Here is a 72,089-nt window from a genome sequence, read left to right on the forward strand (position 1 = left end):
GGTCGCATTAACGGCTGAGAATCACTGCTCTACAGCCCTTCATTGTGATGTCCCAACTTCCCGCTGATCACTTAGAGAGTGCAACTTGTCAGGAAGGGAGCAGGAGCAGGAAGAAAATGCAAATTTAAATTTATGAATGCTTATTCACCTCATACTGGATGAGTACTATTTTGGAACACATCCCCCTTCTTTCTATCTTAGGTGTTTTTTTTTTCTTTCTTTCTGAAGCAGGACAGTAAAAGTACCACACAGTCATTATGAGAAATCAATAAAATTACAAGGGTGGAGGTAGTTACCATGGCAAATGTCTGAAGGCAGTAAATACCTGATTAATCTGGAACTAGAGATGATTATGTTCTGAAACATATATTTCATTTTTATTTTATTTTTGTACCTCCCCCATGTACACACACTGCACAAGCTTCAGATCCCACCTGTCCACTGAGAGTTATTTAGCATCTCTCATTAATTATTTATGCCACTGAGAATTAGTGTTTTCCAAGGAGATAGAAAGGATGTGACATTTGATTGGAGTGAAAGAATATAAGATTAATGGATTCATGGATTTACTAAGAGTCTCAATTTTCTTCTCACTTCTGTCTGTGAGCATTCATTATTTCATAAAGTTAACAGAGGGTTATGTTTCATTGCCATGCCATTTCATTTATCCTACAACCTATATTCTTTAAAGAGGTAGAAGACAAATGTCATGAAAGAGTCCAGCTATTTGCACAATTCCCAACATCCTGTCTGTTCCTAGTCATCAGGACAGTAATACCCTGAGCACTGTAACAGAGTATTTTGACATATTGCAGACCTCACTTTTGGCAAGACCTGACTTAGAGATCAAATGAGTTCAGGAAGAAATGTGATAATACAACCAAGAGGTTAAAAATCACTTTAAAGATGTTTACAGAAAACATCTTTTATTTCATAAATGAGCATCTTGGCTAATTAAAATATGTATCTTAGGGAAATGAGACTCAAAGTACAATTCATGATTGTAAATTCAGTTGCAGACTGTTTGGGGGTTTTATATGAATGTACTGGAAAATAGACTGTGGTGCAACTGTTAGAACTGTCTGAAGTGTAGGCATAGAAGATGTTTGCATAAGACTGTGCATTACAATCCAGATGTTTTACACTATACCCAGTAAAGAATTTCAGTTACCCAATAAAGAATTTCAGTTCAACTTTAAGTTTACCATAAGAACTCAAAATCAAAATGTAAACTTAAATTTTAGCCTCAAGAGGGACAGCTATTCAGGAATGGAAATAACCTTTTATAGTGAATAAACCTTAAACTTCAGACCATTGTTGGCCTAAAGGCAGCCACCAATAAAGAAAGTGTTAAAGCTCAACACTACAACATCTAAATTCCACAAATCATAATGACTTTCTATAAATACTAATTGGGTTAATCTATAATTATGTAGATGAAATACTATTAACATGAGTAAAAAGAACTCTTTTCTCCAAGCACAAGCCTATAACAACCCAGTTGACCATTGTTAGTTAACAATCCCAGATGTAAATACTACTAATAAAACTCACCTGTATTTAAAAGGTTAATCCAACACAGGCGAGCCATAAGGAAATGTTAAAAGATGTCAAAGGAACTCGGCAAACAAGAATCCTGCCTGTTTACCAAAAACATCACCTCTAGCATAAAAAGTATTAGAGGCACCACCTACCCAGTGATTACCATTAAATGGCCATGGTATCCTGACGGTGCAAAGGTAGCATAATCACTTGTTCCTTAACTGGGGACTGGAATGAACAGCTACATGAGGATTCAACTGTCTCTTACAGTGCAGGCTCCAGTCTTGAGCCTAAGGATATCTGGAAATACTGAAAACTATCACTACCTGCAACAAAAACAACACACGGTGTTTGTTCCTTAGAGTTATGTTCTCATACTCTCCTGATAGAACTGTAAACCCAAGACAGTCTGTGTTGTCTCAACTGAATCTGGACATGTGCTTTTCTTCTTACCCATCTTCTGTTTCTGGGACTGTGTCAAGTAATTGCTAGTTCATGTCCTTCCTGTATGTGGAGATGAGGGAAAGAAAACAGATTAGTCCCACTGCAGCTACTTGTTAACCACTCTCATACAGGTTGGGAATAGATGAGACAAAAATCATTGCCTAAACAGGCATGCTTAGTGACTCTGGACCACATTGTCCATGTAAGTTAAGTATTTTTAAAGAACTGTAATTATGAAATTGGACAGACTCAGTTCTGAAGAGCCTTCAGGAGATGCTTTGCAGCTTTGGTCACATGTATCTGTTTATGTGAACAAAGACTTTGCTAGTTATTTTCTGAGATGGTAATATCCTTAGATATTATTATCTATTGTTATCTAATATCTATTATATAGAGAGCTCAATAGGAAGAGAGGTATCATCCTTTGGGGAAAAAATAGAGTTCAAAATCCCTGGAAACAAAGGGCTAGAATCTATGGCAACCTTTTGACACAAAGATTGAGAAAAAAAAATATCTAAAACTTTTTCACGTTTTTGCACATTCAAATGCTTTCTACTTTCTCAGAGAGAGAGAGAGAGGTCAGAATGGCTAAAATTGAATAAATATTTTTCTGAAGAAAAAGATCTAAGTAAATATTCTGCCATTGTAAAATAATACCTCTAATTTCATCCCCTATTCCTGATTTACTTCTGAGTCATCATAACCCAAAGAAAAACGAGTGTGCCATGTTCTAAAGTTGGGAAAGACATTGATGTACTAATAGACATTATGCTGTAAGGACAAAAGGCTGCTTACTGAAATGCTAACAAGTTTCTAAGGTATGCCGTGAAGTAGAACATGTCAGAGAGCATATGGTATCAATCAGAGATGTAAGAAAATGAGAAACGCACCTGTGAGTTCTCAAGTTCACCTGTTTAAAAATGAGAAATTAAAAAAAAACAACCCTGTATAGTTTGTCCCATTCGTTTTCATGGGAATATTCTCTTTGCCTCCAGTCACAGCTTGAGCTCATAATTATAATCCTCGGCATTGCTCCCACCTTCACATAACAGATAGTAACATCCTTCCTCATACCAGGAAAAAAATAGCCCCACATATTCAAATTAAGAACCACAAATACATCAACTCTGTTGATAGAAACTCTTCCACTAAAAATAATGGAGCCAATAACTACTCTAAGCCCAGAAAACTGCTGGAAGTGAATTTTCTTTTCCTACACTAAAGCTGCAGAATGTCTTGACAGCTATTTAATTCCGTATGCTAAAACAATCCTCATCTACGTCTCTGTACCACCAACACTAAAGATTAAATATCAGTTTCCAGCTCATCACTCATAATTTTTTTCTCTATAGCTTTGCAAGTAAAGCACCTGGCTTCTTCCTGCATGCTAACCACCTGGCAATACACTACATAGAAATCACCAATTGTCATTCTCTCCCAGTGCACATTTATCAACTAAGGGTGGGCTCAGGGAGGAGTGGATCTCCTGAGGCAGGAGCTACTTTTATATTCACAAGAGACAAGCAACTCCATCTGAGGTATCTGTCTTTTTTGTTTGCTTGTTTCTGTTATTTGTTTTATCCTTGTTATTTAGAAGAGTCAACAAACAAAATAGGCCCCATGTAAACAAATCAGCAGATGTGATTCAAATTCACGTATTTCTCTATCTGCTTATAGAAAGGATAGCAGGAATGAGAACTTTAAGTCAGAGAATGAGATAAAATGCATGCCTCTATTGGAATGGTAGACATAGCAGGCACAGAAGAAGGTAACAGAGGTCTGAAGGTTGTTAAAACTTGAGAGAAATCTCCTTTAGCTAAGTGTGAGAGTGTGAAGAGGGTATGCAGAGGGATGGAGGTGGGAAGGTCTTCTCTGTGAGCAAGAAACACCAGCCAGACCTGGAAGGAAGCTTTTGGAAGATGATTATTAGCATTATAGACTGCTACCAAGAGGTCAAATAATTATAGTATTTATCAACAAAGAGGCTATCACTGACTTTAACAAGGGAAAGTTCAGTGAACATGTGGGAGGAAAGGCTTATTTTTAGAGGCATGAATAAGAAATAATGAAAAAGCAAGAATTAGGGGCTATTTTTCTGCATATTTTGCATATCCTTTGTCTCCCAGCAGATATACAAGCACAGGCTGAGAAACAAAAACCTAAGATGCTGTTATATTGAGTTTAAAGTTATTATCATATGTATGCTATGTAACATACTTACTGTTAATCCCACCAAGAGAGAACAAGATCACTACTACAGTTTTTGAGCCAAATTTGAAGCAAGCTTTATTAAATACTGGCCAGGATAATGGATGCTGGCCAGGTCCACACCTAGGATTCCCAGATAATGGCCATGAATTGTGCTAGTCGGGTGCTTATAAAGTAAAAACCCGCAAGGCTATGTACTTCCTACCTTCCCCCGATGGAAGCAAGCAAACATAGTGACATCCTTTCTGCCTTCTTACGTCCTGCCTACATGTGACCCAGCACATCCTGTGCAGTTGGGACAACCAACCTTGTTTACAGAACCAAAACCACATGGCTTGTTATTTTATATGAACAATAGCCCCCATGCATTCCAGGAAGTTATCTGTCCTTGGGCAACTGGAGTTTACAGATTAGAGAGGCATTTTGACTTTATAGCTCTCTTAACCTATAGTTTTGACTTTATATCTCTCTAAAGCTTATACTTAAATCCTAAGTTTAGCTTCTCACATTACATCATGTCTAGAAGTGATAAGGCTCAAGGAGGAAAAATTCTGATAAATTTGTGATTAACCATAAACTAGGATATTTGAAATTTTCTACACCCCAATAATCCTCTCCACTGACACAAAAATCCCAATCAGACCAAATTAAACTGAATTAGAAAAAGCCCAAATTTAATGGATATAATTGCTCTTAGGTGGCTTTCCAGTCCCCCAGAGATGAGATAGAGAAAGAAGACCAGAAAATCATGTGTTTGTTCTTTGGGAGAGTAGTCTTGAGCATTTCTGGGGAGGGTCATCATTTGGTGGACTTGGAGATGGAGTCTGGACTGAGGCAACTCTCAATAAGTGGGGGTGGGGGGAGGCTTGGGATGGTGCTTCCACCCATACGTTGCAGACTCTTTGAATATATGTATGCCAGGGACTGGGGTGAAACCCTAACCCAAACATTGCAGACTCTTTGGGTACATGAATGTCAGGGGCTGGGGTGACACTTCCAACCAAACATCTCAGACGTATTGGGTATATGGATACCAGGGGTGCTCATTCAAGTCTGGCTGCTTCCTGCAGGCATGGGACAATGTGGGAGAGGGGAAACCAGGAGGTGTGGCTGGAGAAGCAGGTTAACTGCCATCCGAGAGACCACGGGCATCTGTTCCTTGAGAGAGATGAGAAGGCAGGTTGCTAGGAGAAAAAAATAGATTGTTATTACTGGCCCTGTTAATGGGGCTAGAATTAACTGCCAGAAAGAATGGGACAGAGAACTTTCCTGGTTGTACAGGAAAGGCAAAGATGAATGAATAAGATGAGAACAGAAATGCTCTTTACATTCAGATTTTAGTTGTGTAGGGTTACATTTGAGCCTGGAATGTGGGTACAAATGGTGAAGTCCCAGAAGCTGGTGCAGGTGTTGGCATTATCTATAGAGCCCTCTACAAATAAATTAGTCTTGGCCTAGAGAGCAGGACTGACCTGTAAAATAAGCTTGAAAATGGGTGGGGTTAAAATAGGCCCTGGAGACTAGTTTATACCATACCAGATAAAGGAAATTGAAAACTCTAAACCTCTGAAGAAACACCTGAAACCTGTTAATCCAGGACTATGAAGTCTGGGAAAGAGGCACACCTATCTGTATTTTTAGCAGGAAAGTTAACAAATGAAGTAATGAGCTATCAGTACCCTAAGTCATCAAATGCCATCAGACAGATCTGAGAGTGATAGATAAATGAGCAGAAGTGAGCCAGCTTTTTTAGCTACACCAGCAATCCCAAGTCTCTTTAGAGTCTTTGGCGAAAACCAGTCTTAAAAGCATTATTTGCCTTTAGCTGATGGGCCCAGGAAGCCTGACAGATTATCCTGTGGGGGTAAAGTTCAGTCTACCTGTCTTGGCAGGATGAGATGATTGACCTTCCCGTGTAGTGTCCAGAAAGCTGATGAGGTGGAAGGCAGTTTTTTTTCTGTGTGGGTGGTGACTTTGCCATATCCAAAGGCAAGCCTCCAGGCGGAATGTCTTCTGAAACCATGTATCTTCGTGGAGGAGTGTTGTGTTACTGCGTCCCCAGCACCCGGCAGCCCACACAGCTAGCTTTACCAGAAATAATTACACAGAAACTGTATCCTTTTAAACACTGCCTGACCCATTTAGTTTCAGTTTCTTATTGGCTAGCTCTTATATATCTATCTAATCCATTTCTATTAATCTGTGTAGTCCACGAGCTGGTTTACCAGGAATGATCTTAACCTGCATCTGTCTGGAGTGGGAGAATCATGGCGACTCCTTGACTCAACTTCTTTCTCCCAGCATTCTGTTCTGTTTACTCCGCCTACCTAAGGGTTGGCCTATCAAATGGGTATAGGCAGTTTCTTTATTAATAAGAAATCACTCCCACATCATTTCCCTTTTCTGTTTCAACAAAAAAGAAAGGCTTTAACTTTAACATAGTAAAATTACATATAAAAAAACAGTTATCAAGTAAGAATTACAGTTACAATATTTATATCTATTTTATCATTTATTATAACTAAGGAAAACTATAACTATCTATTCATTCTTCAACTCCATCAAAGACTCCAGAAGGATATAATACTACCTAAGTAAACAAGAAATAAGAAAACTCTAGAAATGAGAGAGACATCTCGCTGCCTAGACAGTCACCCAAAGTTCCTCTGTACCTTGGGGCATCCATCGTCGGCCTTCAGGCCCATAGTATCCAGCAGACATTTCCATGAAGCAGGAAATTTCAAAGACAGTTCAGTCACTATCTGCTGTTTCCTGTAGAATGTCTTGCAGACTCCTTCATGAATCAGGAACCCTGAAAGACCATCTCACCTTTAGGCAAGTTCAGCAGCCCTCTCTCTGCAGGTTCTCTGTGTCCAGTTCATGCATCAGTCCAGGCAAGAGCAGTTTCTTGTCCAAATGGTTATCAAACTCCATAAGGATCTTCTTCGATGCCCATCTTCCTCTTGAAGTAGATTGGTGCTGCCAGGAGCAGATGTGTCTCATTGTCATGAAAAACCCTAAGTTATTAAAATATTTTAAATGCCATATTATGCAGCCTTTGAGAGATATGAAGAATGCCTATCTGAAATATATCTCTATATATCTAGAAAATCTAACTAACATGATTACAAACTTGACTATTATTTATGATTATCCATTAACAACCTATATTTCCTAATTATACATTACATTTTAAAAATGAACTACACAATCACAATACCTTAATCAAGATCAGAAATACATATAACAAAACTGACCTTAAAATCCATACCAATGCAAATTATTCATACCTATATCATTTCCCCCTTTAAATGTAAAAGAACATTTATAAACAATATTTTGGGAACATGGGCACAGTTTTTTCTCTCCAAACTGCTTCCTGCTGAATGGGGGCATCGTTAATTAGGTCTTTCATGGTATAACCTGTGTGCCAGGGTCATCTCAGTTGGCAGTTGAGTGAAGTAATTTTTTGAGGGTGTTCACATCAACCTTTCAGGATGGCGTGTTCTATCATACCACACTAGGATAGAAGAAATCCATAGAGTCTCATCCTCTGTGAAAACAAAAGAAGACTCTCTCCAAAGCATCATATCCTTAGACCCAAATTCTGAAGTCATACTCTCATGATATCCGTTCTGGTTACACTTGGAAGTCCATATAATGAAATGTCTCTCTGTACTTAGCTCCTTCACGGTCAAAAATTTTAAAGAAAACACAATGTACATAATCCAGACTCTTTGTGAATTTTCCATTTTTACGTGGCTTATTTTTCTTTATTTCTTTTAATCTCTTAACTATCTGTACTCTGTCTCTTTAAAGACTTTACTTTTTTTTTTAAACCATTAATTTTATTCTCTATATTTTTTTTTCTCTCTCTCAAGCCTACGTACATTCATCCAACAGTGTGGTCTTTTATGTCTGAATCTGTTTTATTGTGAATCTGTAACATTTTTATACTATCCAGGAGCATTTCTTAAAATGTTAAGCAGTTCTTAAAAACTGAAGTTGCACCATGTACAGGTAATACGGTAATAAGGTACAGCTTGTTTCCTGCCCATTCTAAACCTTAACTGCGCTGTTTTTTATGGTAATTACGGTAGTTCCTGCCTGAAACCAGCACAGTTCATCTTGGCAGAGCCTAGCAGCTCCTGCCTCAGAGCCATTTGGTGCCCCTGAGCCACACACAGTTTCAGGCACACAGCAGTCCACATTGCCATCAACCAAGCTGTAGCACATTACTCCAAATGCTCCATTCAAAAGCTCTGTCTCCCGCAGGAGCCAGACAGAGATCGCAATGGCGGCACAGTCCTAGGAAGCCACACTTTAAAATGACGCAGCTTTTTTTCTGCTGCTGTTGCTGAATCAGGAAATTCTACAGCACGCCACCAACAAACAGCAAAAATCTGTGTGAAATTCTCTCTCCCTTATTTTTAAGCCTTCTCAGGTTTTTAAGTGGATTTAGTCCATCATGTCTGGGTGCCACTCTGTTGTGTTAGGAATGGCGGGCTGCGTCCCTGGCACCCGGCCACCCACATGGCTAGCTTTACCAGAAATAATTACACGGAAACTGTATCCTTTTAAACACTGCCTGACCCATTAGTTTCAGTTTCTTATTGGCTAACTCTTATATATCGATCTAATCCATTTCTATTAATCTGTGTAGCCCACGAGCTGGTTTACCAGGAATGATCTTAACCTGCATCTGTCTGGAGTGGGAGAATCATGGCGACTCCTTGACTCAGCTTCTTTCTCCCAGCATTCTGTTCTGTTTACTCCGCCTACCTAAGGGTTGGCCTATCAAATGGGTCTAGGCAGTTTCTTTATTAATAAGAAATCACTCCCACATCAGAGGAGCTATAGGATGCTGCAGGAGCTGGCATGTCTTTATGTCATAAGAAGCTCATTTGTTAAATGCCATACTCTAGGATCTGGAAAGGCACTTGAGAATCAAGGTACCATTATCTGTCAGGTATATCCAAATTAGACATATAAGTTAAATTTAGACATATAGTTTACACAGTTGGTTATAGCTTACCCATGCTAGTAGAGACAAGAAGATTAGAAGGAATATTTTAGTAAGGCAAAGAATATTGGAGGTGGAATGTCTTCTTGGTAGGTCCAGCACACATGGGCACTCTTACCAAAGAGGCGCTGAGGTAGAAATGGAAGTTGTCCACTTGTTTGCATGTTTCCAAAGCTGCTATAATCTGGAGTTGCAATTTTTAAAGATTTTAAAACAAGCACAAATACATACAGAGACATAAAACATGGTGTGGGACCATGCTCTGTATTCTGTCGATTACATTTTAAATAAATGCTGATTGGCCAGTAGCCAGGCAGGAAGTATTGGCAGGTCAATGAGAAAAGGAGACTTCTGGGAAGAGGATGCAGTCCTGGCCCAAATACAAAAGAAACAAGATGTGACTGCCTCGCTGAAAAAGGTACTAAGCCATGTGGCTAACATATACTGAATAATGGGCTAAATAAGTTGTAAGAATTAATAAGAAGCCTGAGCTAATGGGACCTCTGTGTGATTTGTTTGGGACTTAACAATTGTGGGAACTGGGCAGGCTAGACACCTCAGTCAACAAAAACAAGTATACTTATTTTAGGAACCTGTGTCAGTTTAAAAATTTTGGAGGAGGCTTCTGAATCCAGGTAAGTACATAGGTAATCCCGTTAAATGCCAGATCAGTAGATGCTGTAAGGAAGAACAGAAAACATAAGGACAGAACACCTATGCAGTTTCAGAGTGGAAGGACAGGGGGAATGGATCTGCTCTAGAGAAAAATCCCAGTGTGACCAGATTACATGCAGGTGGGGAGGAAGGTTGGGGAAGAGTAGAGCACAGCATCCAGAAACAATGGGCACATATATGGGGGGTTTGTTTGTTTGTTTCCATGCCAGCAAAATTTTTTAGGCATTAAGGCATGTACAGTTTCAGATAGTCACAATTTAAAAAGATTTTGTAAAAGGCAGCCCAAAAGCATTTGGAGATTAGGCCTTGAATTGCAAGTGTGCCTTTGTCAAGTACATGCCAGGACTCAAAGCCTAGCACTCTGCATTCACTGTGGTAGTCTTTGGGTCAAAAAAACAGAGAGGTATTAAAGGAACCCCAGAAAGACAAGGGAGGCCCTTGTCCTGGTCAGGTTGGGCTCCTTGGCCATGTCTTCAACAGGACAACCCAAAAATCATATGAGGCACAGGACCTCTAAACAAAATGACTTGGAAATCAGAACTTGCCCAGAAGAAGCCGATCTTAGCCTGTCGGAGAGTAGGTATAGGGGAGAAGTGTGTTTTCCCAACATTTGGCCCTAGGTTGGTGGGAAAAACAGCCCCCTTGGTGGAACCTCCAGATGAAAAGATTTTGTGTCCCAATAAACCTTTCTGCTGATGTAATAAACCAAATCAGACCACATCAAACCAAATTAGAAAAAGCCCAGGTTTTTCCACTCTCTGTGCCTGGGTGTTGGGGCAAACGGAGTCACTAAATGCTTACATCATCTAGAGTCTGAATGTGTTGACTTACATTTCACTTTAAGGTTTGGAGCTTTCAACTCCTTGGCTTCACATCTGCAGCCGATCAGTCTTGTTCTCAGATACCAGGGAAGGAAACATGGATCTCACTACTAATTACAGTGATTTTTTTCTTTATTCAAAGAACATGGCATGAAAGAAAATAACAGCAACAAAACAAACAAACAAATAAAAAAAAACACTTAAGATGAAGCAAAAACCACTCACCAAGTTGAGTTGAGAGTGTTGTGCTCCCTGACTTCCTTTTGTTAATTTACAACTGAATGAGAGACTATTCAGCCTGACATTAGATGCAGCCTGCCCTACTTTTATGGATGTCCCTGCTGTCACAATGGGAGGCCCCTAATCAAGAAAGTGATGCACTGTAAATTTGCCAGCCTAGAATTCACATAGTTCTTTGTATTTCAGTTATACAAAGATACATCATTGTGATGAATAGTAGATTTAGCCAACCTTCAGATGTTCTGTTGACACTGTGAATATTAGTAAACACCTGGACCATAGCTGCAGCTTGTTCTTCTCCACGTGGCTGCTGGTTGCTATGCAAAAGACTGACACAATCTGTTTTGCTGCAAAGCTAATGAGTTGCATGTCCTTCAGTTTTTGCAAATGTTCATAATCCTGAAATTATGCAAACTGTGATACAATGTGAAAGGAGAGGAACTGGCTTTATTTTTGATTCTCTATTGTTACCCACTGTATTATTGTTTTACATTAGACACGATGTCACTATGGAGTAAAACAGTCCACATTTACTAGTGTTATGGGGTATTCACAAGAAAAGGGTGAGGGGAAAGGCTGGAGATATACACTTACTGATGTAAATTCTTATATCAGTGAATTTAACTGCTGCCTTTAAGTGGAAGAACTAAAAATAGACACCTGAAATCATAAGCTTCCTGGCTGTGATTTCCCCTTTTCATAACTAGGTTCTGGAATTGTATAAACTAAAATAGAATGTCCTTGATAAAGGTTAATTTACCAACTTACCAGTTCTCTAAAAGGAACTAAGTCTTTCAGGTGTGTTTAGATTATAGATTACATTTGTATTAATATCATTATATGTAAAATAAAAGACAGTACAACGTAGAGAAAATTTCCACATGTGTTACTTTCAGAAACCAGGGACAAAAGGATAAATGAAATGCTTATTAGCCTATTAAAGCAGATGCTGGCCAGCTCTCTCAGCCTCAAGCAGGGCCTGTAGCTCAGCCCTTCTCATCCTGCCCCCTGCTTTAAACATCTCCTTCCCAGGGGCTGGGCTTCCGTTTTTTCTTCCCTAAGCTGGATCCCTATATAAGGCAGTCATTTTGGCTGAGGCTGCCTCTCTCGGTAGATAACTCCTCTCTAGCTCTTCCTTCCCTTCTCCTCTCATGGTCTGGTTTAGTATGCCAGCCATGTTTAACTAGGCCTCCTCCCTCTGTCTTCTGTCTCTCTTATATCTACAATAAAAATCTTCTCCACACTTTAGGAAAAGTCATGCCCTTGTTTTATTTCACTTTTCCAATCAATGATAAAATATCTAAAGACCCTAAACTTAGGAGAATAAAATTATTTTAATAATATGAAAAATTACTTCAAATGTATTATGTGATGCAGCAATGTGTTATATGAAGTTTTGGATAAAATTTCAAATATACAGAAAATCTAAATACCCAAGAAAAAGGGGTGGAGAAGCATGCAAGTATTGATAGCAGGAAAATCTGGTAAGCTTCCATGAGCCACTTTTATCTTTCCTATGATTCTCAAATTTCCTAAGTATGCAATACTCAGCATAGGAAATTATCTGCTGTATCCACAGGCTTTGGTGTCCTTCAGTCCTTTTATGGTACAGGGACATAAAATTTTCCCCATTGCCAGTTATTAGGAAACTTGGAGGATGTTTCCTCTTTGCTGAATGATTATCTAGGAGTTGTTTTGGTTTAGAGAGCTGTACCATACAAACATGTCTTCTTGACAATGTTAACGCTCAAGCACTGAACATGTGAAGGCGCAAACACTCACTATGCTTCAATTCTAAGTGACTATTTCAGTTCTACTACTTGCTATGCTATCAAGGATTTTATGAAGACAGGATCTCTAGGAACCTTCTTGCCTGCATAGTCTTCCCCCTGCATCCTCCCCCCTTTTTGCAATTCAACAGGAGCATTAACACTAAGAGCCTAACAAACTGTTTGCATGAAGATAATTTTCTAGAGGAATCTGATTAGCAAACAGTTTCCAAGAACGACTCAAAAAATGGTCTATAAAATGGGATTTTACTATCAAATTAACTATCAATCAGTTGGCTTCCTTGCTGCTATACTACATAAAACAATGACTACTCAGGGCCTGTAGTAGTAGGATAGGCTTTATTGAGAGTGAATTGAGAAAAGACAGCGGTGAGAGGAAATATACTGGTGAATGTTGTTAGCATTCAGATATCTCCACTGGCATGTCCCTAGGGGCTAAGTGACAGCAGGATATGTCATCATCAGTCACTAAGATGCTGCACTGTTTCTACACCCACTACTAGTCATACATTCTCCCTATGTGCGTGTGCTATGCCCACTTATTAAAAAAAATAATAAAAAAACAATCATTTTCTCAACCTGTTCTCTTTTCTGTCCACTCTCTTTCAGAGGCCACATCTGCACACCCCTCTCTCCCACAATAAACCTCCCATGTGAGCCCTGTTGCATGGTGTGACTTTGTGAAACTTTTTGACTCCAATCTTCCAAAATATCTTCTGTTGTTAAATCATTACACTGGTGTCATGACTCTGGGGGGCTTTTCTGGGGGCTTTCTTCCTACCCACCACCAGTCTGAGGTACACTGGGACCCTGTACCCAGCTCCCCTGCAACAGGCTCACTTTCTGGCTAACCAATCTCTGGGCACTCCATCCAACTACAAGGATTGGTAATTCCCCCTCCTTGTTGATATAATTTCTTTCTTGGATTCAGGGGAGTGACCGTTGAATACCCCTCTGGTATTCTTGGAGGTGAAGGAACCCCCAGCCATGTTCTTTAAGGTTATGATTGACACTTTTTGACATCACCCGTCTCTGGTTACTTCTTCCCATGAGTGGTGTTTAGTCTTTTGAATATGGTGTTCACCCTCTGACTTCTTTCACAGGTTCTGATACCAGGTGACTTTGTCTCTTTGGGCTTTTAGCCCTTGACCCCTGCCCACTGTGTGATGACTCACTGGACAGATTGTTCCCACTTATTCTGGTCCTCTCTGAGTCCCCAGGATGCCTCAGACTTTCAGGCTTTGGACCGTTTTCTCATACCTACCTCATCCTTGGGAACTGCATCCTTGGTCATACCTGCAAGCTCCTCTGTGGGATGTTTTTGGAGAATGTCAGACCTCTACACCTAGCACCTAACTTAAGAGCTTCTAAACTTCTGCCTTAACAGTCAAATCAGGTCCCAGTACCCCATAACCTACTGAAAGGGCTGCCTACTGGCACCTTAGATCCCAATATTATATGAGACAACTTCTGACAACTTCTGTCAGTGGTCAGGTAAATGGAAGGAAGTCCCTTTTGCTCCATGCCTTCCATATATTCTTCATGTTCCTTTCCACTCAGCTCCTGCTAGCTATTAAGTTGAACCAGAGGAAAACTCCACTACTCTTGACCCTGTTAAGAAGTTGAACCTTGGGGCATTGTTAATGGCCACAACACACAGTTTCTTCTCCTCCTCTGGCACCTTTGGTCTCCTTTTTTCCATCTTTAGAAACAGGTTGCACGAATAATTTCACTCTGGCACCCACTTCACCCCACCAGCATCCTTCAGTCCCCCCACTACTTACTTCTCTGCCTCAGTGGAACCCTTGAATCTCTCCCCACTAGGTCTCATCCAGCCTTTGTTCTCCCTTTGCAGGAGGTTGCTGGATTGGACAGCCTGGTCAAGGTACATGTTCCCTTTTCATTAAATGAAGTCTCTTAAATAGAAAAAACCTGGGATCTTATACCTCCAATCCCTCTACTTTCATTACAGAACTCTAATTTATTACCCGATCCTATCGTCTCATCTTCTACCACATATATATGATTCTAAAAACCTGTTTTCCAAAGAGCACAGAAAAGTTTGGGGACAGGCTAGAGCATATGCAGACAAAATCCACCAGATAACACAGCCAGAGCTGAGGTAGTTCTAGACCAGGATCCATAATGGAGCTATAATATCCCAAATGACATTCTAACTAGAGATAAGTTTACAACTTGCCTTCTGGCTGGATTCCATAAAGCTGAGTTTATACCAATAAACTCTGAGAAACTCCAAGAGGTCATCCAGGACAAACGTGAAAACCTGTCTCATTTTCTAGTAGACCTCACAAAGGCCTTCTTGCAGTATACCAATCTAGACCCTGAAAACCCAGAGGGTGAACAACTCTTCATGACCTATTTCTATTCTCAGAGTTTCTTCAACCTTAGAGTCAAGTGTAAGCATCTGGAGAGAGAACCCCTAGCCCCACAGGCAGAACTCTTAGCCCTGGCCTTTAAGGCCATGGGAGAGATGAAAAGTCCTTAAACAGAAGTACTAAATATTGGCCAAGGCCATTCAACCAGCTTTAATAGCTGCCCAGGCTCCCATGTCTCTTAAGTCCTGAGGACCACCAGGTCTCTGCTTCAAATTTTGTCAGGAGGGTCACTGGTCCTAGGCCTCCCGTATTCCCTATAGGCTACCCTGGCCATGTCCAAAGTGCTATCAAAAGTGATATTGGACTGCTGACTGCCTCCATGTTTCATGTGGCATAGATACATCACACCCAGATTACCTCCCACTCAACCTTTTAGGCCTGGCCATGGACTACTGAAGTGGGGGCACAGGCTCCCTTGACTCAACCACTGTCATCCCTGAGAGGGAGCCCCAGGAAGCCATTATAGATAGTATCAGGGCTGAAGCTGAACACGTACACAGAGGTGGGGGAAGAATGTGAATCAAATAATTCCAAGATAACTCCAAATAATTCCAAGATTATTCTTTATTGTAAGGGAAAAACTCGTGGAATAGGAACAGGGGTCCAACTTCAAGGTGTGGAGGGTAGGAACAAGAGAGAGCAAGAGCTGGGTGGGTCATCGGTTTTCTCTGGGTACCCAAAAAATCATTCCCCAACCTCTTAAAGGTCATTGGCTGAAGGAGGTTCCCCATCAACTCCCCCTTTTGTATAAATAAGAGAGTTCCAAACCCAATACAAAACTATATACACTAGGAACTCATATCAAGTATAAAACTAGAATTACAACCAACATAAACAGTATTAAGCAAGGAACATGTATTAAATGTCTTAGTAAACATTCTTCCCTAAGAAGACTAAATCTTACATTGGAAATGGCTTGGCTAGATCATAAGAGGAAGGTAACTATGACTATCTAATCTTCAACCCCGCTGAAGGCCTGAGAAGGGAGATAATGGTACTTGAGTAGGGAGGAAGTGCAATCAAGGAGTGTCCAAAATGTGTAGTATATGACAGAGACAACTGGCTACCTGAGCAATCAGCTGAAGTCTCATTTGCAATGTTGAAGCAACCAACTTTGGTTAAGGCCTAGAGTAATTGACAGACCATTTTCAGAGGCAGGAAAAAAATTTGAGAACCTTTTTACCCTGTCTTGGCAAAGTTTGGCAGTCTTTTTTCTTATATCCTATTTGTCCAGTCCAGACACTATATCCACCTACATCAACCCCTCCCTACTTCATTTCCTTATTTTTTTTTTGTCTGCTTCTTCTATGACCAGAAAGTTTATTGTAAAGACTGAGAAGACAGATATAAAGGCTGCCCACACTGGTCTTGCCAATACCATTTGAATCCTCGCCCAATTCTCCTATCAACAAAATGGGGCCCTTGACTTCTATACTCTGTGAAGGGATACTAGTCCACTTGAGCATGTGGCTCTGGCAGGCCTTCTCTCCTACTCCCTCTTGCTAAAAACTGTTAGATAACATTCCTAAAGCTAGCCACTAAGGACTATTCCTATATTTGGCAACTTCCTCCTACTGAGGCTGACTACCAAAGTCCAATAATCAAAAACTCCCTTTGGTTCACTTAATTCATATGATCAGTTAAAATTAACCACCTCATTCTAACACGGGGTTTACCCCTTCACCTTTATAAACTGCCATTTGCCCATGTGCCATGTCTGTCTCCCCTGTATAGAGAGGCAGTCCTTTGTCTCTCCAGGACAAATACCCCTGCTCTTCTTGCCTTGTTGCCTATCTCTAACAATGCATTCTAGCCCATTCCAACACAGATCTCTGCTTCTTCTCCTCTTAATAATTACACCTACAAGGCCATTTGTATTTTCTGTCTGAGTTGGAAAGCATTCACACACACCCCGCCCTGCTTAATAAAGGATCTTTTTGTGAAAACAGGTGTTTGGATGTGGTTTGTGCCTAATCCAGGATACATGAGAGAGTCTTTACCATGTGGTGGTCTCTTTCATCCAGGACCAGTAGAATCCCAGATGAGAAACAGGCATTGTCATTGTGGGTTAACTCTACCATCTCTTCAGCACAATTAAAATCCAGAGAAAATAAATTCTGATTACTCAAAGCCTGGATATAGGGGAAGAATAGGCTTCCATGGCAACCAATCTGCCACAGCAAAAAAAAAAAAAAAAAAAAAAAAAAAATCTTAACAATTTCAAACAGACCTCAAAAAGAAATGTAAGGAACAACTTGACACCTCAAACTCCTACGACCTTGGGGACTCTATATGAAAGTGAAATACTTCTTTTCCTGCCTCTTCTTCTTGTTTTCGTGTTTCTGCTAACTACATCCTGTATTATCCATTTTCTTTCTACATTTATCCAATGAAAAATTCGAAGAATTTCTAATCAAACAATCAAATAGTGATTATTACAGGACTGGCAACTGCTAGCCATAGAGTTGAAAGGCACATAACTACTAAATATGCCACGATGGTGTGGACCAACAGCACCCGGAAAATGTTTATGCCCCCCGCAGCAGATGAACTCTAAAAGAGCAAGGCTTTTAGATCTGCCTCCTTTCCTATTTTTTCATCTTTTGTAATAAACCAGAGGAAGGAATGTTATCATTCAACCTTTTCTACCAATTGGCCCTCATGAACAGTGACAGCAGGACATGTCATCATCTGCCACTAAAATGCAGGTCATTATTGTTACTACCATCAAGAGTAGTGCAATCTTTCTATGTGCATATGCTATATCCCCTTATAAGAAGTAGGCACCTTCTCTCCATTCTCTTTTCCTTCCCCTCTGGCTCAGAGGCCACCTCTGTACTGTCTCCATCACCATAAACCTCTCAGGTGAGCTCTGGTGCATGCATGGTATGACTTTGTGTTTCTCTTTGGCTCCAGTCTATCAAGGTGCTAACTGCTGTTGAATCATTACAGATGTCATATCCAAGTCTTAAGTTCTAGACTATGGTGGCTGTTGTCAACAGCAACCAGTTATTTGAATAGTGAACCTGGCCATCTACTTTGCATCAATGAAGAAGTTCAAGGTCCCTGATGTCCGAATACATAAAGATGAACAAACAGTGAGTAAATGACTTCATTGTTAAGATGAGGTCTTCTGAAGACAATATTTATAAGGTAGTTTGAAAGAAAGATGAACTATAAGAGTAAGCATGATCTTTCAGGTATCTCTGATAGGGTTGCCTATACTGCCCTTTGCTCGACGTTTTGGTATTCTGCTTTTTTCTTTATGCCTCCCCAACCTTCCACTCCCACATGGCTCTGACCTGGCCTTATCCTGCTTCCCTGCTGGGTTTTAGGTTGCCTGTCTTCTTTGGCCTTCTCTGGCCCTCAGTGGCTTTCGCTGTGCTTTGGAACTGCTTCTAGGCTAGTTTGCGCAGCAGCTCCTGCCTGTGAGCCTGTTGGCAGGCAGTGCTGCTGGATTCCTTGCCATGGATGGCAATGAGTTTAGGGGCCTCAGAGGGAATGGTGTGAAAGCAAAAACCTAAAAGGTAATTGTGAGTTGTTGATGGAGGAAGGTCATTGGTTAATTAAATAAAGAAACTGCTTGCCCTGATAGGTTAGAACATAGGTGGGTGGAGTAAACAGAACAGAATGCTGGGAGGAAGAGGAAGTGAGCTCAGAGACGCCATGTTCACCTCTCCCGGGCACAAGTGATAGCTCTGCTCTCTGAGGCAGACGCTAGCGATGAAGCTCTGACCCAGGATGGAATAGGCTAGAATCTCCCTGGTAAGCCACCTCGTGGGCTACACAGATTATTAGAAATTGGCTAGTCCAGGAGCGAGAGTTAGCCGAGAAGAGGCTAGATATAATGGGCCAAGCAGTGTTTTAAAGAATACAGTTTGTGTGTTGTTAATTTGGGGCATAAGCTAGCCTGGTGGCCGGGGTGCTGGGGACGCAGCCCCGCCGTTCATATTACTATAAGTTGTAATTACTATGTCTTAGAGATCCATGAAACAAAACAGCTTCTCATCTGAAAACCTCTTGCCTAAGGACTGATCGTACCTGAAATGCTGGAGGCTGTTGTTTATGGGAGATAACAAGTCACATATTTTCACTCCCTAAACAATTTTTTTTTTTTACCCATCTGAACCAGATGTGCTTGATCACATGTGAGTGTTAGGTACATAGGCAGGAAGTACGTCAGGATATATGCTTGTCCCTGATTGGACCTGATGGGAAATGCAATGAATTATGGATTGTCCCTGTTAAACCTTTGCAAAACTTGATTCTGGGTCATTTCCTGGGAGATGGGGTACAGACCTGGCCAGCACCATTCACCTGGCCAGCATTTAATGAAAGCTTGCTTCAAATTTAGTTTTAAACTGTGGTAGTGGTCTGATTCTTGATTGGCGGAATTGACAATGGTCCTATGCAAGTCTCTGGTCCCCTGCCAGGAAAACAAAACTTTTGTAAAACTGACTTTGTGTTTTGAGAGGAAAGCTTTGTGCTGTCCAGTAGCTCCCTGGGTGTATTCCCATGGTGCTAAACTTGGTGAAGAAAGTTGGTGCTGACTTCTCTTTGAATCTGTCTTCTTGTTAGTCCTGATGTTGCCTCCCACCCTGTCCTCATTCATTAGACTGAAAGAGTAAGTCTGCCTTGATGTTCTCCTGGTGTTCCAAAAGACAGTGGAGAACTAACAGCAGAAGAATACTCCTTTGATGAACAAGAACATGCTCCCAAGCTCAATTTTGGGTCGTCCGCCCATTACTCCAAGCCACCAACAGCATCATAACTTCTTGGCTTTCTCATCAGCTCTTTGTTCACACCAGTTACTTATTGATGCACAATTCAAACTTCAAAACGTAGCCTTGTCAAGAGCTATATCCTTACAGTCCCTGACGTATAGCTCTGCGAGTCTAATACATAACTCAACCTCCCCATTATTTTGAGGAAGCAAGGGAATAAGAAATGAAAAATAACAAATTTGCCTCTTGATGGTAAGCAGCAGCATTTCGTTTTACCCCACCCAGAGCCAACTATAGTTAACCAGAAAATAAAGGTGATGGCAGAATTTCCATGCCACCAGTATTTTACACACACCATGTACCAGATATAGTCAGATGTGTTCCACCTCTTTGAGAAATTCCACTATTGGAACCTAGAGAGATCCCACTGCTTAAGATGAGTTGAGTCAGCAGATACTAGAGATGTTTGAAACTTGTCAGCAGCAAGCAGGTGTCTTAAAGAAAAAAAAAAAAAACCCTGTAGTGCACAGCTGTAGAGAGCAATCCAGCTGCTGTTTCTACAAAGCATACTTTTTTTTTAAGTTGGATCATCTTTAAATAATTTGATGCTTGGAGTAATGATGATGACTTGTGCTTCATTGTTAAAGAAGAACAATTTTGTTTTTCCAGGTAAATCAGAAGACTGAAGCACGACATAGACTCATATTTTCCCATAAACCCTTCTGTACTAGAGTTTCTGTCTACATTAAGAGAACTCAGCTGATTCATCCCCTAACCTCCTGCAGAGCCAGGCGTGTGCTCCAAGACATCGTATGAAGCATCCAGTTCTCACTACTGTGGATATCCGTGTGCTCTGCAAAGATCAGCATTAGAGAGGAGCCATTTATTCCCTCACCTCTGTACATTCTGGCAGCTTGTACATTTCTCCCATAGGTTTATATCCAAGATTCACTTTGGGGTGAAGACTGTCTCCACTAGAAGTACTTCTTTGTGCTGGGTCTCGTTAACCCACTACATTCTAGGGGGTGCACAGATACAAATAATGGTCAATGTGAGGGCAAAAGCCAATTCTCTGACATCTTTGTGGAGGTCACCTCTATACAATCATTGCACTTCTTAGATTCCTAGGGGATCTGCAGAGGCAAACATAGTAATCGAATTCTCCCTCCATCCATTCTACTTCTTTTATCCCCATACAAGTTCAGATCCCAGGAGCAATAAACATCCTATATAAAATAATTTCAATCTGAATATATTTTTAGGGAATACAACTGGAAATAAAGATATTTGTTTAGAAAAAATTGAAATTTAAATTTTTCAACAAAATAAAACTCTGGAGGTACAGATAGTCATGAACTGCCATATGAGTGCTAGGACCAAACCCAGGTTTAAGCATGATTAATGAAAGCTCAGAGAGAGAAACTGGGGTTCAATCTGAAGATCTGAAAAGCAAGGTAGCCAGCCATTGGCTCTTACCTCTACCTCAGACTGAAAATGGGTGAGATTCTATCCCCACGAATCCTGAAGACTCAACACCCCATACTCCACATTCCCCTGAGATACTGTCTCTTTCTCCTTATATTCTTTTCTCCTCCCGCTATATCACTCCTGCTTCCACCTGGGATCACTTTTGTGTGAGTTCTGTTTCTCTTTTAAACAGATTTAATCTTGTGTAACTCAAGATGGCCTTGAACCAACAGAGATCCAAGGTGTGTGCAACCACTCCTTGGCCTGTATGGCTGACTAGTTTGGCTACTTTGCCCTCTGATCTTCAGACAAGCTTTATTTATTAAAACACAAATAAAATACCACTGTACCAGGTCCTCCTCAGAAGCACCATCTGTTCTTAATATTTGTACCATTTATCTAGCCACCTCCTTCATGTGCAAAAAATCTTTACCCCAACATTTGAAGGCTCAAGGTTACTCAGGGCAAAGTGTTAAGGAAAAAGAAGAGTCCGGTAAAGGGGTTGCAGGTGAACAATTATTTTGTGAGCCAAAGGAATCTCCTATCATTTTAAAAGCAATAAAGATCATAGTTACGCTTAAAAACTTGAGGCGGTTTGTTGAATGTGTATGATACTGAAATTAAATAAACAACTTTCATGTTCATGCTGAGTAGTACAATAACCTCTCCGCTTCAGAAGGCTGTCACAGTAAGGAGGAAGAGAGAGAACGAGAAGATGCTCATTAGGAGAGCAGGTGGGCGGCAGAGAGCTGAGTAAGCAGGCGGTGACTTGCGCAGGTGTCTTCCCTTTGAGTTCCTTCCTGGTGCTACTCTGAAGCAACTTACATTATGTGGGTTTGCAATTATTTTGTCTGGTGTTAATTAAAAACCTTTTCAGATTAAAATAAGTAACATTAGCTTTTAAAAAGACCACTAATGAACTAATGTAGTTTTTAATACAAGTATACTTTTTCTCTGGTTTTGATTTTATTCCTGAGAATTGATGGCAGACACTTGACATTTTACAGTATTTTAAACAAAAACACATTTTTCTTTGAGATGAAGTAAGCAGTTCAGAGGCATCAAGGGCAGTATGACATCATGAGGGCCAGCACAGGGTGTGATGTAATGAGGGGCAGCAAGGGGCCAACCACTCAGTGTCTTGATCTGAAGGTTTGTCCGCGCATCCTCTTCTCCAGACCCTGACCTCTCCATCAGGACCAAGCCTATGCTATTACTGATACCCATGATGGTGTGGTAAGCTAATCAACACACCCCCAGAAAAGCTTTAGAAGCCTTCTCTTGCTTATTTTCAATTCTTATTTTTATTTTGAGAAATGTCACTGAAAAAAATGTATTACTATGACATGCTATTAATATAGTACATTTAAGCTGAAATTTAGAGTTCTTTTTTGAGATAATCATTAAACACTTACAGGTTTAAAAGTAAAATTTTGGTGAAGAATAACATTAATATTGAGTTCCTTTAAGGAAGACAGATGTTCTACAGTGAGTCACTTGTTAAAAACAGTACACTCAATTGCAGCCACTTGCTATACTTCAAATGCCTCTAATTTGAACCTAAAACCCCTGGTTCCTTTTTTTTTTTAATTTTTTTTTTATTGAGAAAAGAAGAAAAAAAACATAAACAAAAAACAAGTGTCCACCTCCTCCCAGCCTTCCATTTCCCTCCCCCTCCTCCCACCCTTCTCCCCCTCCCCCCACTCCTCTCTCCCTCCCTCTCCAGTCCACAGAGCAGTCCGGGTTCCCTGCCCTGTGGTAAGTCCTAGGTCCTCCCCCCTCCGTCCATATCTAGGAAGGTGAACATCCAAACTGGCTAGGCTCCCACAAAGCCAGCACATTAAGTAGGATCAAAACCCCGTGCCATTGTCCTTGGCGTCTCATCAGCCCTCATTGTTTGCCATGTTCAGAGAGTCCGGTTTTATCCCATGCTTTTTCGGTCACAGTCCAGCTGGCCTTGGTGAGCTCCCAGTAGATCAGCTCCACTGTCTCAGTGGGTGGGTGCACCCCTCGTGGTCCCGACTTCTTTGCTCATGTTCTCCCTCCTTCTGCTCCTCCTTGGGACCTTGGGAGCTCAGTCCAGTGCTCCTGTGTGGGTCTCTGTCTCTATCTCTATCCATCACCAGATGAAGGTTCTATGATGATATGCAAGATATTCGTCAGTATTGCTCTAGGATAGGGTCATTTCAGGTTCCCAATCCTCAGCTGCCCAAGGAACTAACTGGGAACCTCATCTTGGGCACTTGGGAGCCCCTCTAGGGTCAAGTCTCTTGCCCACCCTAAAGTGGCTCCCTTAACTAAGAATTGTGGTTCCGTGCTCCCCTATCCACCTTTCCTTTATCCCAATTCTCCTGTTTCCCCAAGTCCCCCCTCCTTCCCTTCTACCCCTGGTTTCTTAAAGAGAAAAAAAAAATCCTTCAAACTTACAGACTTAGAATTTCCATGGCATCACCTTTTCCTTTCTATTTGGCTGGAGCACATAGCCTCCAAGTCAATAACTGGAATTACAGATGTTAGCAAAGAGGACATTTCTTAGCAAAGAGGACATTTCTTCGGATGAATGAAGTAGTCTGTGCTTCAGATAACTAAAAATGTGTAAATATCTGAGACAGCATGTTTGTCAGACAACCAGGCAGCTTCAGGCAGCACCAAGCTCAATATCCCAGAGAGATGCTTTGCACTTCATTAACTACAATGCCTCTAACCCTCCCTTACACTCTGCCCCTTAAACAAACAAACAGATCCAACTCTAAAAACAACTGAATACAAAGTGGAGCATGAATCATCAGGGTTCTCATATTAGCATCACAGCCCATGTCTTGCATTGGGACATTTAGAGAGTCTGAAAGCTGACCCTTAGGTAAGAGGAGTGGCTTTGTGTGACCCTCTCTCTAGATCTCAGTGCCAGTCAGCCTATTCTCAAGCACTCTTATCTCTTAGCCCATTCCAATATCTCTAAGTGAATTCACTGTAAATTGATAGTATAGACGGTGTCTGAGAATGTCAAGGCATTTAGGAATTTTAATGGATCAAATAACTTACCACATGAAATGAGACACCAGTCCGTTGTACAGGTTATTTACATATGTCATACTTTCATGTTATGAGATCTCTGAAATTATGTCATGAACTAAACCTATAAATGAGTTTTATATTATCATATCCCTTTTGATACTATCAGTCACAAGGGGAATTTTGTTCTCTTTTTCTGCAAGGACTTTTAGAATTTAGAGTTAGAAACAGAAGCCTTTCTTCCACTAGCTGTTTATAAGACATTTCTGGCCATGCATGCTAACCGGTACCTGTAAGTCCAGCACTTGGATTGCTACGAGTCTGAGGCCAGTATGGAATACATATTGAGATCAATACAGCATATTTCTTTTTAAAGAAAATGACGAAGTAAAATATTCTGTAGACAGATATCGAATTAGCAACCATGGAAATTCAAAAGAGAGAACTATGAAATTGATCTTAATAAAAATGTAATACTTGAGTGACCTCTGAAGGAGCAGGTCTGAGGTCACTAAAGTATAGAATGCACTACTGTTCTACATGCTATGCACTATGGCACAGTACTGTTTGTGAGCAAGGCAGGGGGCTGAAGATTGAAACACACACACATACACACAGACAGACACAGGGACAGAGACATGGGTCGTCCTTGAAACAAGAATGCCAAGAATGCCCCCCTTGAATCAAGAATGCCAACTTTATTGCGTTCCAGGGCAGCTAATATAGGGTCACCTTGACTAATGGCCATCCCTCAACTCTTAGCTGCCAGCCCACCAGAAACTACTCCCCAGCCATCAGGAACTCCTGAGGGTCTCATGCTCAGAGCAGCTGCAAAACAGGAAAACAAATTGTTTGCTCAAAGCAGCTGCAAGCATGTTTACTCAGGCAGGCAAGGGGTCACAGGAAATTCAGGGTCCTGGTTCCACAGCCTGCAACACTGAGGCAGTGACCTCTACAGGAGCAGATTCAAGGGAGCAACCAGTGTGGGAGCAGGTCTGAGCCAGAGACCTCTGCAGGACCAGGTGTAAGTCAGGAACCTCCAAGGGAACAGAACTGAGCCAGAGACCTCTGTGGGAGGGGCCCAAGCCAGGGACCACTGCCAAAGCAGGTCCAAGCCAGGGACATCTGCGGGAACAAATCTGAGCCAGTGACCTCCACCAAGCGGGTCTGAGCTAGTGACCTCTGCCGGAGCAGGCCTGGGGTAGTGATGCCCACAGGAGGAGGCTTGAGGAAGTAACATCTACCAGTACAAGTCTGAGGCAGTGACCTCCACAGGAGACGTTACAAGGAAATGACCGCTGAGGGAACAGGCCTGACCCAGAATCCTCTGTAGGACTGTGACCAAGCCAGGGACCTCTGTGGGAGCAGGCCTGAGCCAGTGATGTTTCCTGGAGCAGGCACAAGGCAGCGGCCTCAGTGGGAGCACTCCAAGCAAGCAACCTCTGTAGGAGCAGGCCCAAACAACCTCTAGGATTGCAGAGTGATACCTGAGAGTACTGAGCGACCTCCATGAGTGGTGTCCAGTGTGACTGGAACTGTGGACCTGACTGCACCATGAGGAACAACCATCTGAGCCTTGGATCTACGGGCACCTGGAGCTCCAGGGGAACATGAGACGGGGATTGATTTTTTGCTCAGTTGTCTGTATCAGTTCTCCTCTTCCTCTTATATGATTTTCTGCAGCAGGTGCAATTCTAGATACAATGTGTGTGTAATGTGTGACATAGATCCTGAACATGAACCAGCTATTTTTATCTAACACCCAAATAAAAGATTAACTGATCTAAAATTGGAGGAAAACATGACCATTGAATGTTGTAGGGAACACACCATGATTTTATACCCTTCGGAGACACTTTGTATGTGTGCAAAAGGTACAAGTATGTGGGGTTATGTGCACGTGGAGGCCAGAGGATGATGGATGAGGTCTTCCTCAATTGCTTTTCTACCTTATGATTTTGAGGCAGGATTTTCCTCTGAATTCAGAGCTCACTGATTCGCTAAACTAGGCTGGCCAGCATACCCAGGAGAATCCTCTTTAGTACTGGGACTACAGGCATTCCCCCACTGTGCCTGGCATCTTATGCAGGTGCCGAAAACTGGACTCAAATCCTCATGTTTGCATAGCAAGCATTTTAACAACTAAACTTGAAGTTCTAGCTAGAACAGGTAAGGCAGCAAGAGAAGATCAAGGGGATACAAATTGGAAAGGAAGAAGTCAACTTTTGTTATTTGCAGATGATATGATACTATACATCAATGACCACCAAAATTCTACCAGGGAACTCCTACAACTGATAAACACCTTCAGTAATGTGGCAGGACAGAAGATTAACTTAAAAAACTAGTAGCCCTATTATATACAAATGATAAATAGACTGATAAAAGAAACATCACCCTTCACAATAGCCACAAATAGCATAAAATTTGTTGAGGTAACTCTAACCAAACAAGGGAAAGGGCTGTATAACAAGAACTTTAATTCTTTGGAGAAATAAATTGAAGAAGATATCAGAAAATGAAAAAAATATTCTTTGCTCTTGGATAGGTAGAATTGATATAGCAAAAATGACAGTCCTACCAAAAGCAATCTATAGATTCAATGCAATCCCCATCAAAATCCCAGCACATTTTTTCACTGGACTGTCTTCTTGACGGAAGATATATATAAGTTGATTTTCTCCCAAAAGGCAGGGAATGGATGCAGTTAACAGCCCAGTGATCTGTGCTGTCTGTAGAGCCAGGTCACACCTGAATCTCTCAGACTAATATTTATCCCACTATTCCTCTCTAGACCTTTGTCTTGAGCATTGTTTCTCAGTCAAAAGAACCCATCCTGGGACATGGAAGATGTTTCATGTGCTTTACAGCTTGGTGACCTATGTGAGACCACATAAGATTCTTCTCCAGACCACTAAACCGCAGAGCCCATATTTATAAAGAAGTCACATATTTTGTGAAAGAATTTGATGTAGTCGTGCCTTAAGTTTTATAGTGCACACACAATTGAGTTCTTTGTTGCCAGAAAACTATTTCAAAAATTGTACTGTACTTAAATATGTCTAAAATAAATAGTCTGGTGTCAAACTCTTTAAAAACGTAGTACTCACTCATATTTGGTTTCTAGCCATAAATAAAGGACATTGAGCCTATAATTCGTGATCCTAGAGAAGCTAAATAAGAAGGTGAACCCAAAGACAAACATATAGGCATCCTCCTGAATATTAACCTTCATCAGGCGATGAAAGGAGACAGAGACAGAGATCCACATTGGAGCACCAGACTGAAATCTCAAGGTCCAAATCAGGAGCAGAAGGAGAGAGAGCACGAGCAAGGAACTCAGGACCGCAAGGGGTGCACCCACACACTGAGACAATGGGGATGTTCTATTGGGAACCCACCAAGTCCAGATGGCCTGGGTCTGAAAAAGCATGGGAGAAAAGCGGACTTGCTGAACATAGTGGACAATGAGGACTACTGAGAACTCAAGAACAATGGCAATGGGTTTTTGATCCTACTGCACGTACTGGCTTTGTGGGAGCCTAGGCAGTTTGGATGCTCACCTTTCTAGACCTGGATGGAGGTGGGTGGTCCTTGGACTTCCCACAGGTCAGGGAACCCTGATTGCTCTTCGAGCTGATGAGGGAGGGGGACTTGATCGGGTGAGGGGGGGGAATGGGAGGCGGTGGCGGGGAGGAAGCAGAAATCTTTAATAAATAAATAAATTAAAAAAAGTAGTACTCATAGACAATCTATCATCTATATACAAAATGTATCAGATGAGTAAAAAGAGTTGAACCTAAGTTATGATATGACAGAATAACTCAATTGTTGTATATGTCTCACTATGTCAAAGTTGGGTTAAAAAAAGAAAAACAGGGGCTGCCAGGAAAGAATGCTAAATTCTCTCCCCCTCCCCCAAAAGCATCCATAACTTCGATACTAAGTGGTATTTCAAATAATATGCACTGTGGCCAAAAAGTAGATGAGAAAAGTGCACAGGGATTCAAATTTGTTGCAATACAGCTTCACAATCATTGAGCTTTCCAAGAGCAGAAGCCATTCACTTTTCACAGGAAAACGTTTCTCTTTTCATCTGCCAAAATTCACTGCAGAGCGAAAATTAATCTTGTTGGAGATATAGACATTCCCATGGACAAATTCCATGGTGTCTGGACCAGCTGTTCTATCCAAACAGCCTCTCTAGTGGAAAATCCAGACAGAACCCACAACAGATAAAAGGCTCACCTGCTGTGGCCCAAAGGCCTCAATGATAAGAGGAGCCTGGCTACATCAAAGCCATGGCAATAGCTTGACCAATCCTTCCTGATGCGGTTAACTCCAAGAAGTAATTACATCAATTAGTTAGGCAGCATCTTATCTTAGACAATCCACAAGATGAGCTATGTTCATAACAATAAAATGTGATGCTACAGATTCACTTTATGAACTGTAAATTTATTTGGATTTTGTAAATTTGAATAAAACTTAAATTGTTAGGGTAATTATGTTTTTCTTTAATTTCTCAAGAAATGCTTTCATCTGCATTGCCTTAATTATGATCTACTGAGGAAAGGTTCTAGTGGGAAATAAAAAGAGTTTCCATGACTAAGTAAGCTTGGCTTAGGACCCCTCTAAGACAATTCTTAATCTTACTAGAGGAAAATTGAGCTCTAGAGATTATATCTACTAAAAATGAGGAAGAATTTAATTTATTTCCATCTTGCTTCCTTCCTTTGTTCGTTTGTTCCTTCCTTTCTTCCTTCCTTTCCTCCCTCCCTCCCTCCTTCCCTTCCTCCTCTTCCGTCCCTTTTTTTCTTCCTGTCTGTCTGTCTCTTTCTTTTTGAGACAAGGTCTCTCTACATAGCCTTGACTGTCCTGGAACCCACTATGTAGACCAGGCTTGCCTCAGACTCACAGAAATCTACCTGTCTCTGCCTCCCAAGTTCTGGGATTAAAGGCATGAACCAAACATGATTGGCCATATATATATATATATATATATATATATATATATATATATAGTGATTAAATGATTCCTAATGATGTTCTTCTATACTCATAGATCAGAGCCTAGTCCAGTCATCATCAGAGATGTTTCTTCAGCTAGATGATAGGAACAGATGCAGATATCCACAGCCAAACATTAGGTGGAGAGAGATCCCAGATTGGGAATCTTTGTCACATCTCTCCCCTTAGAGTTCAGGGATCCTAGGGGAAGCAGGTGAAGAAGAACTGTTGAAGTCATCAAGGTGGAGGATACCCTGATAGCACAGCTTGAATACTCAATTAAGCAGGGCTCACAGGGGTTCACAGAGACAGAAGGGGCATTTGTGGAGCCTGCATGGGTCTGTGCAGGTCCTATGAAAGTATATTATAGCTGTTGGCTTGGTGTTTTGGGGGAATTCCTGAGCGTGGGAGTGGGGGTGTTTCTGTCTCTTTTGCCTGCTTTTGTGATGCCTTTCCTTCTGCTGGGCTGTATGACCTAGCTTTCATATGAGAGTTTATGTATGTTCTTATTGTATCTTGTTTTCCCATGTTCAGTGGATGTCTCTGGGAGGCTTGCTCTTTTCTGGGCGCAGGGCAACTGGGAGGGTAGCAGATCTGGAAGAGAGGGAAAGTTGCGTGGGGACTGGGAAAAATTAAGATAATAAAAACCACTGGATCCATGTCGTCTTTTTCTCATTTTTTTTGTTTGTTTGTTTAACTGAATTTCATTTCCTAGAAATCCATTCTACTGGCTGTATAGTCAGTTGTTTGTCACTGGATAGCATTCATGGTGGGAGAGGCTTCAATGGCCAACTGTTTAAGCATTCACATAGTGATGTATTTTTTCAAGGGTTGTTTCTATATTTTGTTTATTATGGATAAAAGATGTTATGCACATCAGAGTGCAGGTGTGTGGGAATATAAAATTTCTTGGGGGCAAATGCCCACAAGAGTAATTGCTAGTCTATATATTTACACAATTTTACTTTTTATATAATTTTTATAATTATAATATAACACTTCTCTACATTCAAGCCCTTCCATATAAATTTCTTTGCTCTCTTTCAGATTTAAAGCCCCATTTTACTAATTGTTCCATACACACACACTCCTAAAATAATTTGTTCAGCCTGCATAATGTTACATGTATGTGTATGCTTTCAGATGCTGACCTTTTAGCACTGCACCCCCAACTGGTGTGTTCTTCCCTGGGCAAGACCACCTCTCCAGCTCCTAGCTTTTCTCAGTTGCGTTTTGTGTAGGGTGTAGCCTTGTGGGTTTTTCCTTATCCAGTTTGAATGTCCATTGATGTTATCCTTGTTTAATTTTTAATTTTAATATTTTTAAACTCATTTCCCTCACCAAGATTTTGCATCTAGAGATACTGGTTTTCATGCACATCACCTCTTGAAAATTCATTTGCTTAGTATCATTAAATGGAATTTTTCTTCCTCAGATAACTAAATTCATTTCCTTTTATCAAAATGTATATTCCTTCAAGTTCAAAGTATTAACCTTCGATTTTTCAACTGTTTATAATTTTATATAGAGAATTGTGGAAATAGATTCTAGCCAGAGCCATTCAGGCTAAATGTAAGCCTGGAAGGCAGTGAAGAGAAACAAAATTAAGGACTCCTTAATATCAAATTTCAACTCTACCACTGGTGGTGGCAGCTTATGAACTAAATTTCTATGTTTTCAAGGAGAAAATGAAGGAGCAGTGATGAACTAGCAAGTTCCACAAAAATCAATTCTGAATAACTGTTGAAGGAATGAAAGAACAGAGGCCTCTCAGGGAGGGTAAGATGTTAGAAGCCAATTCTCAAGGCAGCATCAGTAACAGTGGCAAACTCAAGGAAACAACCTCAGTGTCAGTGGAAGAATGAATAAGAGATGTGGGATGCACTAATACATGAGCTGGAATTACAACCAGCCATAGTTAATAAAGGAATCCTGCCATTTGGAACAGCATGTCCATTCTGCCAATGACAGGCATCAAGCACAGCTAGACAAACACTGTATACCCTCACACATAAGTGAAATTTTAAAAGAAATGTGTATTCACAGAAATAAAGCGTGGAACTGTAGTTTCCAGTTTCCAGATTTGCTGGGTGGGGAAATGAGCACACATTTGAAATAGGGCATAAACTTGCACTTTGAGATGAACAAATTATGGAAATCTAACACATTACCAGTAATCAGATTATAGTAATCATTATATATTGTAAATGTGTATATATAATTGTAGTTGTAAATTGCATATTGTAGTACATAGGTAGTGTGTATAATTTTTATTGTCAAATATTTGAAATCTGAGAACTTGAAGTTTATAAAAGATAAGCAAAGTAATTTCTTTAAGGAGCTTTCCAAGATGTTCCTTAAACCATGCCACATACAAACTGATTGGAAGGAAGTGGGTAGAAAGGTAAAATTTATCTCTGTAATCAAATAATCTTTTTTACTTTTATTAAAAATAGATTCTTTTTTCACATAATATATACTGTTTATTTTTCCCTTCCTTTTACTCCTCTCAGTTCCTCCACACATTCCCTACCATCCAGGTCTACCTCCTTTCTGTCTCTTATAAGAAAGAAAAAGTTTCTGAGAGATAATAATAAAATAGAACAAAATAAAGCATAAATAAAAAAAATCACATTGAACTTGGACACAGCAACACAAAGAAAGAGCTCAAGACATACACACTCAGGAATCCTATAAAACACTAAACTGAAAGCCACAATATGTATGCAGATGGCCTGTTGCAGATTCATGCAGGTCCTGTGTATGTTGCTTCAATTTCTGTGAATTCATATGAACTTTCATCATGTGGACTTAGAGGGCCTTGTTTGTTTGGCATCTCCTGATGTGGGATTCCCCTCTGTATGCTGTGAATATGTTTTATTACCATTGGTTAATAAACAATCTGCTTTGGCCTATGGCAGGGCAGAATAGAGCTAGGTAGGATAGCTAAACTAATTACAACAAGAAAGAAGGTGGAGTCAGGTAGACACCATGTAGTTGACAAAGGAGAAGAATGCCAGAACCTTACCAGTAAACCAAGAGCCTCATGGTAAAAATATAAAATAATGGAAATGAGTTAATTTAAGATATAAGAGCTATGTAGGAATATGCCTAAGCCATTGGCCAAGTAGTGTTGTTATTAATATAGTTTTGTGAGATTGTTTGGGTCTGGATTGCCAGAAAATGAACAAGCAGTCTCTGACCAAAAATCCCCATCCTTTCTGGCTCTTAAGGTTTTTTCTGCCTCCTCTTTCATGTGGTTCTCTGAGTTCTGAGAAGAAGGATTTGATGAAGATATCCCATATAGAGCTGAGTGAGTATTCAAAGGTTTCCTGCTCTCTGCATAATTGTCAATCTCTGTATTTGTTTCCATCCATCCACTGTTTCTCTGATGACGGCTGAATAAGGCACTGATAGCAGAATATCATTAGGAGTTATCATTATGCTTTGCTGTTGTTTGTTTTCTTTTAGATCAGGAGTATTTGGACTCACTCTAGGTCACTGGAGTATCTTTTGTCTGATTTGTTATCACACAGTGACAGCGTCAGGTATGGGTTCCATCTCATTGAGTGGGCCTTTTGTCAAATTAGAGACTGTTTGGTTGCTCCCACTAGCTTTGTGCCACCATTGCCCTAGCATGTCTTACAGTCAGGATCAATGTAGATGAAAGGCTGTGATTGACTTGGTGTTTGTATTTTTATTTTGGTAGCATGCAGAGTACCTTCATAAACCAAATATTCTAGGACATAGGGGTTACATCTCTGTGAAGGCACCATCTTGACTTTACCAAGCTCAAAGAGTTTTACAGATATTGTCTTCCCATTGGAACCCTTTGACCAACAAGTCAATTAGATGTAACTCAGTTCTGGTACTGGAAGCTTTTTTGGTGACTAGAGATGGCCAGTTGCAATACTGCCTCCCCCATTATTTGGTAATTTTATTTAGATCACCTTCATATATATATGACATCTCATCTTCAACTCTATCTGAAATCCAAGAAGATACATTATTACCTGAGTAAATAGGAAGTGCAGAGCTTGCAACTTCCAGAAGTATACAAATGACAGAAAAATATGACTTCCAAGACAGTCACCCAACGTTTCCCAGCACTGCAGGAAGTAGAATGTTTGACAGACTTTTCTGTAAGGCAGTAATTTTGAAAGACTGTTTTATTTGTTTTGACAAAATTTCGTAGTCTTTTTCTTTTGTGTCTGGATTGTCTAGTTTATATAGTATACTGTTAGCAGTCAAGGAAAGGGCAGTTTCTTATTCAATGGCTAGCTTTGCTACAATGAAAGTGAACTTCATATGGAGGCTCTTTGATTTCCACCATCCTTTTATGAAGTAAATTGGTGCTGCCAGGAGCAGACGCTTCTCACTCTCACAAAAAGCCTTAGGTTAGTTATTAAACATCTTAAATGCCATATTCTGTAGGTCACTGAAGCATTTGAAGATAATGTCTCTGAAATGTATTGATTTATCCTTGAAAACATACATAATGTGATACAAGTTTGATTGTGATAGATGGCTAAGTACTAACCTGTGTTTTTTAATTATCCTAAACAGTTTGCAATAATAACTTTGAAGAACTAGAAATTTATATCACATAATTTTAAATTAGCTACATAGACATAATACTTAAATGAGAGTAGAAACATATATGCAATATAACAAAACAACCTTAAATTTTGATCAATATACAAAATCCATATCATTATAAAATATTTTAGATGAACAGTTGTATTTTATTCTATATTCTTATATCCCCCATTAAATTATGACAAACATCTATAACCCACTGAATGATCAATAAACACTCACATCACCACCTGGAAATGTAGGTGTTGTTTTCTCTAGACTGTTTCCTGTTGTCTGGTGGTGATGGCATCCCCATGGGACTCTCAAAAATTCAAGATAATAATCAAATCCTAAGAAAATGAGCTATAACATCTGCTGTCCAGTCTCTGTTCAAGTGCAAGGATCTTCTAACGTCTTGGCTAAAACAGTCTGCAATGCTGGACCATCTTAGCTAGCAGTCTATTCTGAATGAAGAACTCTGAGGAAACTGCAACAGAAGCACTCTGAAAGGCAGGATCACCTGGGCCACCCATTTTCACCAGTGTCTGCAACCTTTGCTCTGAAAACACACAAACTTTAAAAGGTAACATACATATTGCATTGACACAAGTATGGATTCTACGTTGTACGCAAGCCAGCTGAAGATATTTGTTTTATGTTTGGGCAGGTAAAAGACATCTGCCAACTTTATAAGTTTGTTTGGACTGCATAACCAAACCTCTCAATCCATGCCATTTGAAAGGATGCCATGTAATAATAAGTCATGAAGACTCTGTAGCCAGCAAGATCTATCATGTCTCATCCAGTCTCAGAGCTGTTCCCATGTCAAGGAGTCAACACATATGTCACCTGTCTTGAAACTTTTCTAGATTTATTTCTTTATGTCTGTAGCCAAGACTTTCAGGGGGTCTTCTCCAACCAAATCTGGTTTCTTATTTTAATGGAGCCTGCCCACAGCCTTTCATTTCCTGTGGAAACAAAAACATAACCTCTCCCCAAATGCAATACATTTCTGACTTCCATTTTAAAATTAAGGCATCCCTAAAGCATCCAGGCTTGTTTAATCTTTTTGCAATCCCGTGTCTCTCAGCAGTTGTTATTCACTTATCAGCATTCAAAAAATTCAAAGTCAACAAAGCACCATATAGAATCCAGATACCCTGTGTATTTCCCATCTTTATATGATTTAATCTTTTTATATTACTTTACTCTTTATTTAAAGAAATAATTATTTTTAAACTATTTTTATGACAGTCTATGTCCATTTACTTTTCTTTTTTAAGTGCCTACCCACAGTTTTAAACACAATGCAACCTGTTTAAATGTTCGTTTGTTTTCAGTTTGAACCTGCTTTATTTTGTACCCATCATTCTCTAACACTGTGAGACAAACCCTGAACTCAGTGTGAGGCTCTGTGCTGCCAGCTGGTGCCATTCTGCTTAGTTAGGTCCATGAGAGCTGAGTTTTACACCTTGTGGGTCTGGCCTAGAGCTGTGTTTAATTGGAGCTACATTTACCACTCCAGCTCAATGAAGTTGGTGCCAGCACTGTGACTGACATTTTTACTTAGCTTGTTGCTTCTAGTTAATGGGACAACTGCTCTAGAACTTGTTGTACACTATGAACACTGACCTACTAGGAAGCCATGTTCACTTTTCCCCCAGCTTTCTTAGGGCCTAACACCAATTTGGAACCAAGTAGCTGTAAAAGTTCTGGAAAACTCTTATTCACTTGTGTATTTTATTATATTACCTGCACATAAAATATTTTTACTTCTACCTTTTCAATTTGTGTCCTTTGCCATTCAGAGAAGCTTTTCAGGGCCATGATGTTCCATTATCAGAAAGTTTTCTCATTTGAAAATGAGTTCAAGTTTACATTACCTTATGTAAGGTTCAGTGTACCTGGTTTTATGTTGACGTCTTTGATCCATTTGGAGTTGTGTTTTGTGCACAGTGATAGACATGGATCTACTTGAATTCTTCTTTATGCAAGCATTCAGTTTGATCAGCATGAATTATTAAAGATACTCACTTTCCCCCACCCCCAGAGTGTGTTTTTGGCTTCTTTATAAAAAACAAAAAAAAAAGATGTCCAGAGGTGCATGAATTTATGTCTGGGTCAACATGCCCCCTTTTCTGCCAATACCATTCCATTTTTATTACTAAATCTCTGTAGTGCAACTTGAAATCAGAAATGGTGAGACCTCCAGCAGTTCTTTTATTGTTCAGGAATGTTTGAGATATCCTTTTTGTTTGTTTGTTTTGTGTGTGTTCAAATGAAACTGAAAATTGTTCTTTCAAGATCTCTGAAGAATTGTGTTGAAATTTTGATGTGTTGAACAATCTATAGATTGTTTTGGGTAGGATGACCATTTCTGTTAATTACTATGTTGAGTCATAACGATGGGAGATATTTCTGTCTTCTGATATCCTTTTCAATTTTGTCAATGTCTCGAAGGCTTTTTTCCCCCTTTGAGACAGGGTTTCTCTGTGTAACAGCACTGGCTGTCCTAAGACAATCTCTGTAGACCAGACAGGCCTTCAACTCACAGCAATCTACCTGCCTCTGGCTTCCAAATGCTGGGATTAAAAGTGATGTTACCACCACCTAGCCTTTCTTAAAAATATTTATTTTGCATCCAGTGTTCTGGCTGCACATATCCCTGCAGGCCAAAAGAGGACACAAGATCTCATTATTGATGGTTATTAGCCAATATGTGGTTGCTGGGAATGGAACTCAGGACCTCTTGAGAAACAGTCAGTACTTTTAACTTCTCAGCCATCTCTCCATTCCTGTCTTTAATGTTTTTTTTTTAATCACAGATTTTTTTCTTTTCTTTTTTCTCAGTCTATTTGTAATTTGTGTGTAGGAAGGCTAGTGGATTTAGTGAGTTAATTTTGTATCTACTTAATAGATAAGTAGATAAAAATAGAACTGTAGGAGTTCCCTTGTGGATTTTTTGGGCCACTTATGTATACTATCTTATCATCTACAAATAAAGATATTTTAATTTCTTCCTTTCCAATTCATAACCCTTTGATCTCCTTCAATTGTCTTATTGCTCTACCTCAGACTTCACGTACTATATTGAATAGGTATAAAAAAATAGACAACTTTGTCTTTTGTCTTCTTCCTGATTTTAGTGGAATTGGTTTCAGTTTCTCTCCAATTAATTTAATTTGGCTACGGGCTCTTGTTTTAAACTGTTTTTATTATGTTGAGTTATGTTTTTGGCATAGCTAATCTCTCCAAAACTTTTGTTATGAAGGGGCGTTGAATTTTTTAAAGGCCTTTTCTGTATTTGAAGATCATGCCTTTTATATGTCTACCTTTATATAGTGGATTATATTTGATGATTTATATGTGATAAGCCATTCTTGCATCTTTAGAATAAAATCTACATGATCATGATGGATGATTTTTTTGACATGTTCTTAGATTCATTTTGGAACTATTTTATTGTGACTTTTTAGTGTCTATGTTCATTACGTAAATTGGTCAGTAATTTTCTTTGTAAGGTCTTCATGTGGTTTGAGTATCAACATAACTGTGGCCTCATAAGATAAATATGGTTGTATTTCTTCTATTTCTATTTCATTGAATTAATTTGGGAGGTATTGGCATTAACCCTTCTTTGAAAGTCTGGTAAGTCATCTGGTTCTGAGCTTTTCTTTTTTTCTTTTTCTTTCTTTCTTTCTTGTTTGGGTACCTTTAATGACTACTTCTATTTCATTAGGGGTTATATATAGGTCTATTTAATTTTTTTATCTGATTTTTGATTTAATTTGCTAAGAGGTACCTACTGACTAAACCATTCATTTCCTTTCCATTTTCTAATTTGGTGGGCTTTTAAAGTATGCCCTTAAGATTTTCTAAAATTCCTCAGTGTCTGTTGTTATGCCCTCCCATTCTCAATTCCTATTTTGTTAACGTTGATAGCTTCTCCCTAAATTTCATTTAATTTGGTGAAGCATTTTGTCCATCTTATTGCTTTCTTTTCCAAAGAAAGAAGTCTTGTTTCATTGATTTGTTTTGTTTGCTTCTTTTTTTTTATTGATTTCAGCCCCGAGTTTGTTTATTTCTTGTCATTTTTCAAGTGTTATTTTTCCCTTTGCATTAGAGCTTTCACATGTGCTGTCAAGTTGCTTCTATGAGATTTCTTCATACTACTATCCTCATACATACTTAATACTATTAACATTTCTTCATTTCTACTCTAAGTGTAGACAGTACAATGAACTTGCCTCTTAGAATTACCTTCATGATTTCTCATAAGTGCTGGTATATTGCGTATTCATTTTAATTAAGTTCTAGAAAGTCTTTAATTTCTATCTTATTCCTATCTTGACCTGTTTTTCATTCAGTAGAGTGTTTCACAGTTGAAATGAGTTTGTAAGTTTTCCATTTTTTTTTCTGTTGTTGTTGATATTCAGCTCCAATCCTTTGTCGTCTCATAGAATGCAGGGGGTTATTTCAATTTTCTTTCCTCTGTTGAGATTTTCTTTGTGTCCTGGTATGTGGTCAGTTTTGGAGAAACTTCTATGAGGTTCAAAGAAAAAAAAGGTATATTCTTTTTTCAAGGTGAAATGTTCTGTAAATATTTGTTAGTTTTTAATGTCAGTGAATACCAGCACTTCTCTGATTAGTTTTTGTATGGATGACCTGCCTATTGGCAAGATTGGGATACTGAAGTTCCTTACTATCAGTGTCTGAGGGTCTGTGATTTAAGATGTAGAGGCATTTCTTTTTTGAACTTGGGTTCCCTTGTGTTTGGGGCATAGATGTTAGGAATTTAAATGCCAGCTTTGTGGGTTTTTCTTTTGATAAGTATGAAGTTTCCTTCTGCATTTCTTCATTAGTTTTGGTTTGAAGTCTATTTTCTTAGATATTAAAAGGGCCACATCAGTTTGTTTGTTAGGTCCATTTGCTTGGAATGGTTCTTTTTTCATCTTTTACCTTAAAGTGTGTTTTGGATGCAGCACGATAGATTCTTTCTTCTGTAGGGCTGAATTTGTAGATAGATATCACCTAAATTTGGCTTTGTCATTAAATGTTTTATTTTTTTCCATCTATAGTACTTGAAAGTTTGTTGAATATAGTAGTCTGGCCTAGCATCTAATTTTTTTAAAATTTGAAGAATATCTGTCCAGGTCTTTCTGGCTTTTCAAGTTTCCATTGAGATATCAGATGTCATTCTATTATATTGTCATTCTATGTTATATGTTACTTGGTCTTTTCCCTTTACATCTTTTTATTTTGTTTTAGTTTGTCTAGACAGAGTTTCTTTGTGTAACAGTCATAGCTGTCCTAGAACTAGCTCTCATAGACCAGGCTGGCATCAGACTCACAGGGATCTGCCTACCTCTGCCTCCCGAGTGCTGGGATTAAATATGTGTGCCACCACTGCCCAGCTGCCTTACACCTTTTAATATTCTTTTTTTTTGTTGCTTCTCTGCATGTTTAGTATTAGGTGACATATTAGGTGGACTGTCTTTTCTGATCCAATCTATTAGGTGTTTTCTATGCTTCTTGTACCTTTCCAGGGTTCTTCTTCTTTAGGGTGGAGAATTTTCTTTTATTATTTTGTTAAAAATATTTTCTGTGCCTTTGACCTGGGTTGCTTCTCTTCTTATATTAATATTATAACAATAATAGGATTTGGTCTTCACAGGGTCCGAGGCTTCCTGGATGTTTTGTTTTTGTGCCAGAAGTTTAAGTTTTAACATTATTTTGGCCAATGTATCTCTTTCTTCTATCATATCTTCATTGCCTCAAATTTTCCCTTCCATTTCTTATATTCTATCGGTGAGCATTGACTCTGAGTTTTCTGTTTGAGTTCCTAAACTTTTTATTTCTACATTTCCCTCAGTTTTGGTTCACTTTCAGATTTTGAACTACTTTATTCATTCCTTCCATTGTTTGCTTGTTTAATTTATTTAAAAGTCTTATTCATTCCCTGTATAAAAGAACCTGTCATATCCATAAAGACTATTTTATGTTTTCTTTTTTGTGCTTCAGCCGTGTAGCATTAGTCAGAGTCTGCTATGATAAAGTTGCTGGACTCTAGTGGAGACATATAGTTCTGGCTATGATTGATTGGGCTTTTATGCTGTCATCTAGGCATCAGGGATTGGGAAGATTTTAATTCTACTTGCTGACTCAAGTGTTGCCTTTTTTGGTTGGGCGTTTTGTTCCTTGGATTCTGTTTCATCTCTGGTTCTTAGAAAAGAGTGTTGATTGTCTGTTTTTCAGTAAAAAATTCTTCTGGGGTCCTGATAGCTGTGGGTTCTGAGTTCCAAGTAAAATGTATTTCTAGGTATTGTGAGTTGTCACTTAGGAGTAAGGATGTTTCCATTTTCTGGTATCCTGGGGGCAGGGGCCTGAGAGAGTTCACTGGTGGGAGAAAAGCAGGGTGTTCCAGGATCTGCTTAGTTAACTTCCTATTAGAGATGAGGTGAGATCATAACAGAAGTTGTGCTAAAGTCCTGGGGTGAGACTGGGTGATTGCACTTGGAGGGAAGGAGGACGAACTGAAGATCTATATTTAGCCTACTTGCTTCCATGTTCACAATGGTCTGTGGGTTTAGGGAAATGCTTGCTGAAGTTGGGGGCTGGAACAAAGAAATGGGTTGGGAAAGGAAAGTTTGGAAGGGAAAATTTGTTATTCATTGGAATTGTGCTTTTTTGTGCATGTAAATGTGTGTGTGTGTGTGTGTGTGTGTGTGTGTGTGCACGCATGTGTATATGTAGGAGGGAAGGGAGACTGTAGAAGGTGTTCTTTTGCAGATATGGGGTATGTACATGGGGTTTTTGCAAACACTAATGATGTGGGATTCCCCTCTGTGTGCTGTGATTACCATTAATGAATAAAGAAATTGCATTGGACTGTTGATAATAGGGCAGAACTAGGTAGTTTGGGAAAGATGAAACTGAATGCCGGGAGAAAGAAGGGAGGAGTCGGGGGCTGCCAGAGATAGACATGCTGAAACTTTACTGGTAGGCCATGACCTTGTGGTGATACACAGTTTAATGGAGATGGGATAAATTAATATGTAAGAGTTAGTCAATAAGAAGTTAGAGCTAATGAGACAAGCAGTGATTTAATTAATACAGTTTCTGTGTGATTATTTTGGGTGTAAGCTAGCTAGGTGCCCAGGAAGAACTAGCAGCTCCCCTCCCCCACCACACTAAGGCCAGCAGAGTGTCCATCTGCCTGGTCTAGGAAAGAAGTCTGATTCACTCTGACTCAGTAGCCAGTGTTGGTTCAAACTTCAAGAGTCTCTTAAAATATCAGAATGGATTCTGTAGAAGACCAGCACGATGCATTCTACTGCACACATGGCAATCTTTCTGTTAAGCTTTCTTTTTACTTTATGTCATATTTACTAAATTCAGAAGTAACGAACTACTATTATTAAATAGACCCAGTAGGCTTTGAATTTAGTAGACAACGCTGAGGTTACAAGGGAGGGAGACAGCTTCTTAGAGACTTCCAGTCACCTTCTGTAACAAACATATTATTTCCATGGGACTCTATGTCAAATACGAGCCATGCAGCAGGTTTATTCATTTCAGGAGCTTGAAGCGGTAGGGTACAGAAAAATATTGATGGATTGAATGAAAGTTTGTTTTGAAAATTTCATTCCTGAAGTAGAATTTCATCTCCTTGCACTCCTCCTTTGGAGCCTGGAAGAAATATTTTTACAATAGAAGGTAACTGATTCAAATATTAAAGAGTAGATGTTTCAAATCTTTGAGAATGCCATATAAAGAACTTCATCATGAGTCTAAGCGTTCACTCCTAAAAGGTCTCAGCAAACATTATTTGGCTGGAAATTTAACAAGCAAAGTAACACAGTAGTTGGTAGAGTTGAACTACTGGCAAGATTAAAATGTACATCATCTTACTTACCAATTATTTTTTCAGTAAGACAGAGTTTATTTTCTTGGTTAATTTGAAGTCTACACTGAATTTTTCTATATTTGCCCCATTCTTCTGCGCAATCAGTTTAAAAAATAATTTTTCTCATTTAAAACCTTGTATCTTTTTATCAACATATCTTCATTCTCTTTATTACTGATCCCTGTCTCTGATAGCCTTCACTCTCTTCTGAGCTTAATTTTTCTAGGTTCCACATGAAATTAAGAAAGGAAGCATTTCATTTTATTTTAACTTGGCTTTTGCCACATTGATAATGTCTTTCTGAGCTGTCTCTTGTCAGAAGTAACAATATTTTGATCACTGAGCCAAGTGAAGTTTTGTAAACTTATCACTTTACCTAAGGGGAAAAATTTAGTTCAAATTTATAGTGAATGACATTAGCGTGTGTGTTTGTGTGTGCATGCACACACACACATGTTCGATGTTTGTTTCTCATTATTGATAGTGCATAATTGTTTATGTGAACTCAAGTTACATTCCTATGTTTATTAAAGGAAATTTTGCTCATAATTAATTGGAAGGGAGTAATGAAGACTTTGAAACATCAATTGAAGTATAAAAATGGTTGATAGTACTGATTAGGTCCTTTAGAAGGAAGTTCTAATTTTATCAGTTCTTCAAAAAATTTTATGTTTAGGTGTGTTTGGCTCACATTAGTGAAAATTAGAAATCAATTTATATAACAAGTGAGGAACATTTGCTTTGGATAGATCTTAGTGATTGCTGAGTTACCATATCAAAAACATCCATTCCTCGAGTACAACTACTATATAGTAACTTGATATCTGGTGTTGCTGGGCCCTAACATCTTCCTTAGGGAAGAGGGGGGGAAAAGGTGTGATATCAACAAACTCTGATGCCAGAAATCAAGTAGAAGGCTTATAGCAGATTCGATTATTTAACAGCAGGGAAAAACTTATATATGCTCCTAGCACCCAAGTGTTCTGATCAGTTGACAGTTGACATACTCATCTCTCAAAGGCTACACACAGTCAGTACCTCTGACATGCCTGTTGCTAGGCACTCAGGAATCAACATTTGGTTGCTCCTTATTGGTGAGGCACAGTCAAGACTTCTGACAGCACCAGCCAGTCTTCAGGTTTGCCCCTTTCTGCCTAGTACTACTGAACATCCTACTATCAGGGATGGAGCTGCCTTCAGCAGTTCCCTTATTGTTCATAATTGTTTCAGACCTCTTTTTGTTTATTTGGTTTGGTTTTAGCATATGGAGTTGAGAATAGTCTATCACTGTGTGTAAGGAATTGTATTGGGATTTTGTTGGTACTTGCCTTGGAACTGTAGATTGCTTTTGGTCGTCGTTACTATATTAATCCTTCAGATCTCTGAGCAAGGGAGATCTTTCCGTTTTCTGATATCTTCTTCAATTTCTTTTTTAAAACACTTGGAGCTTTTGTCATACAGGTCTTTCATTGGCATGGTTATAGTTTCCCCCAGATATTTCAAAATATTTATGGCTATTGTAAAAGGTGTTATTTTCCTGAATTCTTCTCAGTTCATTTGTTATTTCTCCATAGGAGAGCTACTATTTTATTTTTGTTTGGTTAATCTTTTGTCTACCCAACTTGCTGAGAATGTTCATTAGCTGTAGGAGTTCCTGGGTAGAATTTTTAGGCTCTATTGTGTATACGATCATATCATCTACAAATAATTATTCTTTGGCTTCTTCCGTTACAGTTTGTATCCCTTGATCTCTGTCAATTACTTAATAGCTCCAGCTAGAACTTCAACTACTATATTGAATAGAAAAGGAGTAAGTGGACAACCTTGACTTTTCTCTGAGTTTAGTGGGATTGCTTTGAGTTTCTCTCCATTTAACTTAATGTTGATTATAAATTTGCTGTAATTTGCTTTTATAATGTTCAGGTATATCCCTTGTAATCCCTAGTATATCTAGGACTTTTAGCATAAAGAAGTGCTGGATTTTGTCAAAGACCTTTTTTGCATCTAATGAGATGATCATATGGATTTTTCTTTTTTGCTGTTTATATGATAGATTACATTGACAGATTTTCATATGATGAACTATCCCTGCATCTCTGGAATGAAGCCAAGCCTACTTGATCGTGGTAGATCAGTTCTTGGAGTCAGTTTGTGAGCATTTTATTGAGTATGTTTGCATATATATCCATAAGGAAAATTGGTCTGTAATCCTTTCTTGTTGAGTGTTTATGTGATTTGGTTATCAGAGTAATTTTGGCCTTATAAAATAAAGTGGGCAATGTTAATTTTGTTTGTATTTTTAGAAGAATTTGAGAAGTTTTGGCACTGCCTTCTTTGAAGTTCTGATTGAATTCTGCACAAAAACTGTCTTGTAAGGGTTTTTGTTAGTTGAGAGAATTTTAATGACTGCTTTTTATATTTAATTTTTTTTCATTGTACATACCAACTACAGCTTTCCTTCTCTCTCATTCTGCCCCACAACTAATGCCCATCTCACCCCCCGAATCACTCCTTAGAGAGAGTAAGGCCTCTCTTGGGAGTCAACGAAGTCTGCCATACCAAGCTGAGGCAAGACCAAGCCCTTCCTCCTGTATCAAGGTTGAGCAAGGTATCCTGCCATAGGGAATGGGCTCCAAAAATCCCGGTCATGCATCGGAGGTAAGTCCTGGTCCCATTGCCAGGACCCTCCACATCAAGTCACATAACTGTCACTACACAATCAGAGGGCTGAGTTTGGTTCCATGAAGGTTCCCCAGCTCTCAGTTCAGAGACTATGAGCTCCAACTAACTTGGGTCAGCTGTTTCCGTGGTTTTCCCCATCATAATATTGACTCTCCTTGTTCATATGATTCTTTTTCCCACTCTTGAAATGAACTCCAGGAGCTCAGCCAGTGCTTGTCTGAGGATGGATAGGATATAGGTTCCATGATGACAATTAGGGTAGTCACTAAGGAATACACGTTCATCAATGGAATGAAATAGAAAACCTAGGCATAAATTCATACACCTATGGGCAGCTGATTATTCATAAAGAAGCCAGAAATGTACACTCAAAAAAAGCATCTTCAAAAAATGGTGCTGGTCAAACTGGATGTCTGAATGTAGAAGCACAAAAATAGATCCATATTTATCAGCCTGCAAAAAACTCAAGTATAAGTATACCAAAGACCTCAACATAAAACCAGACACACTGAACCTGATAGAAGAGAATATAAGAAACAACCTTGAATGTGTTGTCATTAGATCTAAAAATACCCAAATAATCTAATTAAAAATGACATATAGATATAAAAAGAGAATTCCTAACAGAAGAATATCAAACGATTGAGAAACAATTAAAGAACTGTCCTACATTCTTAGCCACCAGGAAATGAAAATCAAAGTTACTTTTAGATTCTGTACTTTACCTCTTAAAATGGCTAAGACCAATAACAAACGACAGTTCATGCTGGAGAGGATGTGGAACAAGGGGAACACTCCTCTGTTGTTTTCTTGAGTTGAAACTTGTACAGTCATTATGAAAATCAATATGTAAGTTGTTCAGCTATCAGGGAATTGATCTACCTCATGACTTAGTTATTCTCACTCTTGGACAAACACTCAAAAGACACTTCATCCTACTACAAGGACATTTTCTTGATTATGTTCAATGTGTATTTATTAATAGCAGCCACAAACTGGAAACAACCTAAATGTTCCTCAATTGAAGAATGGATAAAGAAAATGTACATATACACAATGAAGTATTACTCATCTGTTAAAAATAATGACATCATGAAATTTGCAGGCAAAAGAATGGATGCAGAAAAAAAGACATCCCAAGTGAATTAACCCAGGCTCAGAAATATAAATATAATATGTACTCAATTATAAGCTCTTAAGTAAATAATAATCAGCTACAATCCTTAGACCCCTAGAGACTACAAAGAGGAAGGCTTTACTGGGGAAACATGGATTTTCCTGGAAAGAGAAAATAGGGTAGATTTTATAGGTGGACTGGAAGTATATAGGAACAGGAGTGTGAGGGATGATGTCATGGGAAGATGAAGTGATAGAATGTGGGAAGATAACAGCTAAAATTGTGAGGCACTTGGGAGGTAGTTTCCTAATATGGTTAGAACTTCCTGGAATATATGGAGAACCCGATGAAGACTCCTAGTAATGGAGAATACAGAGGCTGAACTGGCCAACTCTTGTAGCCAAGAAAGGTTTCTAGTGGTTGGACTGTGTAGTTTTTCATAGATTTGCTGGCCTATGGTTTCCTATGGAGAGTCCTAAACAACCCTGGCTGATACTAGGTAGGACAAAAGGACACTCTGAATAGTTGCAGGGATGACCCATTGTATCAGATAACATCTACACAGCTTATTTAATGTAGAGAGGTGGTGCTGGTACCTGGGTTGAACCTTTGTCATGGTCCAGTGCCAGCCCAGACCATAAATTATTTCTCTGGACCAGCAGGGGAGGTGTAGGAATAATTGAGACAACTCACATGGCTTTATTGGGAAGCAGATTCTCCATGATTGCTCATGAAATTGTGAATTCACATCCTGAAAATTCCTCATGTTTTTTCTCCAAACATCCCTTAGACCAAAATGTAAACTGAGGGGGAAATTCTTTAGCATTCTGTTTCCTAGACAGCCAGATGAATGGCTTTAGTCACTTCTATACCTTTGACCACACCTTTTTGCCCATTTTGTCATGTCTCCGTATCTTCCTGCTCTGTATGCCAGCTCTGTCATGTAGGCCGAATTAGCATCTCCATCCCAGGTATCCTCCAAATTACAAAGAAGGAGCAGAGCAACATCCTGACCCTTTGTTAAGGAAGCGACTACCTCAGGTGTGAACTATGGCTCGAGAGCCTGGATGCCATACCATGTAGAAATATTAGCCTACAAACCTTCACACCTATGTTCCAATCTTTTTGGCCAAGAAGGTACTCTGTAGGTCATGGAAAGTAAAACATGGACAGCAATCCAACCACAAAGTCTTCTACTTCATTATTGTCCTGCCTACAAGATATTCTAGGAGTAATATGGCAAAGAACGTGTGGGAATGGCCTACCAATGTTGGTTTGACTTGAGACCCAAGCTGTGAGTGGAAGCCTATTTCCTACACCACCTGAATGGCCAGGAATTGGAAACTGGATAGCCCAGAGTCCTAGTGTAAAACAAAACACAACTGATCTAAAAGATTCAAGAAAATGAGTCCAAATCACTTTTTTGCTACACTCATAGAGTGGTGCCTTTTCCAGTTGTTTTCAGAGAGGCATCCTCTGATAGCATATGAGAGCAGTTTCACAAATGCACAGTCAGCCATTATGAAAAGAGAGAGTCTAAATTGGAGGTCTCCACTGAGTCTCCAACCTCAGACATCAGGCAACTCCTAAGAAAAGGGGGAAGAAAGATTATTGGGTCAAAAGGGATTGAAGATACTAAAAGAACATGGCCCACTGAATCAACTAAGCAGGGTAATATGGGCTTATAGATACTGAAGTATTAAGCAGGGTCCTACATGGCTCTTTATCAGTTCCTCTGTGTATATGTTGTGGATATTAGCCTTGTGGTTTCTTTTTGTGGGGCTCCTAGCAGTAGGAGTAGGTGTATCTGTTCTTGAGACTCTTCCTCTAACTTGGTTGCCTTGTTCAGCTCTATATGAGGACTTTTTCCTTTCCTTATTCTATCTTGTCTCTTCCTGTTTTGTTCTCCTCTCTTGAAGGCCTGCTCTTTTCTGAAAAGGAAGTGGAAGGGTAATGGAGAGGGGAGGTATGGAAGAACTGGGAGTAATGGAAAGAAAAAAAACTGTTATCATGTTATATTAAGTCAGAAAATAATCTATTTTCAATAATAAATAAACAAAAAAGGAAAAAGAATTCTTGTTGTTAAGTGACATGTTTCTTCAGGTCTTAACATATATCTTTCAACATTTGTATGTGTTTTTCCATTGCTTTGCTGTTATTTCTTATTGATAATTATGCTTGGTAATTTAATTCAGGAAATCATCTAATTTCTTTAGCATATGTTAATAAAATGTTTCCTATAATTATCTAGTGCAAATTGATACAACCAGTAATTTACATTTTATTTTCAGCTTTATTGTTTACTAGAGACAGAATGGGGGCCAGATAAAAATTAACTTGTAGAGAGAAACAAACAATTCCTGGTTTTAAAAGTCAAAATATTGTGGAGAAGAGAGATATGTAAAATTATAGGTATAATATGATATAATAAGTGTTTTGATGGGGTGCTAAGGAATCTTATTGCAGCTGTCACATCTCTTCATATTCATATTCATCTTTCTTGTCCAAATAGAAGAGGAATTAACCAAGAACCCTTCTTTCTGAAGACTAACTCAGATAGTTTCCTAGTATGTGCTATGCAAACTGCCAAGGAAAAAACACAACCCATAGATCTATTCTGCTGTCAATCATGTGAATCAGAACGATGAGTATAATGGCAAGATATCCTCAAATGTACAATAATGTCACTTAGATCTCAAGAGTAAACAACAGCTGTATAATTGTGCTTAAGGTCCATTTGAAAGAACAGAATTAATTCCTGGTACTGGAAATCTAGCCAACTTCCTGTAACTAGTAAAACAATAGACCAAAGAGGAGAATTTATTATTGCCACTTTCTTAAATCAGTGCTATGCTTACCTGCATTCTACATAGTTATCCTTATGCCTAAAGGTACATGCAAGTCTCACTCCTCATCCAAGAAGATTTTTTTTTTTGCAGAAAATTGAGACCATTACTGCAATCTACAACTGATCAAAATGTAAAGAACATCTGACTGTAGGGTACATAGATTTATACATCGACAAGAAAACTCCCACACTTAAGGTCCAGAAAATAATCACAGAAGTGGTAGAAGGAACATTGTAAGAGTCAGAAGACTGTTATGTCTGCTGTGAGCTTCTGTCTTTAATATAACATGAAAGCCACAGCCATGAAATCTCAAGGATACTGTTGCCTAAACAAGAGCAACACAATGACAATATCAGTTGACATGTCAACGTGGATGAAGGAAATCTCGCAAGACTGTATACTTAGATGAAGAATTATAGGCAATAAATGGATCTTGAGAGAGGGAGAATCAGTCTTCACTAAGGATGATTTTATTAATAGGTTACTCAATTATAAGTGTTCAGCCTTAAACACATACACATATGAGCAGAACTAAGATGACTCAGTAGGTCTGATTTTTAGACACACACAGACACACAAACCTGTATATGTGTGCATATGTAGGTAAAAATAATTAAAGTTATGAATATAAGAGGAAACTTGGGGGTGATATAAATGTATCATGTAAAACATTCTTAAGAAAAATTTTAAAATAAAAAGTTAAATTCAAGAGTCTTTGTGTGAATAGAGGAGGAACACAGGTGGACTCTCTTTACATTCAGTTTTACAATCATTCTCATTTGTAAAAGTTGTAAAAATCAGTAATGGAGCTTGAAGAAAATCACTGAATTTTTAACATATCTTACTTCTAACTGTCCCACATTCAAGAGAACACCTTTCGAATAGCTCCTCTCAGATCCAGGATTCACATCTGCACAAAGAAAGCAAAACTAATTTGTGGAATTAGATTCATCTAATATATGGAACAGCTTTGGTGACAGTAAGGTCTGATGACACCAAGTTCACTTCCATCTACCAATTGCCAAATTTGTGGAGTTATCTCAAAGTCCCATGGGTTTTAGTAAATACTGCATATCTTCTAAAATGTATAAGAACAAGCAAGTAAAGAAGTAAATATTCAAAGACAGATTGGGAGTATCTCAAACTGCCAGATTTTAACTGATCACAAGGTTGGTGTTTATAGTTTGTTCAAACAAAGTAAGAGAGTAGTAGAGGAAAAGAATCAAGGATAAGGCACTTTGTGTGAATGTCTGGGTTGAGCATTACCTTCACTCTTACATAGACACAATAACAAAGTGCTTTTTAAAAGAACTGATCTAGCCAAGTTTTTTAAAACATTATCTGATTCATAGCTGCTCTCCATAGAGAGTAAGAGCGATGCATTACAGAACATGAATGTATGAGAATTCTTACAGGATCAGCCTTTCCTCCCTTAGGGAATAGATCTGAGTATTATGCACCATTGCTGTTTAATGGCTACTTGCAAAGAACAGAGAAGCAATAGTTCATTTGAATTGTGGAGCTTCAAGCTCTTGTTGCCATCAGTAGAGATGCTGACTCATTAGCAAAATGTGCGCTCATTCAGAAACATTGCCTTTGTAAGCCCAGAGTGTGAGTGGTAATTGACTTCAATCCGCTGACACTGCAAATGACATTCATCTGCTAAGGTGGGAAGGTTGAGTGGCTGATACAAGGTCAGTTTCTCTTTAACAGGAACACATGCAGTTGCTGCTGTCAACTCACATTCATTAACCACTAGAGGTTGATCAGTCGCTTTCTCATAAACATTCCCAATTAATTTTAGAGTTAAATTGTTTCTCAATTGTGTTATTTTAAGAATTTTTTTTACTAAGGATGTCAAATCTCGAGTAAACACTCTTTACTTTTTCAAAAAGGTAGAGTATGTAGTTATATGTTATTTACATTTAGCTGTGTTTATTGTTCAAGTTTAGTTAGCTATTACTTGGGTTGGGAAAGTAGGTCGGTGGGTAAAGTGTTTGCCACATAAACACAAGGATATGAGTACAAATCCCTAGCACCTGCTTTGAAACTGGGCATACTTGTAACCCCAACACTGGTAGAGCATTCTTTAAGGCCTTTTAGCCAGTCTTGCCAATATGATGAACTCCAGGTTCAGTGGGAGATCTTGTCTCAAATGTTAGGTGGAAAGCAACAGACAAAGATACCTCCGTATGTCCCAGAATGGGCAAACAAGTAAAGGTACTGTATACACACCCCCCCCCCACACACAGACAGACAAACATATATGCACACATGGACATACACAGAAAAACATATATACAGAGAGAAATACATACAGACACACTAACACATGTATATACTCATACACAGATATACAAAACACAGACATAAGCGCTCACACATATGCACACCACATCTTAGTTTTGAAGGGCAGAAATGCTAAGTAAATGAGAAAATGATGATTATATGGTTTTGCATTAAAGTGGAGAATAATTTACATTAGATGACAAGCTACTACTTTATCTTTAGAATTAACAAGGTTAATTCTAATATTATTTTAATGAATTCTTGAGGATATAAATATATAGCTTTCTGTGCAATCTGCATTAACTCTCTCTAGACATTTAGAATAAGTTCAGGTTGTTTATTTACATAATATTTCCAAATATTTGAATATATTGGTTCATAAAGGAAAAGAAAAATGAAAGAAAGGAGAGAAACTGCTTAATATAATTTGGAACATAATTCTTTTAAGAGACCTTTGTTCAGTTCAGAATTTATCTTCCTTCTTTCCAGAATGATGGTGTTTGATGAGTCAGGTCATTAGTGTATCAAAGATAAACATCAGTCTGAGGTAGTAGGACAGGGAATCATTAATTCATGAGGTCAATAATTTCATCACAGTTGCCATTTATTCAGAATATGGTAGAATTTTTCTGTCATCAATCATCTATCTATATCTATCATCTATCTATCTACTTATTTAGTATGTGTATATGATGTGGTGTGTGTATGTGTACGTGAAAGAGGAAGAGTGACAGAGACAGAGACATGGACAAAGTGCTACTGTTCCTGTGTGGAAGTCAGAGAATAATCTTGTGGAGTCATGAGTCAGGTCTCTCCTTTGTCCTTCCATTTTTATTTAGTCTCTGTGTAAGCATTGCAGTTCAGATGAAAAGGTATCCTGGAAGTCAGGAGCCAAGGATTACCATGAAGTCACCATAAGTGTCCTGCTCTAGAGAAAGGGTTCCCCAATGCAAGTTTAACAATTATGCACCTGCAGGGGAGGGTTTCCTAGTGAAGTTGTTATAGCTCTGCTCTGCTGTGCTCTGGAGAAATGTTACAGCTCTGCTCAGATTCACTGGAGTGTAACAACTCTGCTTCACTAGCGGGAAGTTTCCCCAGTGAAAGTGTTACAGCTCTGTTCTGTTCTGGCTTTGGTGAAACTTGTTACATCTCAACTCTGATGGTGAAATGGAGAGATATCTTGATAGGTACCACTTACTAACATTAAATGAGGGTTAGATAAACAACAGTTTAGACAGACCTTTGGTACCAAAGGAAATAGAAGCAGTCACTAAAGCTCCCCCTTTTCAAAAAATCCCAGGGCCAGATTCTACCAGACTTTCAAAGAATCATTAGTACCAATACTCATCAAATTATTCCAGAAAATAGAAATAGAAGGAATATTGCCAATTTCACTGTATAAAGTCATAGCCATCCTGATAGCCAAGTCTCACAAATACTCAATAATGAAAGAGAATTACAGATGAACATTCCTCATAAATATCAATGTAAAAATATTCAATAACATATTGGCCAACTGAATCAAAGAACACACTAAAAAGATCATCCACTATGAACACGTAGACTTTATCACACAGATGCGGGATGGTTCAAAATAAGAAAATCTGTCAATGTAGTCCACCATCTAAACAACCTGATAGAGAAAACCATGTGATCATCTCATTAGATGCTGAAAAAGTCTTTGATAAAATTGAGCATCCCTTCGTGATAAATTTTAGAGAGATCATCAACACAAAGGAAATACCTAATTAAAATAAAGGTAATATACATCAAGCAAATAGTCGATATCAAGTTAAATGGAGAGAAAGTCAAAGCAATTCCACTCAAATCAGGAACAAGAAATGGTATTCAACTCTGTATTTATTCACTATAGTACTTGAAGTTGTAGCTAACACAACAAGACAGGTAAAGGAGACCACAGTGATACAAACTAGAAAGGAAGAAGTAAAAGTGTCATTATAAGCAGAATATATGATAGTATACATAAGTTACCCCAAAAGTTCTATCAGGAATTTCCTAGAGTTGGCAAACAATTGCAGCAAAGTAGCTGGATACAAGATTAACTCAAAGGAAAAAATAAAAAAAAGTCTCCTATATACAAATGATAAGTGGACTGAGAAAGAAATCAAGGATACAATACCCTTCACAATAGCCTCAAATAATATAAAACATCTTGTAATTCTAACCAAGCAAGTGAAAGACCTATCCAACTTGAACTTCTAGTCTCTGAAGAAAGAAATTGAAGAAGATATCAGAAAATGGATAGATCTCTCATGGTGAGGGATTGGTAGGCATAATATAGTAGTGGTCATCTTACTAAAACAACCTGCAGCCAGGCGGTGGTGGCGCATGCCTTTAATCCCAGCACTCGGGAGGAGGCAGAGGCAGGAGGATCTTTGTGAGTTTGAGGCCAGCCTGGTCTACAAGAGCTAGTTCCAAGACAGGCACCAAAAAGTACACAGAAACCTTGTCTCAAAAATCTAAAATAAATAAATAAATAAATAAATAATAAAACAACCTGCAGATTCAATACAATCCTCATCAAGATTTCAACTCAGTTATTTACAGACCTTGAAAAAACAATACTCAATATCAAAAAAACCAAGAAAGCTAAACCAACCATATACAATAAAGAACTTCCTGAGTTATCATCATACCTGATTTCAAGCCATACTCCAAATCTATAGTAATCAAAACCCAAATGGTATTCACATGAAATCAGACAGCTTCACCAATGGAATTCGTTCGAAGACCTAGACACAAATCCACTCATCTTTGGGCATCTGATTTTAAGTAAATTATACAAAATTACACAGTGAAAAATATTAGCATCTTCAACAACTGGTGTTGGTGTAAGTGGATGTTGGCATATACAAAAAATGTAAATGGATTCACATCTAACACCCAGCACAAAACTCAAGTCCAAGTAGGTCTAAGACCTCAGCATAAAGCCAACTACATTGAACTGGATAAAAGAGAAATTGGGGATCAGCCATGAAGACAACTTCTTTACAAGAACACCAATAGTGCAGACACTAAGATAGACAATGAATAAATGGGACCACATGAAACTGAAATGCTTCTGCAAACCAAAGGACACTGTCAATAGGACAGAAGAGCAACTGACAAAATGGGAAAAGACCCTCACCAATTTTCCATCTAACAGAGGGTTAATTTCATACACACACACACACACACACACACACACACACACCAAGAATCTTGACATCAACAAACCAAAATTGGGTACCAATCTAAACAAAGAATTCTCAATAAATGTATCTCAAATGACCGAGAAACACTTCAAGAAATGTTCAACATGTTATAGGGAGCCACTTTAGGGTTGGCAAGAGACCTGACCCTAGAGGGGCTCCCAGGTGCCCAAGCCGAGGTCCCCAGTTAGTTCCTTGGGCAGTTGAGGATAGGGAACCTGAAACGACCCTATCCTAGATCAATACTGACGAATATCTTGCATATCATCATAGAACCTTCATCTGGTGATGGATGGAGATAGAGACAGAGACCCACACTGGAGCACTGGACTGAGCTCCCAAGGTCCCAATGAGGAGCAGAAGGAGGGAGAACATGAGCAAAGAAGTCGGGACCACGAGGGATGCACCCACCCACTGAGACAGTGGAGCTGATCTATTGGGAGCTCACCAAAACCAGCTGGACTGTGACTGAAAGAGCATGGGATAAAACTGGACTCTCTGAACATGGCGAACAATGAGGGCTGATGAGACGCAAAGGACAATGGCACGGGGTTTTGATCCTACGTAATGTGATGGCTTTGTGGGAGCCTAGCCAGTTTGGATGTTCACCTTCCTAGATATGGATGGAGGGGGGAGGTCCTAGGTCTTACCACAGGGCAGAAAACCCTGACTGCTCTTTGGACTGGAGAGGGAGGGGGAAAGGAGTGGGGGGAGGCGGAGGGAAATGGGAGGCTGGGAGGAGGTGGAAACTTGTTTTGTTTTGTTTTATTTTTCTCCTTTTCTCAATAAAAAAAAAAGAAAAAAAAGAAATTCAAGGAGCAAAGAAAAAAAAAAGAGAAAGAAACCTTAGTCCTTTTCTAAATTCCCCCCCCCCCAAAAAAAAGAATAACAAAAAACCCAGGATAGCACAAACAATCCTAAACAATAAAACTACTTACAGAAGCATTACCAACTCTGACTTCAAACTCTATTACAGAGCTACAGTAATGAAAACAGTTTGGTACTGACATAAAAACAGAGATGTTTACCAATGGAATCGAATTGAAGACCCGGATATTAATCCACAAACCTATGACCACCTGATTTTCAACAAAGGAGCAAAATTATACAATGGAAGAAAGAAAGCATCTTTAATAAATGGTACTGGCATAACTGGATGTCAACCTGTATAAGAATGAAAATAGATCCATAGCTATCACCATGTACAAAACTCAAGTCCAAATGGATTAAAGACCTCAATATAAATCTGACCACATTGAACCTGATAGAAGAAAAAGTGGGAAGTAGTCTGCAATACATGGGCACAGGAGGCTACTTCCTACATATAACCCCAGTAGCACAGACAATAAGACCAACAATAAATAAATGGGACCTCCTGAAACTGAGAAGCTTCTGTAATTCAAAGGACACTGTCATTAAGACAAAAAGAAACCTACTGAATAGGAGAAGATCTTTACCAACTTCACATCAGATAAAGGCCTGATCTCCAAAATATATAAAGAACTCAAGAGAATGCAAATTGAAATGACTCTGAGATTCCATTTAAGCCTATCAGAAAAAGTAAGTTTAAAAATACAAGTTATAGATCATGCTGGAGGGGGGAGGATAAAGAACAAGGGGAACAGTCCTCTATTGCTGAGGGGAGTACAAACTTGTACAGTCATTATAGAAAATAACATGGTAGTTTTTTAAAATTTTGGGTGTCCATCTACCTTGATGTCACACTCCTGGTATATACCCAAAGGACTCTCCATCCTGCCATAAGGACACGTGCTCAACCATGTTCATAATGGCTTTATTCATATTGTACAGAAGCTGGAAAGAACCTAGATATACCTCAACTGAAGATATGATAAAGAAAATTTTCATTGACAAGCTGCAGCATTACCCAGCTATTAAAAAGATAAAGTCATAAAATTTGCAAGCAAATGTTTAGAACTAGAAAATTTAATGAGTGAGATAACCAAGACCCAGAAAGATAAACATGGCATGTACTTACTTAGGAGTGGATATTAACTGTAAAGAATAGCCATGCTACAATCCACAGATCCAGAGAAGCTAAGTAACAAGGAAGACACAAGTTTGAACACACGGGTCTCCCTGAGAATGAGAAATAGAATAGAGATTGTGGGAGGAAAAGTGAGGTGGGGTGCAGGGAGTAGGGAAAGAAACAGAAGGGATCAGGTTGGGGGAAGATAGAAAGAGTACTGGGAAAGATGACTAACATCTCAAGAATAGGCTAGAAAACTAGCGAAAAGGAGCTACTAGGAATTTAACTTGGTGACCCTAGCTAATACCCCTTGTCATGGGGGATACAGAGCCTGAAATGGCCATCTTCTGTAACCAGGCAAGACTTCCAGTGAGGGCTTGGGACACCAACTCAACCACAAAACCATCTGCTAGTAACTTTTCCTGTCTGTAAGGTGTGCTAGGGTAAAGATCCTATAGAAATGGTGGGATTGGCAGACCAATAACTGGTCTAACTTGAGATCTATGCCACGAAATAGAGTCTACCACTCATACTGCCCAGAGACCTAGCGTAGAACCAAAAACGACTTGTAAAAAAAATCAATTAAATGATTTCTAATGTTGGTCTGTTATGGTATGCATAACTCAATTGCCATCAGAGAACCTTCACACAGCAAAAGATGAAAATGAAGGCAGAGACCCACAATCAAACTTTAGGGTAAAAGGGCCAGCTAAAGAAATGCACCCTGATACTGAAATCAGAGCCAAAGATAGAAACCCTCTCTGGGCCTGAGGTCAGAGCCAGCGGAAAAACAAAAAACAAACAAACAAACAAAAAAACCCCATACACCCTGACCCTTAAACCAGAACCAATGACAGAAACATTTTAGTCCTGAACCAAAACCAAAGAAACACACCCTGACCTTGAAACCAGAGCCAAAGAAACACACTTTGGCCTGGAACCAGAGTCAGTTAAAGAAATATATCCTGGCCATGAAACTAGAGCCAGAGGGCTAAAGAGGGCCAGTGAAAGAAACAGTTTGGCCCTGAAATAGCCAAATATGCCCCTGATCAATGGAACATGAAACATAACAATCCCTGAGCAGGAATATCAACCAGTGCCTGAGCAGGAAATTTAGCACCCTGATCCTGAGCCCAGAGTCAGTGAAAGAAACACTTCAGTTCTGAAATAGGAACCTAAAAAACACACCCTAACCCTGAACTCAGAGCCAAAGAAACACACCTTGGCACTAGATTCAGAGCCAGTGATAGAAATATGCCCAGGCCCGAAACTAGAGCCAAAAGGTTAAAAAGGGCCAGTAAAGGAACCACAGTTTGGTCCTGAAATAAGGGCCAACTCTCCCTGACCAACTAAACCAAACAATCCATGAGCAGAAAATATTCTCTGTGGGAAAAGTTCTGCCCCTAAGAAGCTCTATATAAGCAGCTCTGCCTGTTCAGCTGTTGGCTGTTCTTTTCTAGCCTGGCAGAGGCAGCCGGTGTCCTGAACTCCTCCTTCCCAAATAAAACCCTTAAAAGAGTTTTGGGTGAAGATCTTTTTTCACCAGCAGGGAGTAGAACCTCTGTTGAGATGTTCCCTTAGGGACTGTGTAGAAAAAGTAACAAATTGTCCCAGGAACCAAAGGAGATTGCTACATTACTGCAGGGGTTTCCACTTTAGCAGAGTTAGGCAGAAGCAGTAAGATCTTGGGCCAGAGCTGAGAAGAAACCAACACTTCTGCTGGGAAACTCCCTTAAAGGATGGGTGGGGAAGAACTCAGCTACAACACCTCTTTCTCAGAGAGGAGCAGGAACGCACATCCTGTGGTTACCATCCCCCACCACACCCCAGATTCAGATATAGCCTGACTCCCTGACAAACCAGGGTACCTTTCCCTCCAGAGCTGTCTCTTCACAGCTTCAGGTATAGCCTAAGCTCCCAGAAAGTTAAGATACTTTCTCTCCAGAACTTCCGGTATAGTCTGAATTCCTGACAAGTCAGAACATCTTCCCCTCCAGAGCTGTTAACACTTGCACAAACTTTAGGCAGAGTTGAGGAAATCCTGCTGGAGGGGAAGAAGAAGGATAACAGCAGTCACAGCATTCAAAGATACCACAAGAAAGCCCACAGAGCCTATTAACTTGGGCTCGTAGAGGCTCAAATAGACTGAGTCAACAATCAGGGAGCCTGCATGAGATTGACCCAGGCCCTCTACGTATATGTCACTGTTGCACATCTAGATCTTCTTGTGGGACTCTTAACAGTGAGAGCAGGAGCCTCTTTTGCCTGTTATTGGGACCCTTTTCCTTAATGGGCCTTAATATGAGGTGAGGTACCTAGTCTTATTACAACTTGTTATGCTATGATTGGTTAATATCCATGGGAGGCCTTTTCTGAAGCAAAACACAGAGCAAGGGGAGGTGGGGGAGGAACTGGAAGGAGAAAAGAGAGGGAAAACTGCCATTGGACTGTAAAACCAAACAGATAAAAACAACAAAAATATACTTTTACTTTATCAGAGCTGAACCAGAATAGTAAAACAGCAAAGAGAAGAAAAGTAGTCAAATAAAAAGCTCAGGTAACATGTACAGAGGCATATATGTTCACAGATACAGAAATCCCACAAAAACACAAAAATGGCAACCATAATATATACATACATAAAGAAGAGGAAAACCATGTCTTGACAGGGCATTAAGCGAAAAAGAACCAAAAATGCCATATGCACGTATGTGTGCCTCTCTGTGTGTGTGTGTGTATGTGTGTGCACGTGCACACGCGTGTGCATGGGTATGTGCATGAGAGCGCTTGTGTCTGCAGAGGTGTCAAATCTCCTGAAGTCTGAGTTATGGTTAATTTTGAGCTGCTTGATATGGAGGTGGAGACCCAAATTCAGGCTCTATTCAAGAGTAGTATGCACTCTGAACTGCTAAGCCATCTGTCTAGCCACTAAATTCCCCTTCTACAGATAAATTACATCATTTTAAAACAGGGTATAGAATGTTCAAATGATAAAAGTTTGTGTACCTATATGTTAATGTGTTAATCTAATTTGGAAGTCTTTTATGCACCTGATGATCACCCTTTCTTCTGACTAATTTATTTGATATACACAGCGGCACTCTCCCAATAGAAGAGTTTAGCAACATTTTTAGACCTGTAAACATGGCCTAAAGGATTAATTTATCTTCAATGGATGCAGCTGGAAGAAGTCATAACTTTAGTACTTTCGGTGCTTTGGGGAAGATTCCCTAATTTAAGAGGTAAATAAGGCATATTACATTTACGATATACTTTTGAGTTGTATCTAACTTAATTTCTTTGTAAAACTTAATTTCTAAGAGTTTTTTATGAGATACCAAGGAGAGAAAAAAAGTATTTGTTGGCTATAGGAAACAAAAAAGAGCTGAACTCAGAGTCTATTGTTTGACTACCCTAGAGCTGATCAAGTAGCTTAAATAGCAAGCCAAGAAATTGACTGAACAGAAGATCACAGTTCTGTGAGGTTCTCGAGCTACCACTCTCGAGCTCAAGCTTATTGTTTGTCAGTGTTTGTAAAGGTATGTGGGGGAGGGTTGTCATCATTCAGTGAAAGAAGATGGTGTGGCCAATGGATAAGTTGACATTGTAAGACTTAGACCAATGACTCTTTGCCACTCTACATAAAGAGATTTCAATACTTGTGACACTGAAATTATGTGGTTCTTATTTCAGAGTCTCTTGGGTACCTATGCTCAGAAATCTTAGTTGTATGTTTTCATTCTGCATTTGAATAAGCAGAATTTTTAATGCCTTCTCTCTCATTTTATAGACAATAAAGCTCACCTAATGATTATTCATTACTGGTTTTGTGCCCTATTCCAGATGTTAAGGATGGAAAAACAAACAAAAGCTTAAGTATAAATTTTCCTTCTTGGACAGAAAGAGTCGCAAAGACCAAATATCATTTTTATCAAATCCTCTCCTGGAAATGAGAAGGTCCACACACATCTTCACTGGAGATAGAACTGACTTGATCAGGAATGAAAATCTGATGCCAAATTAGGCAGTCAAACTACATTCTTATTATCTGAAGCCTTGTTGCAACGGATTAATTGCTTGAGCTAAAAACCATTTATAGCCAAGAATGTAGAGCTAAGTGAGTTGGAGATAAAGGGAAAGAAAGATATATACACACACACACACAATCTAAGAGCATAAGCAGTCTATTTTAAAAGCAGATTCTCAATGGCAGCTCTTCTTTCGACCTCATGTCCCACAAAGCTTTGCAGTTCCCTTGGTGTTAGTTTTGGTAGGTGTCCCTTTGTCCCCTTTGCCTAATAAGCAGTACAGCAGAGTGAGTTTTATGTCCAAGAGAAAACAATGCATATGGCATTTACACATTTTTCCTCTTAGAACATACCAAATGCATGTCAAGTTAAAAAACAAAACAAAAAAACCAAAAGTAACAATAACAACAAACACCTCATAAGCAAGAGAGACCTCACTTCACGTGGAAGATGGCTGTGTCATGCTGCAAATATTGATGGTGATGAAACTACAGACATTAAATTGACAGTGTTTACATTTGTCCAAATAATGAACGACAAAAAGGAATAAGAAAGTAATTCCATTTATGATGCAAGAAAAACCAAAACTACTCTGGCTGCTAGAAGACCATGTGCCAAGCTCATGTTAATGTATCTTTTGAAAATAAAACATATAGCAGTTAAGAATTAAGAACTAAGAAATTGGGTAATGAGTCCATCACAAATTGAGAAGCATTTATTCAATAAAACATATGGAAATGGTTTAATTATATTAAGTATACTATTAATATTATCTTTCCTTCCAGCTCCCTGAGATAAAAGAATTTCTTTTTATATGGCTTTGTTATATCTCATTTCCACACTCCTTGTTGTGGAATAACTTCTCTGCTCATGCCCTAGCATCTACTTGATATGTTACTCTCAATTTACACTCAATTTGAGAACCATGTATGACATTGGTGAAGGATGTAGATTATTTCCTTAAACAACTTTAATATTCTAAGGAAAGGGCACCAGGAGGTAAGATAGCCCAAGGGCCTGCTTACATCTCTCTTAGATTTCTCTTGGGGAACACCTACCCCAAGTGGTATTGACAATCAACATATGTAGGCACATCCATCCCCTTGGATAATGAGCTACATGGGAATTCTTCTTAGGCTTGGCAGCAGTCAGGGCATCAGTGGTTCTCACTGCCCTGGATTTACACACAAACTCACAAACCCTGCTTCTTTGAGGTATCTTAATGGGGAAGCAGAAGATAATAATTTCCACCACTACCTCTCTTCTACCCCATAGCTGGTGCTTCATAGCATAACAGTTCTGCTCAAGTGAGGGTCAGGAAGAGCTGCACACGCTTCCTGACACAGAAACAGGATCAAAAATAGCAGAGAAACAATGCAGAAATTAGTTAATAGCTGTGTGTGAGATTTAAAAGTCAAATAGATATTTTAGGGATCATAGAAAGTTACAGATCCAGCCGAAACTAAGGTTATCCATTGTGGGGTGGGCAATCATAAACATCAAAAAAATACTACCTTCTGAGTACCAGCATCAGAAGATGCATACTATAGGGAAAAAAGTCCAGTACCAGGAAGTGGAGGATTGTTGTGACAGACTGGACCCTGCTGCTTGTTGGCAGAATGTGGACATTGGGACTTTTGAAAAAGTAATGGGCTTAATAGGAGCATCAAGACAATGGTCTTCTTAACAATGCAGATTATGATTGTTCAGTTAAAGAGACTTCAGAAGAAAAGAATATTAATTAGTGGCCTAGAGGCCATCATTTTGCTATTTTGGTAAAGAAACTGGCTGCTTTCTACTGCTGTCCAAAATATCTACTTGAGGCTAAATCGAAAGGTTTTTGATTAATGACATTGGCAGATGAGATTTCAAGACAGTCTAGTGTTGACTTTGTCATGTGGTTATTAGTGGTCACTCTTATGCAGATATATATTGAAAAGGAGCAAACTGAGCAAAGAAAGAAATGCAAAACATACAGTTTGAGGAGAAAAAGAGCATCAGCAAATGTAAAAGAAAAGTTTAAAGAAAACCTCCACACTATATGGAATAAAGAGGGTGGTGACCTCAGGGCAAGTCGGCACCCGGCTAAACTTCCAAGTTGTGCATAGGACTAAAGAAAAACTTAATCAAAAGAACTGTGGACTACAGAAAGATGGTGCAAATATAGTTGCACAAGGTGAGAGGTAAGTACCAGCCACAGCAAGCAGCAAAAGTTGGCTGATTCAGTTACCTGGTTCTAGCTTTAGAGCCAAGGACACAAGAAAGGGGTTATGGAATTTCCTTCCACTCCTAAGGAAAGCTGCTGAGGCCAGGCATGTTAGGGGTGTCCCTGCATGGAGGCCCAGGAAGAGCATTTCATTTTGTGAAGCTGTGAAAGTAAAGGTTAGATTTCCTTCAAAACCCCAAGGTGTTGGAAATGTCAGAGTGATAAGATTCTGCCAAAGAATTCTGCAAAATTGACGTGTAGAATCATCCCAATAAGAGAGAAGTGTATTACAGTCAACAAAGCTGAAAGAAGTTGGATATCTGATGAGAGTTTTGACTTCAGACATGGAAAGGCAGAGTCTGAAGTTTGTCCTGCTGTTTTTTTTTTTCCTGCTTTGGGATAGTACTTTCTCACTATGTTCCCTTTCCTTCCTTTTGGAATGGTAATGTATATCCTGCACCACTGTATATTGAAAGAATGTGATCTGCTATTTTATTTCGATTTTGAAAGTGGTTATAGTTAATAGATTCCCCTGAGTCTCAGAAGCGACTTTGAACTTTGGACTTTTAAACGGGTGTTGAGACTGCTGTAGACCACAGGAACCTTTGAAGTTGGACTGGATGATTTTTGTTTTTTTTTTTTGTTGTTGTTGTTGTTGTTTTTTGTTTTGTTTTTTTTGTTTTTTTTTTTTTGAGACAGGGTTTCTCTGTGGTTTTGGAGCCTGTCCTGGAACTAGCTCTTGTAGACCAGGCTGGTCTCGAACTCACAGAGATCCGCCTGCCTCTGCCTCCCGAGTGCTGGGATTAAAGGCATGCGCCACCACCACCCGGCTGATTTTTGTTTTATAGTATGGAATGAGCCTATAGGGACTGGGGAGTAAAGTGTGTGGTTTGAATGTGAATGGATGCCAGAGGCTCATAGATTTGAATACTTGGTCTCTAGGGAATGGCATTATTTGAAACCATTAGTAGGTGTGCCCTTGTTGGATGTAAAATGTTGCTGGGGGTGGTCTTTGGGGTTTCAAAGGCCAAGCAAGGCCCAGTGGTTTTTCTCTCTTCCTGATGCCTGCTGATCTAGATGAAGATCTCTCAGCTACTTCTCTAGTACCATGTCTGCTTGCATGCTACAATGCTTCCCTTCATGGTGACAATGGAGTAAACCTCTGAAACTGTCAGCAATCCATTTAAATACTTTCCTTTATAAGAGTTTTTGTGGCCACAGTGTCTCTTCATAGCAGTAGAATACTAAAACCATAAGGAAATGAAAGCTGATGGTGACATATAAAAAAAAGAAATAAATCAAGCAAAAACAGTAAAAATAAAAAAGCAGAAACAGATAAAGATAACAAGCAAGGTTACACTTTTTCCTCCTACACTTTTTCAAATGATACATTTATTTAAATGGCAATTGTAATGGAGTATTGAATTTGTAATGTATATAAAGATTATGTGTAAAACAAAAGTGGTATGCAGAAAAGATTTGAGATTGTGATAAAGTGAACAACCAGCCAGCCTTTAAAAATTATCAAAAAGAATAAAACATTTATGAATACATTTAATAACAGAAATTCAAAAATAAATTCTTTAAAGGATAAAATACCATCACATAAAGAAAAGTTGAAAAGCCCAAATAAAGAAGATTTCCACTGTTTGTGATTTAGAGCACAATGATAGGAAAATTCTTCACTTTGATCTACAAATCACTTTTATTCTTTGTCAAATTTTCAGCCATGCTTTATCGGTTTAGAAATCGGGAAGCTGACAGAATATTAGTATGAGCTTGTAAGAGACCCAGAGCAGACAAAATGACCTTGAAAATAAACAGAGTTGGAGAATTCACATTGTTCTCAACTGATTTTCTGTAATCATGTCAAGACAATTCAAATAAACAGACAAAATTTTCATGGCAATGACAGTGTTTGGAACCTCTGGGGATGTTTATTGGGCATTAACTACTAAAAATAACTCAATTGTATATAAAGATGGGTGAATAGGAGGGTCTGTGAACTATAACTCAATAAAGTAATTTTAAAATCACTTAATTGACTTTAAATAGATTCTTTACAGATCAAAAAGTAATTTCAGACTAATAGTTACAACCCTAAAGTGAGACCCTAAAGAGAATTCTGGAATAGTTGCTTATATTCCGAGCAATATGTTTAGAATTTGATCATTATAGGTTTTTCTGGGAGAGGAATCATAGAACAGCCTCCAGGTCATTAGAAGAAGCCAAAGGCAAAGACTAAAACAGTCACATTGGATTTGTTTCAGATCAGCACACATTTGGATACTTTTAATACAGAGCAGTTATTAAATTAAAGCAGCTCACTGAGCCAGGGAGACTCTGGAGCTATCTGTGGCCTCCAGCTCTCTGGTCTGAGAAATTGGAGTGGGTATCAGTTCATACTACTTGAGCCTTAAAATTTCTTTGACTTTAAAATTAGAAACAGATATTTGAGTCACTTGACACAGCTATTCATTCATAACCTGTGTCTAAGCATCTCCAGTATATTTAGCCTTGAGTAATTTGAGATTGAGGTAGACAGGAAATATTTCTAGTGAGACCCATCTTTTTCATAAACAAAACTGTTTGTAAGTTTGATTTAGTCACCTTAGCTCTTAGTCCCAGTAACTCTGAACTTTATATAATTGTGGCAGCATGATGCTAAAGCACGCTGTCCTGGAATCTACTACTGACTGCCGAGAGCACAAAGAAAGGAGCCCTCTGGAATCCTTCCAGGACAGCCTGCTGTCCAGGCAACCCGAGGATAACATGCACAGTCCAAGAAAGCATGCATAATTTCCCATGTTCTGGCCGGGCGGTGGTGGCGCACGCCTTTAATCCCAGCACTCGGGAGGCAGAGGCAGGCGGATCTCTGTGAGTTCGAGATCAGCCTGGTCTACAAGAGCTAGTTCCAGGACAGGCTCCAAAACCATAGAGAAACCCTGACTTGAAAAACCAAAAAAAAAAAAAAAAAATTCCCATGTTCTATTTTTAACTCATTGTCATGGCTTGCATTCATCCATGTAAGCCATTACAAGTTGCTCAGATACACATTCGAAGTCTTGGGCTCAGTGACATGGACTTAGTGACACACTATTAGATTGAAGAGGGAGAGTGGCTCAAAGTTTAAATTCCTTCTACAGTGCTTTCTCTTTAATCTTTAATCTTTTTTGTTCATTGAGGAGATAATAGAAAAAGGAACATGGAGGAAAATCAAGTCATTTAGATGATTGCTGAAGTCAATGAAAGTGAACGACTGCCAAAGGATCTATAGATTCAGTTGATGAAACAGAAACTGCCTTTACCTCCACTCTCAATATTCACTGACAAAAAGCATCACTGACTCCTAAATAGGGAAGTTAACATTTATTTTCTTTAGAACTTTCCTCTTACGACTATTAAATGGGAGTCCCACTGGAAAATCAGTGCACAGGTCATTATCCAAAACATCAATAGTCAATGGTATAAAATTATAAATGAGCTAAATTTTTAGTGTGTTTCTATGTTGTGCTCCAATCTTCCCGAGTGTCCTCATTCTAGATTTCTTCTCTGTTAACAACTCCTTAGATGTCTCCCTTTAAACTGGAAAGATTTCAGACATTAGCCAACTAGATAAGTCTCTGTAAGTAAGTTTGTATTTCAGTTTCCCTGAAACTCAGTACAACTTCAGGATGATCACAGAAGAAAAGACACAGAAATGCACTTGTGATAAAGACACAGTCAAAAGTACTATGGGGAGGTCTGCTGATCTCTGAAGTGACCTGGAGCCTACATTACAGTTTCTTCCTTAATACACCTTCAAATTGGAGATCAAGTCAAGTGTCTAGGTGCCTGGAACACTGAGCCTTCACCAGACTTTTCAAGACTCTTTAAAGTTCTATTTTTAAACTACAAGGATGATATTAAGCCACTGAAAGTTATGAGACCTACTATAGCTTTGCAATGTTGTAGTGCTCAGCTAAAATAAGCATCCTCTAAGATTATGATATGGGGCTGGAAAGATGGCTCAGCGGTTAAGATCTGCTCCTCCAACAGATCCGAGTTCAATTCCCAGAAACCACATGGTGGCTCACAACCCTATTTAATGAGATCTGGTGCCCTCTTGAGGAAGAAACCTGGTCAATTGTCCTATCAACTTAGACCATGAAACACAATACTGACAAGTTAAACAGAACTGCTATAGACGGTGGCTTTCCATCCATGCTTCAGCATTGTCAGCGCATTTCAATTTTAATTTCAAGACTGTGATATTCTAGACATGGTAACTTCAAACCCTGGACCCATCCAGAGAAAACTGGTACTGATTTCAACTCCAGATACCCATCATTTATATTCTTATAGGTCCTTCTTTGACTTGGAACTATTATACTACTACTACATGAGAGGCAGAAAATCTCTGTGCTGGCATGGCTGCCAACAGATCTGCTAAGTGGGCCTAAAATCTCAAGCTCAGTCTCCAGTGACAGGAGCTAAAATACTTTGACCTTGGATAAAAGGAAGTAAACTTACATATTCATATTTTAAAGAGAAGAATCCTGACAATGTTTATAGACAAATGGAAAAATGCCAACTCTGAAGTCACAGAGCTGATTAAACCTTTAAGTTTAGACTAAAAAATAATATGTGATCTTGGATCATAATCACCTTTCAGCACCTCGGTTTGCTCTCACCTAAAATTATTGTAGTAACAACATTTCATAATCATTTTAATAATCTAATCACACTACACATGTAAATTGTTCATTCCCAAGCCTGCAACTTTATTTCTCAACAATTTCTGTACTCTTATTTTGAGTGCAAATATTTTAATTGGTTCATTGTATTAGTTAGGTGATGATTTCAAGTAAGAAATTCAGTATTTGAAAGAACTGATCAGCAGCTCCTCAGAGGCATGAGCATCCTCCTACTCAGACAAAGCTTGTCTGTGTTGTTGGGAGATAAACGCTGCAGCATTGCTATGCTACCTAGCATGAAGGATCTGTTTCTGAGGACAGCTTCTAACTTACTGCTCTCTCCACACAGGTTCCTTTAGCCCATTGGAGGAAACTTCTGTGTATAGATGTGGTTCACCTAGGATACTGCATAAAGAAAGAAGGAACACTGAATGTGCTTCTTGTATTATTATTAGAACCATGGTAAACTGGCTTTGAAGTAAAGACTGACAAACTGGATTTGGTGCTAGACTCTTATAATCACAGTATTTGGAAGACAGAGGCAGGGTATCCAGTAATGCAAGGTCATGCTTATCCTCAGCTATGCATGTGAGTCTGTGCTTTGTAAGATCCTGTTAAAAAAGAAACCTAGCAAAACCATCCAAACCAAAAAAAAAAAAAATACTAAAAAAGATATATAAGCATGACTATTGGTGAAATGTTAAAATATATAACTCTGGATTTATCATTACTTATCAAGAAAGCAATTACAAATAATATAATTTATTGAGGCTAAAGTTTTTAAACTGCTACTTAGAAATTTTTTGTGTTTTTTTTTTTTAAAGATAGTCTTTTGTAGCCTAAGTTGGCTTCAAACTATGTGCTGAGGCTCCTGATTCTTCTGCCTTTATCACCCAGGGACTGGTATCCCATGTACATCATCACACTAGACACTATAACTTAGAGATTTTATCTAATCTAATTTGAAATTGTGTCATATGCTTTCTCAGCAAGTTCTAGAATATCTCCAGAAACAGTTCCTATTCTGACATTACAATGCTTATTCAAAAAATGTTTGTACCCATGTTTATTGTTGCTTTATTTATAATAGTTGTGAAATGGAATCAGCCTACATACCCACCAAGTGATGAATGGATAATCAAAATGTGACACATAAACACGATGGGATTTTATTTAACTGTAAAGGAAAATAAAATCATTAAATTTGCAGGAAAGTTGATGGATCTGGAGTATATAATAAGTGAAGTAACCCAGGGCCCAAAAGTCAAGTGACACATATATGGCTGATAGCATTGAATATTTAGATTTGTTTGTTTCAGTTATGTCTGTGAAACCTAGAAGTGAGAAAAGGGTCATGGAAGTGGGATGAAGAGATCTTAAAGGGGTCAGGGAAGGTAGTACACATGTGTTATGAAAAACAAGAATTGGAATACTGGGAATCTTAATGTTTAAATAGGTATGGATTGGGAGAGGAAATGGGGGACAGAAGAGGGTGCAGGGGAAATATTAACCAATACTAAGGACATATGAAGAAGTCACAGTGAAACCCACTACTTTACAAGCTAATTAGAAACCATGCTTTAAAATGGAGTTTAAACAGAGGTATCACATATGGGTAGATGTTGCTAACATGGGTTATTAAAAGATTATCTTGGTCTGAAAAAATGGCTCAGAAGTTAAGAGAACTTGATGCTGTTCTTCTAGAGGACCTGGGTTCAATTCCCAGCACCCACATGAAACTTATAACTGTTTGACCCACTTCCAAGGGATCTGACACTTTCAGACATATGCATATTTACATATTTGCAAAACACCAAAGCACAGTAAACAAAAATTAAATAATTTTTAAAAAGAAGATATTATTAGTGTTGTGTAAGGGTCATCTTTCCAGGAATTGTTGGACAGGAAGACTCAAGAGGCTCTCCAAACTATACAGGCAGTGACTACTGCCACTGATTACCCTCCAGAACTTGATGCTAAGACCACTTTGCTAAAGACACCACACACCTCTTTTGCAAAACACAGATAAACCATATTGTAACTAAACTTGAAGCTTCCTTCATCCTGGCTAGCTTTTATGTTGCTAAAAGTTGATAAGAGAGCAGCTGGTATTTGCCTGTGCAGCTTTACCCCTCCCAACTCCAACCCATTCCTATGCCTGGTTTCCATGCAGACCTGGGTGCCATTTCTAAGAGAACTCATGTTTTGTTTTTTTTTTTTTTTCTCTGCCTTACATATACTTTTACCTCAGACTATACCTGTTATATGTTGTTTGTATTGGTGTATTTAGGTAAATTTAACTTGTTATTCAGCAATCATTTTCCTCCAGATAGAAGACTGGAAAAGAGAAGGGAAAATGATCTGTAATTATGCCCAATGGTTTCTATCTCATTAAATAAAATTTCAAAAGTTCAGTTTAATGTTCATTCATTGTAACATTGTCCTTGGCCTCTTCTTCTGTGCTCTTGACACTCAGAATACATACTGTATCAATAAATGAACAAAGTATCATGGTGACACCTTGTCTATTTAAACACTGAGAGGTTAAGAGACTATGTATCTCCAACACTTACCAAATCTATGGTTGGTTCACTGTAGCTATGAAAATATAACCTTGAACTTCCAAATGAATGAATTCACACACACACACACACACACACACACACACACACACACATTTTGAAGTGACTCTCCAAAGGCCTTCCCAGGAGCCATCATTTTTCATCCATGGTATACTTCTGCAACATGCTTCTGAGCCCTGCATTAGACAAGGACTTTGGGACCATTGTAGATGTCAGAATGACTGCAGACTGAACCCAACACCCTCTGTCCATCTATGGAAATAACACACAAAGTGAGTTTTCACAAAGGACTCATCCAGAAGGTGAAGGAAGAATCATGAACTCACCTGGGAAAGGAGAACCTAGCATGATTTTAAACATTGTGCTTTCTTCCCCCTTGACAGTATGACCTTCTCACTGGGTCACACCTGTCACCCTGTGAGAGGAAGAACCAACCTGAGCCTTGAATGACCATTGTGCCCTAATTGCTAGTGAAACTCAAATGTAGATGAGGCCTCCTTCCTGCACCCCCAAGGAACCATCAGCACACAATGGAGTTAATCAGACTGGAAGTCACAATGCAGACCACACCTATTCCTTTGCTCTCCAAAGTGAGCTGGGAGCAATACGCAAGTTATCAGACCTATAATAAGTACAGAAGTTTATCTTAAAATGAGAATGTTGTAAAGTACAATCAGCTTCCTGTTCCATCTAGGTAAATCCTAAGAGCCAGAATCCCAAATACACCTGTCTCTTAAGACAAAAGTCACAGCTATGTAAAGAAAAATCTTGAAATTTTAAAGACTGTTTTCCACTACATAAATCTTATTCCTGTTTTCACTAGTTCAAATTCTAACTGGGCTTTTGTTTATTGTTCATTGTTCACTGTTTCTGATCAATGCAAAGTCAAATGTCTCAGCAACAACTCTGAATTCAATTAAACATTTCTCCCAATGGTATATCTAGTGAATAAATGTGGTAGGCTTTGATATATGTCCCCATTTTCCTGTCATTGCATGAATCCTTTAAAAGAAATCCAATGCACACAAAACCACACAATCAAAAGCCCAGTATCCGAGAGTTTACAGTCAGTTCATCTCCATTGAGATGGTTAATTTATATTTCAGCTGGACAGAGACAAGGCTGTACAGATTGCTGTTCAAACATTATTTGTGGGAGATGGAAAGATAGCTCAGTGGTTAAAAGCAACAGGAAGTACACACTGTTTTTCTCTTTGAAATATAATGTCTATCTTCTTCTGCCCTGGTATACCAGGCCCTCTTGTTCTTAGGCTTCAGGGAGTAGAATACTATGGTTTGAATACTTGTGTTCCTCCCAAGTTCACAGAGACGTTTGAACTCTCAAAGTAATGTTAGCAGGAAGTTTAAACTTCAAAGGTTGATATGGAAAGGGATCAGGTCAGTAGGATAAATTCCCTGAGTAGTATATTCTCATGCAAGCTGCTCCAGAGAACTGGTTTTAACTTCCCCTATAGGAGTACACTCCTACAATACACTTCCTATAAAGAGTGGTCCCTTGTTAAACATTGAATCTGCTCATATCTTTATCATGGACTTCCTTGATTCTGTAGATTCTGAGAAATAAATTTCTGCTCTTTAAAAACCACCCAGCTCATGGCATGTTGTTATAATAACCTGAGTGAGCTAACACGATATGGAAGAAGATAGATGCTGGGAGCTTTGCCCAGGGTCAGGTGATTAGGGATAAAGCTCTAGGCTAAGCCTTTGGTTTTTCCCTGGACCGCAAGCTATGGTTAGTGCTGCTTTTACCCTCATAGCACACATGACTGGAAGTAAGGACTTTATAGCAATTAGTTTTTGGCACTGAAGTCATAATCTGTTGGAGGAAGAGTAGGAAACTCCTTTCAAGAGAAAAACAGACTAGCAGCTCACTGCCAAGTCCATCTTTCCACATTAATGCTTTTTTGATAAATTAGCCCAAACTTGTCAGAGCTGCTTATTGAGGGGAAAAGGATATTTAGCTATTGCCTGCTCGACAACATCACACTCTTAACACTTAAAAATTAACATACAGATTCATTCAGGCCAGTGATGACTGGAAAAAGAGTTTGACATTTGAAAGTTCTATGGCCCTGCATCAAACTTTTTATTCTGCTACTTTCTATTGACTTTAAATTTAGGCACATCCATTAATCTTTATAACCTTGTTTCAAAGCTGTAAAGTTACTTTTAAATTAAATAACCCATAAATTGTCAAGGTTATTTTTAGTACACATGCCCAATATAAGTGTTTCAATCACTCACCCAAATTCTTTTATATTCCACATACAAGAACAAGAAAACTCTGGGCCCAACTGCAGGTAGGAGTGTTTACAGATACCCAATTTATAAGTCACAGAGATTTTCATTGAGCCCTGGAGATTACTAATCATCAATGGGTCTTCATCATCAAAGGAAGCCCAAAGATGAGGAACAGAAAAGTTTGCATGTCTTTAACTGCAAACACACTCTTTACAGCTGGAAAATATCTTCTGTAGATTGTTGGTTGATCTTGTAAAACATATAATGTCTTCCATACAACACGAAAGGCAAAAATAAAGCTATCTGGGTTAACTTGCTTCCCAGGTCTCTCCTTACCCAAATCAGTATCCTAATCAGTAAT

General features: G+C 39.0%; 1 pseudogene; it reads left to right on the forward strand.

Moving 5' to 3' along the window:
* Positions 1-19,848: 19,848 nt before the first annotated feature.
* On the forward strand, positions 19,849-20,679 carry LOC121459625 (annotated as a pseudogene).
* The last annotated feature ends 51,410 nt before the right edge of the window (positions 20,680-72,089 follow it).

This window comes from Microtus oregoni, unplaced genomic scaffold, assembly GCF_018167655.1.
Source record: "Microtus oregoni isolate MIOR12 unplaced genomic scaffold, Mior012 000019F_ref0000042, whole genome shotgun sequence".
Classification (NCBI taxonomy): domain Eukaryota; kingdom Metazoa; phylum Chordata; class Mammalia; order Rodentia; family Cricetidae; genus Microtus; species Microtus oregoni.